The sequence below is a fragment of the Leuciscus leuciscus genome (genome assembly GCF_965113295.1).
Source record: "Leuciscus leuciscus genome assembly, chromosome: 3".
Classification (NCBI taxonomy): Eukaryota; Metazoa; Chordata; class Actinopteri; order Cypriniformes; family Leuciscidae; genus Leuciscus; species Leuciscus leuciscus.
Window position 1 is genome coordinate 8,591,737 of NC_138727.1, and position 60,948 is coordinate 8,652,684.

The 60,948-nt window shown below is 40.0% G+C and overlaps 4 protein-coding genes and 1 pseudogene across 6 annotated transcripts in view; all 5 read right to left on the minus strand.

Moving 5' to 3' along the window:
• Positions 1 to 3,848, minus strand: part of LOC309494777 (F-box/LRR-repeat protein 18-like) — a 4,817-nt pseudogene extending 969 nt beyond the window's left edge. The window contains exon 1 of the transcript XR_014211763.1: positions 2,298 to 3,848. The product of XR_014211763.1 is annotated as an F-box/LRR-repeat protein 18-like (transcript). The remainder of the gene's footprint in view (positions 1 to 2,297) is intronic.
• A 4,526-nt stretch (positions 3,849 to 8,374) lies between these two features.
• On the minus strand, positions 8,375 to 12,525 carry LOC309495070 (endonuclease domain-containing 1 protein-like). The gene is made up of 3 exons (XM_082164623.1): positions 12,493 to 12,525; positions 12,082 to 12,401; positions 8,375 to 10,138 (listed from the first exon to the last, which is right to left on the minus strand). The coding sequence occupies exons 2-3, from the start codon at positions 12,364 to 12,366 to the stop codon at positions 9,518 to 9,520; spliced, it is 906 nt and encodes a 301-aa protein (XP_082020749.1). The 5' UTR covers positions 12,367 to 12,401; positions 12,493 to 12,525; the 3' UTR covers positions 8,375 to 9,517.
• Positions 12,526 to 38,125: 25,600 nt separating this feature from the next.
• Positions 38,126 to 44,770, minus strand: LOC309495069 (endonuclease domain-containing 1 protein). Of its 2 annotated transcripts, none has more exons than XM_082164621.1 (3): positions 44,570 to 44,770; positions 41,333 to 41,652; positions 38,126 to 38,938 (listed from the first exon to the last, which is right to left on the minus strand). In XM_082164621.1, the coding sequence occupies exons 2-3, from the start codon at positions 41,615 to 41,617 to the stop codon at positions 38,303 to 38,305; spliced, it is 921 nt and encodes a 306-aa protein (XP_082020747.1). In that variant the 5' UTR covers positions 41,618 to 41,652; positions 44,570 to 44,770; the 3' UTR covers positions 38,126 to 38,302. The 2 variants fall into 2 exon arrangements, with proteins under 2 accessions (XP_082020747.1, XP_082020748.1); XM_082164622.1 differs by lacking the exon at positions 44,570 to 44,770 and adding an exon at positions 41,749 to 43,125.
• Positions 44,771 to 47,813: 3,043 nt separating this feature from the next.
• On the minus strand, positions 47,814 to 56,417 carry fbxl18 (F-box and leucine-rich repeat protein 18). The gene is made up of 5 exons (XM_082163489.1): positions 54,456 to 56,417; positions 53,753 to 53,950; positions 51,117 to 52,693; positions 48,678 to 48,896; positions 47,814 to 48,268 (listed from the first exon to the last, which is right to left on the minus strand). Exons 1-5 carry the CDS (start codon positions 54,474 to 54,476, stop codon positions 48,112 to 48,114), a joined length of 2,172 nt encoding a protein of 723 aa, XP_082019615.1. The 5' UTR covers positions 54,477 to 56,417; the 3' UTR covers positions 47,814 to 48,111.
• A 138-nt stretch (positions 56,418 to 56,555) lies between these two features.
• On the minus strand, positions 56,556 to 60,320 carry actb1 (actin, beta 1). Its single transcript, XM_082163493.1, has 6 exons — positions 60,185 to 60,320; positions 59,081 to 59,205; positions 58,354 to 58,593; positions 57,571 to 58,009; positions 57,298 to 57,479; positions 56,556 to 57,193 (listed from the first exon to the last, which is right to left on the minus strand). The coding sequence occupies exons 2-6, from the start codon at positions 59,201 to 59,203 to the stop codon at positions 57,050 to 57,052; spliced, it is 1,128 nt and encodes a 375-aa protein (XP_082019619.1). The 5' UTR covers positions 59,204 to 59,205; positions 60,185 to 60,320; the 3' UTR covers positions 56,556 to 57,049.
• Positions 60,321 to 60,948: the final 628 nt, after the last annotated feature.

Genomic DNA, 60,948 nt, shown 5'->3' on the forward strand with positions numbered 1-60,948 from the left:
AGGGTCCAATTTAAAACTCATCAACAGCAAATGCAGAATGAGTTACAAGCCAGTTAAAGGAATATTCCACTTTAAAATGAACATTCTGTCATCATATACTCCCCTAGCCTGGTTAAAACCAGACCCTTCTCAGTTGAAACTGAGTGTAGGGTCTGGGGAAGCTATGTAGACAATTCATTTCCAAAGGGGCGTCACCAACCGACGTAGCTCCCTTCGCAGGGAGCTTGATTGACAGGCGATCTAACCAATCATAATCCGCCATCCGCCATTTTGTCCGACAAAGCAGTCAGGAGAGATCAAAGAGTATAGAAGTAACTTCTATACTCTTTGGAGAGATAGCAGATTAACAAGGGAGGATTTGAACATGAATAACGGAGTGTACTGACGTCTTTCCGCGGTTAAAACAACAATCCTTCCCATGTTCATTCATGTTTATTTGATGCTATAAATGAACTAGAAGGAAGTGATGATTGGTTCACGAGCAGCTTTAACTGATGCTCTACAGCGATCTGTCAGACACATTAAAGAGCCACAAAACGGTATGTATCGTTTCAATTTCTTTAAAAAAATGACCAAATTTGAAAGGTGAGACTTTGTTTAATATGTTTAATATCAAAAGTAACAGAAAAGTAACCTGGTCTGTCCTGTCTGTCAGCGTGTTGTCAGTCTCCTCTCTGCTCCGCGATCATCGCGATGTATTTTTCACTGCGTGAGAACATGGTGTGGCGTGAGAGCAGCGTAGCTTGTCGGGCATAGCGACAGTAACTAAGGAGGGCGGGTCTTTGCGATCAGATCGATGAAGGAGATGACGTATGCTTCGAGTGTTGTTCTTTGCTCCGGTTTAAACGAAAACGGTAAGTTTAAATCGCTCAAAACAGACGCGATAACTGATTCGAACGAGTGATGTTCCACGGCGGCATCCATCTTTGTAACGAAATCTCCTTCAGCGTCGCTGCGCTGTCGTCATCATGTAAATCCCTCCCCAAACGTTTCTGATTGGTGCCGCGATTTCGGCGGCACAGAAATGAGTTTGAATGGGCTCTTCTCCAGACTATCCTGGAGAGAGAATTAAAATTCGCCGGAAGTAGTCTGGGTTTTCCCAGGCTAATACTCCCCCTCATGTTGTTTCAAACCTGTATGAATTTCTTTCTTCTGCTGAACAGAAAGGAAGATATTTAGAAGAATGTCAGTAACCAGACAGTTTCTGGGTCCCATTGACTTCCATAGTAGGAAAACAATATACTATGGAAGTCAATGGGACCCAGAAACTGTCTGGTTACTGACATTCTTCTAAATATCTTCCTTTCTGTTCAGCAGAAGAAAGAAATGCATAGAGGTTTGAAACAACATGAGGGGGAGTATATGATGACAGAATTTTCATTTTAAAGTGGAGTATTCCTTTAAGCGATACAATTTTTAGGAATAAAAAATAATGCATGATTAACATCTCTTATAAAATAATGTTACATTCAATTTTGTGAATGCAAGTGCATCAAGAAGATACATATGGTCTACTAAACAAAAGCTATGCGACTGTTGCTGTCACATTTTACTTTAACCTTACGGAGCCATTCTTTTATCATGCACACCGAAATAAAATTATGAGAAACAAAATCATGGACAATGTTATTGTGAGTGTCTAAAACATAATGGTGAAAGTGTCATAACTTCAGATTTTTTTTTAGGTTCTTCTCGTGATCTTTTCAAATTCGACCAAAACATAAATCATTTACCTATGGTAAACATTAGACCTATATATATATATATATACTGACATTCTGAATTGAGACAGCAATCAACCACAGACTAACTCTTGTAAATGTTTAAATCATCTTATGTCCCCAAGAGAAAAATTTAACATCTGAAAAGGGCTTAAGATTTCATAGTGTGTCATCATATGAAATTATTGAAACTCCTACTATCACTGTTTATTTAATCATTTTTAAATTGTATGCACCATTTATCTTAATACTTATCAAAACATAATTCAAAATGTTTTATAATTAAATGTACCAGATTCATCTAACTGCACAGTTTGCCCCAAATACACAATGGAAAAATAAATTACTCTCATAGGGACAGAATAAATTATTGTAAGGAAATAATACAAAATACAATTTACACATCCAGCAATCCTGTCAGTATGGCGCTGCCCCCTACTGGTGAGCTGCAGTTGTAATATGAAAGGATTTGTGGCATGGCTAGTGAATGTTATTTTCTTTTTGCTGTGACAAGTCTACATTTAGATTCTTTGCTTAATTTTGAGCATGGAGTGTTTAGTGATGTGTTTAGTTCACCTTAAATCCCTGAGTTGTGTGCAGTAGGAAAGAGCCTCCAGCAGGGCCTGCGTGTAATTCATGGTCTTTAATGATCCGAGATTTGCCAGCGATAACGAATGAAGATCCTTGCACCCCTTAAGCAGCTCGATCAATCCTGTTCCCTTCAGAACTCCTCACAGCAGCTAACTCACTGTCTCTGACATTGTAGGACCAGGGGCATGCAACGTGGTCCTTGCGGATGGCCGGCTCATTCCGTGGCATGGCAGAGGAAAAGCCTGCGCCAATCAGCTCCAGCTCCACTAGATGCGGGCAACCTTGAAGCAGCGGCTGAATGCAGAAGCCTCTGTCCTGCTGCTCCTCACCCTGACCCTCGATGACCTCTGTTGAGGGTCGATATATGGGCACACCGACACGGCTGCTCTTTTTAAGGCCGAGAAGTAGTGACCTTGGTGTGAGGTCTGAGTTGGAGTCCTGACTGTTCACAGGTGTTGGAGAGGATTGTGCCAAGGCACACACCGGAAGTGCCAGCGAGCACAAGGAGGCAAGACGTCCTAAAGCGCCACACAAGTGTCCATCTTGCCCAGTGAGAAAAGCATGGTGGTAGTGCGTGGCGGATAAATTAAGGTGAATAAGATGCGGGCAACATTCAGTAAGTGCTTTGATGCTCTCTGTGTCCATCTCCTCCTCGCTCTTTCCACAGCTCTCGGCGAGAGGTCCTCGACCACAGCCACGCAGGTTAAGACTCCGTAGGGGTGTGAGGTCACGACCCGCACTAAGCAGCACATGTAGAGGGTTAAACCCTGGAGATGAACAGTGCGAGACATTCAGGTAAACGGGGCAGCCATGCGTTAGGACTCGCCCTAGAATAGCACCATCCAACCATGTACGTGGAAGCTGGAGAGCGCTGACGCTATTTCCCACTGTTGACGCCATGCTCTCCATTAGCGCCGTCATTGCAACCGGTCTTGGCGGTGCGGGTCCTGGCACAGACAGCACCAGTCCTGTAAGACCCTCAGGCACTCTCATACTGAAAACAGCCAAGTAGAGCGCCAACAGAGTACAATTGACTTCACCAGGTGCGAGGCGTGCGGAGAACCAGCGCAGGTTCTGATAGTGCGGGACGCTGCTCTGGCCCACCATCAGCTGTGCACACCCGCCTGCTTCCCTCCAGCCCTCGCTGGCCTCCAGATAGAGGTGAAGGCGTCGTAGGGCACTGCAGCATGGCACCACCCCATAAGAGGGAGTCAACAATGTCTGCTTGAGCTCCTGCAGGCGAGCCAAAGCTGACTTACCCTCTGCACTCAGCTGCTGGAGTTCGAACCCCGGCCCCACATCTAATGCCAGCGAGCACAGAGAACGAAGAGAGGTCAGCAGATGCGAAAGCCGAATTGACGTCAAACGGCAGCCTGAGAGGTCCAAGCTGACTAGACCCTTACAGCGGGTGACCTGATCCACTGTAGAGCCGGCCAACCAGTAGCAGCCACTGAGGTTTAAAGTCTGGATGTCACTGGAAAGGTTCTTCAAGAGCTGCTTCACAGCATCGTCATTTGCCTGTGAATAAGAAACAATTCAAAGGTAAGATTTTCAGGCATTTCATACTTAAACATTTGGTTTTCTGTTATATTTAGTTGCAAATTCTGCTTGTCAACTTTTTAAAACCTGTTAGATAGGTGAAATTATCATAGATGACATAGACATAGATGACTAACATAGATTAGTTTTTGTTGAAATTGCAAAAGTGATTTGTTGAATAATAGTCTTGGTTGCCTATGAATCCTAATTTTCCAAGAAAAGGTGTTATGAACAAATGGAGTCTTGAACTTTCCTGTATAATTATTTCAAATTATAATTATTGCTGTTTATATTCAGCAAGTTATTTATTGAATTTATATTCAATTGCTAGAATTGGCAACAAAATGTATGTGAATATATAATAAAAAATGTTTTTAAACAGATTAAATCTACTCTGTGTAAGTTTTTAAGAATAGGTGGCTACAAAATTCAAGGAGCCTTCATAATTTTTTTTTGTTTTTGTCTTACCCTGATTCTCTATATTAAGCCTATGGTAATAATAATTGCATACTTTTTATGCTTCACACACACATAGTGTAACTTTAATCTAAAATATAATTCCTTCACACATAACATTTTATTTAAGTCCCAGTACTCTATAAAAGATTTATAAAATTCATGTGGAATTAGAATAGCTACGCTATGTAGCTCAAATTATTTGTTGTTGGAATTGTTAGAGGCTTTTTCTCATGAGAATAATTGACGAAACGGGAGAAAAATTCTCCATTTGCTTTCCATTTGATCTAATTTCTGTCATTTGGAGAAGCAACTGATATATTGAAATCTTATTGTGATTTTTCTCCACTAGTTTTGTTTTCTCAATGATTATTTTACAGGGAACACCATGACTGTATCATATATGGCTGGACTGATGCTCGGGTCTGCAGTGTCTTACTCAACATACAGTCTGACCTCACAGGCACATGATACTCACACACTGAAACTCAACAACACACTCACATTACACAGCTATATACCTGGCCACTGAGTGTCTCTCACACACGTACACTGGTTTATATAGTTGTTAATTATGTAAGAATAAAGAACATTTCTAAAGACTATTCCTGCTGAAACACCAGTTTAGACCAGAGTTTGCATACTGGTCCAGGCTGGTTTATGCAAGGAAAGTCTGCTGGTTAAGCTGGTTTGGGACACCAGCATATTAGTGTTTCATTCTGGGAACCAGCATCCAAAACACAACATATGCTGGTGATCATCTATGCTGATTTTTTGTTGAGATACCCATTTGCATATTATCCAAGACTGTCTGAATAACCTTCAAATTGTTAAATAAATAGATGTATATTATAGTTTCTGTCATGTTTAAATTATGTACGGCCACCATCTGTATTTACTGTAAGATGGATTTGCTTTATAGCTGTACTTTATGACTGGTTGATAAAGTTGTGTTGGTGTCTTACTTTTAGTTTATGTTTATGGCCTTCCACTTTAACCTGAAACCAAGGATAGGTAACGAATAGTTTCATTATTTGCAAAAAGACTTATTCTGGCCAAAAAGCACCCATTGATACTGTTTGCTTTTTTGACGTAATGTTAGGGACAGGTAAATCTGAAAGTGGACCCTGACAATGATTTATAGTTCACACAAAACACGATTTTACTTTGAAAAACACAGGACGCTGGTAATGGAATGGGGAAAAGTTGATCCTTTAACTTTAGTGAAGTGTTTTTAGTACTTTTAGTTTTTCCTATTTCCAGAAGTATCCAATACAAGGTTTGCAGTATTAAAGATTTTTTTATTGGAGGTACCAGAGGTTAATAGATTTACATTATAATGGTAATAGTTACAGTGAAATGATAATAATTTTCATTTTTATTTTACAGATAGTTGTCATTCTAATTTTTCATTTAAGACACAACATAATATCACTCATTATAGTTTCCCAAAAATGTTTTGCAAACTTTAATACAACCTTTTAATGAATAAATTTCAATGTTGTTCCATGAAGTTTTCCCAAGTCTGTCTCTAAATCAGCAATGATATCCAGCACAAGGTTTGCAGTATTTTATCAGCATTAGAAATGAATTGTTTTACAATTCTTACAGGAGAATTTAAAGTGATTAGTTATAATGAAATCATACCAATCTGTATAAAACATTGATCAAAATATTTCCCTCAAAAATGTTTTCAAAGTTGAATTGCTCCATAAGGATTTTGAGGCACCTCTGTTTGTCTTTGTTATTAGTATTGAAACAACCTAAATGTTCTTCCATAAAGGTTTTTTAACTCTTCCTCTAAAAGGGCCACAGTCATTGTCGTAATAATGGCGTTATTTTCATTGGTTCCAGTGACTCCCCCTGAGAATGAACATCTGTTATTCTGGTCTAAGCAGCAGTATGCAGACCAGAAATGACTAGGCACATTCACATCCTTAATATATTTGCCTATTTTTTCAGAACCTGGAACCACCCCTGTAACAATGTAAACAGTATACCTTTCTTTTGGACATTGCTCAAATAGATCTTTTGCCATTTTTGCCTCTTCCCTCCAGTGAAAGATGTTAAAAGAGGGGTTTTGTGGAGCAGCATTAGTGAGAGTGAAGGTGGCGTCAGCACAGTCCTGTGATCGTGCCTGGGTGACTGGTGCCAGATGACCTTTGTCGTACCGAGAGTTCTTGTAGTCTTGATTGAGAGCTTGATGTTTTCCACGGTTTTTCACAGTCCTCGAAAATGCCATGTTTTCTCCTGCATTATTATCATCAAGCTGCAATATTATTTGATATATTATATAACATTGAGAAAATGCAATCGAGAATGCTGTATATATAAGAAGAAACAACTGTACATCTCTGTTTATCCTGCTTTACAACACACTTGTGAGCACTCATATGTTAGACTCAATCTCTTTACTTTGGAATCATGTCAACTTGTCTAGGTTATTTCATACTTTTTATCAAATTTATCAAATGCACTGCTTATGTGTGTGGTTTTCAGTGTCTTTTTTTAGAAAGTTTCTTGAAATGTCTTAAATGTCACTTCTTTTGACTTACAATAGCACTTCACAGAAGCAATGAACAGACACTTCTTGTCATCATTATAAAGCTCAATTCCAGTATTGTCATGGTACTGTATTACCTTTTTCATTTTCTGTAATGATAGTAAAATATGTTCTCTTATCCTATAACTATGTGCTATTCCAAGTCTTTTGGCTGAAATTTTGTATTACTGTATAATGGTGTAGAGTTTAAAACAGAATTGTTTTATCTTAATGCTTAATCTATTAAGATACAGTAATATTTCACCTACTTGAGGTTCAATGTACCACTTATCTAGTCTGTCGGCAGCTCATTATCCCTTCAAACCTGTAGGCTGAGTACACTGGGATCTTGTTGTAAGTATTGTTGGAAAGTTTTCTTTTTCTTCGAAGCAAAACCAGGAGACGTTGGGATAAGCAGAAGTGATTTATTGGGATCTTCACTGTGTGTCGTCTGTAGTGTTCTTCCAAGTCTGACTAAGGGAACTTTACATGATATATTATAGGCAATTCAGTGGGCAGTCCTTAAAGGTGCTGAACTTACACATAGCCTTAGGGATGAAGACAATAGAGGCAATTACCCCCAACTGAGATAATGGTACCCCCCAAATTGTATAAACAACACATGGTCACGAGAACTAAGACTTTGTAACATTCACACATAGTTCATCTCTTAGTAGGAAGATTAAAGACTAACAAAACCCCTTCAAAGGAAACTGTTAAATCTAATCAGTAAATGGATGCCCTCATGTTCACCTTGAATACCCAATACAGTATAGTTCACCTTAGTTTTTGTATGTGATGTTATGTAAGGAAGTAGGATCAGCAGATCTTAAACATATTCTTAAATTTGTAATCCCACAGTATCATAATATATGCCCCCACTAAAAAGGAAAATCGAAGTGCAATAAAATTGTATAATCTGTTAGTATCGTATAATCTGTTTTAAGTTTCTTTTTTCTTACTTTTCCTTATTTATTATTATTTTTATTATTTCTTTATTTGTGTTGAGCCTTCCACACCTGTATTTTGTAATAACTGATTAATAAAAATACTTTTTAATGAGGTTTTATTAACAAAGTTCGGGAGGAGCATGTTCAGATAATTAACACAAGTGGAGAGCACTCAGCAATCAATGGTAAGAGGTATATATACACTCAGCAGTCTCACCTCAATCCATTGACAGTTTTGCAGCATCCCCCCACCACCCCTTCTCCACACTTCTAGTCCTTAAACATTTACATACAGGGGGGAGTACTCTGGGTTCGGGCCGAACTCCGAGCTCGGAGCCCTCCCTCCGGACAGCATGCCAAATACGCAATAAACTTTACCCCCTCAAATTGTATGTAAGTGTGAACTCGTGAATTGTAAGAAAAAATAAAATAAAATAAAAAGTCACACTGAGGCGTTCCCCAATAGCGTCACTGACGCAGTGCGAGTTCCCTTTCTCTTTCAGACAATAGATTTTGACTTTATTGTCACGGTTTCGCTGTAGAAGCACACGACGAAGGAGTAATGAACAAAAATAGTCTTTAATAAATCCAACAGGGAATACAAAAATAAACAAACACAACCATGTTAATCGTAAGACGATACCAGACAATGAAGCACAGGAGACTGAGGGCTTAAATACACAGAGGATGATTGACTGAAACAGAACAGGTGTTGAGATAATTAAAGCAACACTAAGTAGGATTTTTTTACCTTCAAATAATGTTTCCAAAATCGTTTCAGTGGTTCATCAAGTCGTGACAGGGTGAAAGGCACTTATGCCACCGCTTTGCGGTCCTTTATCTGGTATATCCACGCTATGTAAGATTGCCAGATCGGGTCGCGTTTCTGTAGTTCTAATGAGACATAAGAAAACTACAAATTTGACTTGCTTTACGGCAAGCGTTACAATTGCCGATAGGTGGAGCGTACTCGACAGACTACAACTAAATGTAAGATACCTAGCAGCCGGGTAGCTTTTGAATTGTCATCATGACGGAGTCTGGAAATAAAAGGAAGGGTATGATGTCGGAGGAGGCGAGGAAAAGAAAACGGGAGCATGATCTTGAACTAGAGTGAACATTGAACCGGCTGACACTCGTTGGCAAGAGCTGAAGGAGGCTACAAGATGCAAGACTGATGGTCACTTGACTTTTTTGTTATATAATATTAGTAATAGTAATAATATTTTTTCGTTTTTTTAGTTTTCAAACACTGTGCATGTGTGTACATGTTAGATTGTTTTATATTTCGATTGGCTCATGTTAGATAAGGCGTTAGCTATCGTGCGAACATATAATTAGTGATAAGCACGTAATTTTGTGTTTATAAACAGTAAATAAACTTTACAGTTTATAAACTGAAAAACTGTTTTCCTGCACTGCTGTTCTGAGTTGAATGCCGTGAAGATTACAATAACTTCCAAAATCACCTCAAATGTTTGATCGCTTCCAAAGTTGTTGATTCTTAGTTTATGTTTACGTTAGCGTTTTTGGTCTGTGGCCATTGTTGATTCCAAAGCCGGTGCTGGATAAACAGCGAACGTGCGCGCGTGCGCGTGCGACAGTAGGATGCGGTAGGCTAAATTATTTACGACAGCGGTAATGGGCAATTCCGCTTCCAACCTGTAGGGCGACCGCAGAGGAAAAGTTCCTTGGTGTTGCTTTAATAACCAGGGAAACTAACTAGGCAGGTACAACAGGAACAAAACACAGAGAAAACGAAACCAAAACTGACTAGACGTTACATTTATTTTGAATGCTTTACTTTGTTGTTTCTTTGCCAATGTAGAGCTATGAAACACCTTAAAAGAACTGACATAATGTTTTTCTAACTCTGTCTCTAAATCTGTCACAGTCATGTTCTCGGGAAGGATGTTCTTATTCTCTCCAATAAATCCTCTTGAGATTTGACATTTGTTGTTGTTGTCTAAGCAGCAGTATGCAGTCCAGAAATAATTAGGCACAGTCACATTACTTATATTACTTGTACCTGGTGTCACCCCTGTTACAATGTAAACAGTATAAGTTGGTAGACATTGGTCAGATAGATTACCCGCAATATTTGCTTCTAGTACCCTCCACTGACCTCGATTAAAAGAGGAGTTTTGTGGAGCAGCATTAGTGAGAGTGAAGGTGGCGTCAGCACATTTCTGTGATTCCGCCTGGGAGACTGGTGCTAGATGACCTTTGTCGTAATCAGTGTTCTCATAATTTGCATTGAGAGCTTGATATTCTCCACGTAGTGTTTTATTCACAGACCCCTCAGATGCCATGTTTGATCCTGCTGTCACATCATCAAGCTGCAATATTGAATCAATTGAATATTAAGAACAGTTCACGTTAGAAGAGAAACAAAAGCATAATACTTAAAGTCCACCCACTGTCAATTGGCTAAAGTTGTTTGGAGGCACGTTGTTTTACAACAAGGAGAGGCAAAGTTGTGCATTACAATGCAGACATGAGAATAATTGGCACCAATCTGGCCACAGATTGGTGTTACACAGCTTTACAAGCTACTGCTCATGTATTTTCAAAGATAAGGCAGGTGGAAGAAGACCAAGAATAGATAATACACCAATTACTTCTTTCCAAAAGGACTGCAAGCGCTCACAAGCGCTCACATGGTCTATATGATTCACATCTGTCTTGGGGCTTATCAGGTTTGGGGATGAGTGTCATAAACGCATCTCTAAGAGAAGGGGGAAGGCAGCCCTCGAGTAGAGACTCTTTATACATTTAACAGAATCACTAATTTATCTTTAAAGGTTTTGTATATTTCAATAGGTATCCCATCAAGGCCAGCTGTTTTACCACTCTTCATCTTCACTATTGCATTTAAAACTTCTTCACTAGTTAAGGGTTCATCTAATTGTCTTTTGGCTTCACTGTTCATAGATGGGAACTTGAGATTGTCTAAAAATATAGTTTGCTGCATACTCTGGCCTGTAGATTCTGCAATATATAACGATTGGAAATACTTTGTGAAAGTTTAATTAATCTCAACTGGATCTGATGTCAGATTTCCAGCTGTTGTGTAAATGCTATTTATTGCTTTACTCGATTGGTTGTTTAACCTGCCAAGCTAAAAGTCTGCCTGACTTCTCTCCATATAAAATGTTTGCTTGAGACGGATTAAGCTGGCTACAGCTTTTGCTGCAGATAGTTCATTATACTGCGCTCTTAAAATGAGCAAAGAGGACTGATCTGTGTAAATATCTTGTGCCAATTTTCTTATTCTTTCATTTGAATTTTGTTTCCAATTTAATTTTATTAATTTTATTATTTAAGGAACTTGTGTAGCAGAAGAATAAATCTAGAAGAATAAATCTATATGAATTCCAATGAACTGGATTTTGAATCATGGAGCCATCTTGGGTGTAACCTCCATCTACAAGGTCCCTAATCAAGTTTAACTGGGCCATGATCAGAAATCACAATAGACTCATAGGAACAGTCAAAAATCTGGTGAAATAAATTATTAGAAATCAAAAAGTAGTCTATTTGTGAATATGATTTTAGTGATGAACAATAGCATGAATATTCAGTTTTGTTGGGATATTTTCTCCTCCATGGATCGCATAAATCAAGTTCTGGATTAAAAAAAAAAAAGTATATATATAAACTATTATATTATTAAATATTGTTGTTGTATTATTATAATTTATTTGTAATATTTCACCTTAATTAAAGTGTAGAAGTAGATGCTATCCAAGAGGATAAACAGCAAAGGCATTTTTCTATGGCCTGATTTGCTCATATGTGGATCTGCAAACAAACACTGTTAGAGCTTTTTCAGAATGAACTTTTCTCAGCCATGTTTGCAATCACTTTAATATATAAAGTCAGTTCTCCTCAAGTTCATGCAGGTGTGCTACGACAGGTGCAGTTCATCATGTTACCTTGAACATGTTTTACATACAGAAATATCTTAATCCTTTTTGGCTTCAATGGTTTATCTGATTTATAATGTGAGACTCAACAAACTTCATTTTGTGAAATGGTCTGCTAGAATCTGCTTGTCTTGTTACTTGCTTTAGTATTTTATTATATGCTGGGTTGTTTTTTATTAATAGAAAGGTCATATTTTTGGTATTACTTTAATTACCGTACTGGTGTCAGTAAATTTGAAAAGACTCTATCTACTCCATGGAAAACCATTCTTACAACCAACTAATACAAACTACAAATACTGAACAATAACAGGATATAACCTTTAATAGAATTTGAGTAATATTTCACTTACTTGAGGTTCAATGTACCAATTGTTTTTTCTTGTGCAGCTCATTTTCCCTTTAAACCTGTAGGCTGAGTACACTGGGATCTTGTTGCAAGTATCATAATATGTGGCATAATAAACAACACCATTTAGAGTTTGGCAGATCTGCTGATACTGTGGTGGTCCAGAAAATCTTGTTGGTGATTTTCCACCTGCAAAACTTTGACCACATTCCTGCTCAAAATCTGTCACAACTCTGGCCGAACCACCGGAGAGAAGAAACAGCATCAGCAGATGAAGAACCAGCGCCATGATGAAGATGATGAGAAGACAAATGATCAAGATCTCTGCAAAAACAAATACCATGTTATGATTTTTTATAATTTATAATTTTCTGCTATAACAACTTATGTAATAAATAAATAAATAAACGCTTACCTCAAATTTAGAAGTACAAGTCAGAGATCAAGCTATTACAACCCATTCTCACTCCCAAGGCGTAAAAAACTGAAGCATGGTCAAGCGCACCCGGCTGACGTCACACTGCAGATGTCCCACTGCACCCGGCGTCACACTGCAGATGCCTAGTATGGGGTTCCATTTGTGCCAAAAATGAGCCGACTGCTTTGTGCTTTTTACTATACATTTGTCCTTGACAACAGTCATTGCCTAGTTGTTCAGATAAATTAGTATATGTTGATATGTATGTTCTCTGTTTATGTAATCTTGCTCTGTCGTCTGGTTCCATCATCTAACTGTCGTCTCTTTCTGTCATCTTAACTGTCGTCTCTTTCTGTCATCTTAACTGTCGTCTCTTTCTGTCATCTTAACTGTCGTCTCTTTCTGTCATCTTAACTGTCGTCTCTTTCTGTCATCTTAACTGTCGTCTCTTTCTGTCATCTTAACTGTCGTCTCTTTGTGTCATCTTAACTGTCATCTCTTTCTGTCATCTTAACTGTCGTCTCTTTTTGTCATTTGGTTCTGTCGTCTTAACTGTCGTCTCTTAACTTCGGTAGTTGAATACAATGTCGAAATAACATTATTAATAATAATAAATCTTTAAAAATATTTGATTGAATGCTGAATGTTGTGCTTGTTCAATTTAATAAAATTAATACTTTAATTTTGATAATTCAAATAATTGTATATTAAATATTAAGTGGCCAATGTTGCTCATTTATTAATAGTATTTACAGTGGGTACGGAAAGTATTCAGACCCCCTTACATTTTTCACTCTTTGTTATATTGCAGCCATTTGCTAAAATCATTTAAGTTCATTTGTTTCCTCATTATTGTACACACAGCACCCCATATTGACAGAAAAACAAAGAATTGTTTACATTTTTTGCACATTTATTAAAAAAGAAAAACTGAAATATCACATGGTCCTAAGTATTCAGACCCTTTGCTGTGACACTCATATATTTAACTCAGGTGCTGTCCATTTCTTCTGATCATCCTTGAGATGGTTCTACACCTTCATTTGTGTCCAGCTGTGTTTGATTATACTGATTGGACTTGATTAGGAAAGCTCACAGTGCATGTCAGAGCAAATGAGAATCATGAGGTCAAAGGAACTGCCTGAAGAGCTCAGAGACAGAATTGTGGCAAGGCACAGATCTGGCTATGGTTACAAAAAAAATTCTGCTGCACTTAAGATTCCTAAGAGCACAGTGGCCTCCATAATCCTTAAATGGAAGACGTTTGGGACGACCAGAACCCTTCCTAGAGCTGGCCGTCCGGCCAAACTGAGCTATCGGGGGAGAAGAGCCTTGGTGAGAGAGGAGAACCCAAAGATCACTGTGGCTGAGCTCCAGAGATGCAGTCGGGAGATGGGAGAAAGTTGTAGTAAGTCAACCATCACTGCAGCCATCCACCAGTCGGGGCTTTATGGCAGAGTTGCCCGACGGAAGCCTCTCCTCAGTGCAAGACACATGAAAGCACACCTGAAGGACTCCAAGATGGTGATAAATAAGATTCTCTGGTCTGATGAGACCAAGATAGAACTTTTTGGCCTTAATTCTAAGCGGTATGTGTGGAGAAAACCAGGCACTGCTCATCACCTGTCCAATACAGTCTCAACAGTGAAGCATGGTGGTGGCAGCATCATGCTGTGGGGGTGTTTTTCAGCTGCAGGGACAGGACGACTGGTTGCAATCGAGGGAAAGATGAATGCGGCCAAGTACAGGGATATCCTGGACGAAAACCTTCTCCAGAGTGCTCTGGACCTCAGACTGGGCCGAAGGTTCACCTTTCAACAAGACAATGACCCTAAGCACACAGCTAAAATAACAAAGGAGTGGCTTCACAACAACTCCGTGACTGTTCTTGAATGGCCCAGCCAGAGCCCTGACTTAAACACAATTGAGCATCTCTGGGGAGACCTGAAAATGGCTGTCCACCAACGTTTACCATCCAACCTGACAGAACTGGAGAGGATCTGCAAGGAGGAATGGCAGAGGATACCCAAATCCAGGTGTGAAAAACTTGTTGCATCTTTCCCAAAAAGACTCATGGCTGTATTAGATCAAAAGGGTGTGAATACTTAGGACCATGTGATATTTCAGTTTTTCTTTTTTAATAAATGTGAAAAAATGTCAACAATTCTGTGTTTTTCTGTCAATATGGGGTGCTGTATGTACAATAATGAGGAAAAAAATTAACTTAAATGATTTTAGCAAATGGCTGCAATATAACAAAGAGTGAAAAATTTAAGGGGATCTGAATACTTTCCGTACCCACTGTATATATAATATATCTAGCACCCCCTCAGCACCTGCGTTAAAAAAATTATCTGGCGCCGCCCCTGGTTATAATGGCCCACGTATTAAAAAATGGTCAGGTTTAAATTCAATTCAATTCAATTCAAATTTATTTGTATAGCGCTTTTCACAATACATATTGTCTCAAAGCAGCTTTACAGAAAGTGCATTTCAAAAAAATTTACATAGAAAAATACAGTTAGTTAATCATGCATTAATTTAGGGCATAACATATCGCCGGCGTCGAGTCGTCTCCTCACGGGCGTGGAGTCGTCTCCTCACGGGCTTCAAGTCGTCTCTGCATGGGTGTTGGGGCATCTGAAGTTTCCATGAGAGGCTGGATACAAACTGGAGCTGACGTACTCTATTTACCTCGGGACTAGCGTCCCGAGATAACAACAGAAAAGCAGATGGGAAATAATTAGCGTAGCTGCTGTTCCTAATATTAATGCATTCAATCTGATTCAACTGTAGTATAAAAGGTAAGTATTATGTGAATGCTTGGCTAAAGAGATGCGTCTTTAATCTAGTTTTAAACTGGGACAGCGAATCTGAGCCTCGAACAATATCCGGAAGGCAATTCCAGAGTTTAGGAGCTAAATGTGAAAATGCCCTCCCTCCTTTAGTGGTCTTAGATATCCTAGGAATGACCAGAAGCCTCGAATTTAGTGATCTTAAAGAGCGTGATGGATTGTAGGGCGATAGAAGTTCCGTTAAATACCCAGGAGCTAAACCATTTAGGGCTTTATAGGTCATTAGTAATACTTTGTAATTGATACGGAACTTAATAGGTAACCAGTGTAGAGATGATAGAATTGGTGTTATATGATCATATTTTCTTGACCTAGTAAGAACTCTAGCAGCTGCATTTTGGACTAACTGTAGCTTGTTTATTGAGGATGCAGGACAACCAGCTAATAAAGCATTACAGTAGTCTAGTCTCGAGGTCATGAATGCATGAACTAACTTTTCAGCATCAGAGACAGATAGCATATTACGTAGCTTAGTAATGTTTCTAAGGTGGAAAAAGGCTGTTCTTGTAACATACGAAATATGATTTTTGAAAGACAAGTTGCGATCTAGTATAACCCCCAGGTCTTTTACTGTAGTGGATAAAGTAACAGGACATCCTTCTAAATTGAAGTTGCATTGTAAGAGGTTTTGTGGGCAGTTTTTTGGACCCATAAGTAATACCTCCGTTTTATTTGAGTTTAATAGCAGAAAATTACACGTCATCCAGTATTTTATATCTTTAACACACTCTGTCAATTTAGATAATTTATTGTTTTCATCCGGTCGTGATGAAATATATAATTGAGTGTCATCAGCATAACAGTGGAAATTAATTCCATGTTTTCTTATAATATTACCAAGCGGCAGCATGTATATTGAGAATAGCAGAGGGCCTAACACAGATCCCTGCGGCACTCCATAGTTTACTGACGTTATCTTCGATTTTTCCCCATTTAAACAGACAAAATGGTAGCGGTCTGATAAGTACGATCTAAACCAGCTTAATGCCTGTCCATGAACACCAGTGTAGTTCTCTTACGAGAGGTACTCTCGTACTGCGTAAATCTTACGCTAGGGGAAATCTCTTTTCCGCGAGATACTGAAGCCAAAAAATTATCCTTAATTTTGAAATAATGTAAAACGCGTTGCGGCAGCATGCAGACATAGGCGAGACAGCTCGCGCGCCTATTGGCTGCCCTGCGGCAACTGCAGCAGCCTATCGATAAGGCCCTATCGTGACGTCATCACCAATGGGGGCGCTTCGCGCCCAATACGTCACGTCCCGCCGAAACGGGCGTGGCCTGGGGCTATAAATATAGCATCGAAAGGCTAGCTTACCGATTTTTCATCTCTTCAGCGGAGCTCACGCATCGCTGGATCCAGAGAGAAGAAGCCGCGCCGTGGAAAAAGCATTTCAGCGGGACGAGTTCGGTACCTGGAGTCGCTGGCCGCGCCGCCTTCAACCACCGTTCCTGCTACGCTATCCGGCGTCATATCCTTTCATTGCTAGTGTGTGTTCGCCGCCGCGACTCACACTCCTTCTCTAAAAGAGCAGAGCGTCTTTTTCAAGATGTCTCGTCCATCCTGTGGCTCGTGCCGAGCCCCACTCAGCGACGGGGACCGCCATGTCATCTGCGTTTCCTGCCTGGGTGAAGGACATGCAGCTCTAGCGCTCGCCGACGGCGGATGCCCTCACTGCGAGCTTATGCCTATGGCGACTCTGAGGACTCGCATGGCAACTTTCCACGAGCCTGCACTTCCCGCTGCGACGCCGCGCCGTAAAAAGCGCCGTGCTCAGCGGATCCCTGAGCCTCCTACCGAGAAAAGCTTGCCGGTGCGCCTGCCAGCTTCGCCGTCTGCTTCTCTCGAGTCTCTCACTCCCGGACAGTGGCCGCCGCTGGCCGCCGCTTCCGCCGGAGATGACAAGGAAGAAGCGGCAGTTTTCGAGGAGGACAACTGCTCTATCCTGGCTTCGGACAGCGAGGATTGGGCGAGCTCTGTGGACCTCGCCCCTTCTTCTGCCCGCGAGTCGTCAGGAAAACGGGCCAGTATTGAAGCTGAGCTGATGCGTCTGCTCACACAGGCCACAGAGAGCCTCGGCCTCGAGTGGTCCGCGCCCGCCGAGCCTACACGCAACCGTCTGGACGGTTGTTTCTTGCAAGGGGACCGCGTTTCCACGCCCTCAAGACCCGCCCCGTTTCTTCCTGAGCTTCATGAAGAACTGGCAAAGTCTTGGAGCGCCCCTTTCTCAGCCAGGCTGCGCTCCTCTGCTTCAGCGGCATTCTCCGTGGTGGACGGTGCCAAAGACAGAGGATACCTCGCTCTCCCTCTAGTGGAGGAGGCAGTAGCAGCCCATCTTTGCCCGCCCTCTGCTGGACGGCGGACTAAGACGGCGCTACCTTCAAAAGCCTGCCGCGCTACTTCTACCCTGCACAGTCGCGCTTACACCGCCGCTGGGCAGGCTGCATCAGCGCTACACACTATGGCCACTCTCCAGATCTTCCAAGCTAACCTTCTCCGAAAGCTGGACGAGGAAGGCACGGAAGCAGTCAACGTGGCGGATTTAAGGAGCGCTACGGACCTCGCACTCCGCGCTACAAAATCCGCTGCACAGGCCATAGGGCGGAACATGGCTTCTCTCACCGTTGCTGAGAGACACCTCTGGCTGACGCTTTCAGAAATGCCGGACTCGGAGCGCTCTGTGTTCCTCGACGCCCCCGTTTCTGCTACTGGCCTCTTTGGATCGTCCGTCAAAGATTTCGCGGACAGATTCGCTGAGGTACAAAAGACGTCGCAGGCCATGAAGCACTTCTTGCCAAAGCGCTCTAGCTCCGCATCAGGCCGCTCTAAACAGCCGTCTGCTCGCAGCTCGCAGCTCGCAGCCGCCGCCCCCCGCCGCCGCTTCACAGCGTCGACAGGCCCGGGACCAGAGACCACGCTCTCGCTCTGCCGGCCGCCGCCCCCCACAGCGTGGGACTCGGCCGAAGATTGAGATGAAGCCCGAGGCCTCAAAGTCTTCCTAGCCAGCTTAGGAAAACGACGGTGTTCAAGCCCCGCTGCGGCCGGGTTTCCACCAAAACTTCTCGCTCGTCCAGTTCCATTACATGCGACTGTTCCAGTGTACTCTACAGTAAACAAGTCGGTTACATTACCCGCTTGCCTGTACACAAACGCCGTTTTCACGGCGACCCAGGTAAATCCTGTTAAGAGCGTATTTTCTGGTATTCCGGCCACGGCCGACGGTGTTATGAGTGTAGTAAAAATGCCCACTGCCCAGTGCCCATTCCTACACACAGACACAGCCCGCCCCACAGGGCTCGCGCACATAAAATCGACTCATGTCGATTGCGCACAGAATGTAGTGAGCGTGCCCACGTCCCAGTGCCCACAAACACTACACGCTGCATGTCTCTCGGTTTCTGTAAAAACGAAACCAACACACATACAGCCGACTCAGGTCGATGGTGTTTTCAGTGCAAATGTGCCCGCTGTCCTGCGCCCACATTCACTCACAGACATGACGAATCCCTCGGTTTCCCCCACGCTCGCCGTCTCTCAGCTACCTGCCGTGAGAGAGCCGAGCGCGGGCGAACCGCCCGCTGTGATCAAAACACTCCCCGCCTCGAGCGCTGCAAATGCGGTGTCTATAATACAGCATACCGAAGCTCCCCGGTCGCCACTATGTCACGACCAGAGCTCCGATCTCATTCAACCCTTAGCTATGCATGCACATGCGTGGGCAAAGCTTCCCGGTGTATCAGAATGGGTGCTGAACATTATAGAAAGAGGCTATTCGCTACAGTTCGCTCGACGTCCCTGCCGTTGTGCGGTGCGAGTCGAAACCACGGTAGAAAAGGAAGTAGCAAGTATACTTCGTACCGAAATTGCGAAACTGTTGAGCAAAGGGGCAATAGAGCCTTTATCCCAAGCTCAGAGCGAAGGGGAGCTATACAGCAGATATTTTCTGGTTCCGAAAAAAGACGGGGGTCTCAGACCCATTCTAGATCTAAGACAACTGAACGAAGCGCTTTCAAAACGCCGGTTCAGAATGCTCACAACCAAGAAAATCCTCGCGCAAATTCGCCACGGGGACTGGTTTGTGTCAATAGATCTGAAAGACGCGTATTTCCAAATACAAATAGCGTCACGTCACAGGCGATTTTTGAGATTCGCCTTCGAGGGCCAGGCTTATCAATACACAGTCCTACCGTTTGGCCTGTCCCTAGCACCCCGTACATTCACGAAGTGCATGGACGCAGCCCTCGCTCCCCTGAAACTTCGGGGAATGCGAGTTTTGAACTACTTGGACGATTGGCTGGTTCTAGCTCAGTCACATACGGAGCTCATAGAACACAGAACCATTTTACTCGAACATCTCGAGAATCTGGGTCTCAAAGTCAACTGGGCGAAAAGTTCACTGTCTCCCAGTCAGAGAATATCCTTTCTGGGCACAGAACTGGACTCGCTGTCAATGACAGCTCAAATATCGCTACAGCGCAGATTGACTATTCAGCGCATGACAGAAACCTTCCGCCGCGGCACTATAGTCCCGCTAAAGAAGTTTCAAAGGATGCTCGGTCTCATGGCAGCAGCATCCGCAGTTCTCCAGCTGGGTCTGCTTCGCATGCGCCCACTGCAGTTCTGGCTACAAGCGCGAGTACCGCGTCGAGCGTGGACTTCAGGTCTCTTTCGCCTCAAGGTCGATCAAAAATGCGTCTCAGCACTGATACCCTGGAGAGCGACCGACTGGTACCAGTCAGGTGTAAGCCTGGGGACTTCCTCGAGTGTGAAGGTGGTGTCCACGGACGCCTCCACCTCGGGATGGGGAGCACTGCTCGAGGGCAGACCGTTTTTCGGCCAGTGGTCAGAACGGGAAAAGCTTCTGCACATAAACTGCCTGGAAATGATGGCAGTCGACAACGCGCTGAGGCGCTTTCGTCCCCAAATAGCAGGACACCACGTCTTGGTCCGCTCGGACAACATGTCAGTGGTAGCCTACATAAATCGCCAGGGAGGCATCACATCCCGAAACCTGTACAGGTTAGCGAAACGCCTCCTGGTATGGGCTCAGCACAATTTGCGCTCGCTCAGGGCAGCGCATGTGCCCGGCCACCTGAATGTGGGACCAGACAGACTGTCCAGGAACAATGTTCCAGCAGGAGAATGGTCACTGCATCCGCAGACAGTCCAACTGCTGTGGCAGACATTTGGCAGAGCAAAGATAGACCTGTTTGCGTCTCAAGAAAACGCTCACTGCCCGGAATTTTTCTCCAAGAGCAGGGATGCGCTGGCCCACGTCTGGCCCCGCTGCCCGCTCTATGCTTTTCCCCCCATCACGCTCCTACCTCAGGTATTAGAGCGGATCAGGGAAAGCAGATGCTCAGTGTTACTGGTTGCTCCGTTCTGGAAGAACCAGGCTTGGTTCCCAGTTCTTATGCAGCTGACGAGCACTGCCCCATGGCCAATACCAGTGAGGAGGGACCTCCTCTCTCAAGCCAGGGGCTCGATCTGGCATCCCCGCCCGGAGCTTTGGTCCCTACATGCGTGGGCCATCAACGGGTACCCTCTGATATCCCAGAGGGAGTGTTAAACACGATCATGCAGGCTAGAGCTCCCTCTACGAGACGGCTCTACTCCTCAAAATGGTCAGTGTTCTCCAGCTGGTGCACAGCACGCGGCTTTTCACCCCTGGACTGTGGAGTGACGGAGGTTCTCTCCTTCCTACAAGAGCTACTGGATGAAGGCAGAGCCCCATCCACGCTCAAAGTCTATGTGGCGGCTATAGCAGCGTTTTCCAAACCAACGCTTGGTCAGTCACTGGGAAGGAACGATCTGGTCATTCGGTTCCTTAGAGGAGCTAAGAGGTTAAATCCTCCCAGACCTCCCTCAGTCCCCATATGGGACCTTTCTACGGTCTTGGAGGCCATGAAGGGTGCCCCATTTGAGCCAATCCAGTCGATAGATATCAAACACTTGTCTTTCAAAACGGTGTTTCTTCTGGCTCTCGCTTCAGTGAAGCGCATAGGGGACTTACAAGCGCTCTCAGTGAGCGCGACGTGTATGGAGTTTGGGCCAAATGACTCGAAAGTCATACTCAAACCAAGGCACGGGTACGTCCCTAAATCCCTCAACACACCGTTCAGGGCCCAGGTAATTTCCCTGTCTGCCCTGCCGGTCTCTAATGAGGAGAAGGACGCCAGCTTCCTTTGCCCAGTCAGGGCGTTAAGGGCTTATGTGTCCCGCACGTCTGTTTTCAGACAGACGGAGCAGCTCTTTGTTTCACTCTACGGACGTTCTAAGGGACTCGCCGTGTCGAAACAGAGTCTATCTAGATGGATAGTCGATGCTATAGCGCTGGCTTACACCTCTAAGGGCTTGCAGTGCCCATTAGGTGTCAGAGCGCACTCCACGAGAGGCGTGGCCTCGTCGTGGGCTTGGTCTAGTGGGATTGCCTTGCAAGATATCTGTATGGCGGCAGGCTGGGCCTCCCCTTCTACATTTATAAGGTTTTATAACCTAGAGGTTCCCGCTCTGCAAGCTAAGCTGCTTTGAGTCTAAAAATCGGTACTGTCTGCCCCAAGTGCGTCTGGCCCAGAATACCGAAATGACTCGAGCAACGCTCGTTTAGATCGCGCAGCTCTATGGGCAGTGTGTAAGACCCACTATGTTCATCAGTCCAGGCCGGGGTCGCCCTGACTGAATAAAATACCATCACTATAACTGTTTCTTATAGGATGCTGCATTATAGGAATGATGCTATTCTAGCCACTCTTCCTGGGCTCTCTGTGAGTCACTTATGATCATGTACTACATGAGCCCGGGCACTTGCCCTTGGGACTTTGGTGCTGGATCATAGCATGCACGGCGTTTTACACTGTTTCCCCTAGCGTAAGATTTACGCAGTACGAGAGTACATCTCGTAAGAGAACGTACTCGGTTACTAACGTAACCTCGGTTCTCTCTAGAGAGGAAACGAGTACTGCGTATCTTGCCGTGCCTGCGCACGCTCCGGTTCGCTCCGGCGATGAAAAACCGGTAAGCTAGCCTTTCGATGCTATATTTATAGCCCCAGGCCACGCCCGTTTCGGCGGGACGTGACGTATTGGGCGCGAAGCGCCCCCATTGGTGATGACGTCACGATAGGGCCTTATCGATAGGCTGCTGCAGTTGCCGCAGGGCAGCCAATAGGCGCGCGAGCTGTCTCGCCTATGTCTGCATGCTGCCGCAACGCGTTTTACATTATTTCAAAATTAAGGATAATTTTTTGGCTTCAGTATCTCGCGGAAAAGAGATTTCCCCTAGCGTAAGATTTACGCAGTACTCGTTTCCTCTCTAGAGAGAACCGAGGTTACGTTAGTAACCGAGTACGTTTTGTAGTCGATCTAAGAGTATTGTGTGATCTATAGTATCGAACGCAGCACTAAGATCAAGTAAAACTAGTATTGAGATACAGCCTTGGTCAGAAGCTAAAAGGGGTGGTAGTGGCGCAATGGATAAGACACATGCCTTTGGTGTGAGAGACCCGGGTTCGAATCCACTGTGAGACACCAATGTGTCCCTGAGCAAGACACTTAACCCCTAGTTGCTCCAGAGGCGTGCGACCTCTGACATATATAGCAATTGTAAGTCGCTTTGGATAGAAGCGTCAGCTAAATGAATAAATGTAAATGTAAATGTAAAAGTAAATCATTTGTAATTTTAACGAGCGCAGTTTCAGTGCTATGATGCGGTCTGAATCCAGACTGAAATTTTTCATAGATATCATTTTCTTGCAATTGGGCTCAGGCTTATAAAGTTTTGTGTCGGGCCGGGCCGGGCTCGGACACAATGTGCACAGGCTCGGGTAGGGTCAGGGCTTGATTTTTTTGGGCCCGGTCTAAGCTCTACAGTGAATTACAGTTAAGTTATTGAATATTTGTCATAAATAAAAATTATTAAAAAATGCAAAAATAAATTTTTCCCAAAATATGTGTTGTAGTATAACCAACAGGACAGCAGTGATGTGTGAACTGAATTGGACATAAATACAGTGAATTACAGTGAAGTTATTGAATATTTTCCATTAAAAAAAAAATCGTCAAAATTATAGCCTACATTTAAAATTGTATATACAAATAAATATATATTTTTTTCTCCAAATTAAGTGTTGTAGTATAACCATCAGGATAGAAGTGATATGTGAACTGAATCTGGCAACAATGCACTGTATTACAGTGAAGTCACTGAATATTTTCCATAAATAAAAATTATACAAAAATATTTTATTCCCAAAATAAGTGTTGTAGTATAACCAGCAGGACAGCAGTGGTGTGTGAACTGAATTTGGTGACACTATAGTGTGTGACTGAAGTGATTGACTGTTTTTGTAATAACGCTTTTCGGGTTTTGCACTTTGCAGACGGTCCCTTCGGATCTGTTTCTCAGACTGCGCAAAGAGATCAATGTATTTTATCCACTGCGAAGGAAAGCTCGTTTTGAGGAAAATTAGGTTGTAGCTGCTTGTCTACGTTACTACGATTAAAAAGAGGTGTTATTTGTGTAGGGTCTGTGTTCTTTTTGAGCATTTCATTTCCTGTTTGGAATGTAATAACGAGAAATGAGAAATGAAAACCAGCTCATTTATGATATTTTGGCTCGATTTTTCATTTTTCGTTAGTGGTTTACAAATCGGTTTATGGGTTCGATATTTCATTTGCACACGTGGGCGGCGGTGAAACGCCCCTTTCATCGGATTGGTCAAAACGCTCCGCCTTCAGAAAGCTACGAGCTTTTCTTTCTGTCAGACAGAATAAGAGTCAGTACGAGTGTGGCACTTACAAATGCACTTTAATAAAATAATGTCTGAACCACCACTCACTGTTAACTACACACAATATTTGAAGCAGAAATATGTTGCTGGTCACGTAATTCGTGCAAGCAACCCCATTAAAGGGATAGTTCACTTTGAAATTAATTTTTGGTATGTTTTAGCTTACCTCAAGGGCATCCAAGATGTAGGTGTCTTTTTTTCCGCAGTAGTTTCAATTTTGATATTTTTAGGTCAAACCGTTCTTGTCTGTCAGTCATATAATGCAGGTCTATGGTCATTATCTCAAAACACAAGCACAGAGTCCAAATTAAAACAATTCCCCGTCGTCCAAATTAAACAATTCCCCATCGTAAGTACACACTGATGGCCTAAGACACGAAACGAGCGGTTTGTGTGAGAAAACGAACAGTATTTATATCGTTTTTACCACTTATACACAGCCATGTCCAAGTGATCTGATCTGACGTGTACGCAGACTGGTGCATAGATATATACACTAGATGTCGCCTTAAAGACATTCGTTCCAATGAACTGCCGTAGACAAGGCGACATCTAGTGTGTATATATCTATGCACCAGTCTGCGTACACGTCAGATCAGATCACTCGGACATGGCTGTGTATAAGTGGTAAAAACGATATAAATACTGTTCGTTTTCTCACACAAACCGCTCGTTTCGTGTCTTAGGCCATCAGTGTGTACTTACGATGGGGAATTGTTTAATTTGGACGACGGGGAATTGTTTTAATTTGGACTCTGTGCTTGTGTTTTGAGACCGTGACCATAGACCTGCATTATATGACTGACAGACAAGAACGGTTTGACCTAAAAATATCAAAATTGAAACTACTGCGGAAAAAAAGACACCTACATCTTGGATGCCCTTGAGGTAAGCTAAAACATACCAAAAATTAATTTCAAAGTGAACTATCCCTTTAATGTGAGCCACAGTATATGACAGATTATTTTAGCATGATGTATTTCCCATTGATAAATACAGTGCAAATAGTTCCGTCTCTTTGAATAAAAGGGAAGTGGAAATAAAAATCAATAATAGGCTGAACTGTACCATGATAATATGTAGGCTACGTAACATTTAGGCTACCACTCTCGTCTTTTATTTACATCAAAAGGCAGGTAGGCGTGTGACATGTAGGCTATGAATAATTTAGAAAATTTGTATAGGCAAAATGTAAAGGCTATTTATGAATGTAAGCATGTGTAGCCTTCTCAGTTCACATTAAAAGAAAGAGACAGAAAAGAGAGAAGCTAGAATCAGTGAACGTACATTAATACTGACAAAATTACCAGGTTTGGGATTAATTAAAATCATGTCGGTTGAAGAGCACGGCATACTTTTAAAATGTTATTAGTTTTATTATAAAACTAATAACATTTTATTATACTGAATTGGCCGATGTTTCTCTGAGTTTTCACTATTATGTTGGCTTAAGAAAGCCAGCATATATTTAAACATTATTATTATTATTATTTATTATTATTATAAGAAATTGACTCCTCCTAGAACTTTAATGCTTCACCAAATTCAGCTCAGACCTTCAGACTGGTCTGACTCGCTTATATCTTTGCTAACTGGTCAGACTTACTTTCCCAAAAAATCCATTGACTTGCGTTATCTGAGCAATGAAGGCCGTAATGCTGTCCACTAGAGGGGGCGACAAGATAATACGTGTTTTCTACTCTCTTTCCCTGTTTGCATCAGTTTAAATGACAAATAAATGCATGAATTTCATTCATAAATAGGCCATATCTGTGTATCCACTCTCTAGTTTATTTTAAGATATTGTTATTCACACTGGTTTTTGCATTTAATGTTTGTCCATCTGGAACTTTTATTTGTCATGAGCTATATAATTTAAGATGTAGCCTACTAGAAAAAAAAATATGATTCAACAACACAAACTTGTTTTCCTTTCAAGTAGGCTATAGCCTACAAGTTATCCTGCTTTTTGCCATGGCTTGCCATACTGCCCAGAATAAACAATATTTTCTCCACACAAGATGTTTAAAAACCTTGCATGTAGTTTTTGTGAAGAGGAGCGCATATCTTACAAAGGTTCCAGTTCTGTTTAGGCTAGGCTATTTATCTATCTATCTATCTGACTGACTGACTGACTGAGCTTCCTTTGTGAAAAATAGCAGATCACCCTTTTTAAACTGTTATTTAAAACGGTGGTCTGCTATATTTCACAAAGGAAGCCCATTTGTGCAGTCGTTGGCGTTATACGAGAAGGACATTTTGAATATGAGCCTACTGTAAAATTAGCTGGCTTAAAAATGCGGATTGATCAGTGCAGAGTTATTCCAGACGCCTCCCGGTGCTATTCGTATTGGAATTGTGTAATCACAGATTATGAACAGATGTTTTCAGAGGCTGGACAAAGTACACATCTTCCTTAGGCCTACTTGAGTGAAAGTACAGATACTGATCAAATATTACTCCGTTACAAGTAAGTTGTAAAGACCGATTTTTATTTAAGTAAAAGTACAGAAGTACTTGTTTTTAAAAGTACTTAAGTATCAAAAGTAAATGTCAATGCATTGTTTTATTATTGTTGCATTGTTGTGTGTAATACTTACAGAACCTTATGCCTCTGAATCTATGCCTGCCTACCCTCATATCAATATCAAATTTATTTCTAGAACACAGTTCCAGTGGGATTGAATGTGAGATTGAATAAATGCACTTGGGTTTCAGACACCCTAATGGCATTTCCCTCAAATAGTGCCCTATTTAAAGTGTTTTGGCTTTTAGTATGAATATGTTAGCCTTACTGTTATCTAAGCTAGTGTGCACCAAAACAATGACAAAATTCACATTTAGAAGACCAAACCCAACGTTTAAAATGAAAATCAGGTTGATGTCAGAATCCATCGCCAGACTGACATTAATCTCCAACATTGGACAGACGTTGTATTGTGGTTGAAAACAAGGATATATTCCCATTGGGTTGTCGGGTTTTCATGTTTAATGGGAACTTTATGCTGGGTACACACCAAAAGATTTTTTACATCTTATAAGATTTTCAAAATGTGACAGACCACAAACATGAGGACAAAAAATCCTAGATTTAAGCGTTTTGCTCCTATAGTGTGTGGTCTGCCATGATGTGACAAAGACAGCACACCACACACAAACAGATTTTCAACCAGAGTCTCGACTATGAACACAGGAAATCTCGCAAAATATCGTGAGACTTCAGAATAAGCATGACGGACGATATGCAGGAAGAAATTGCGATAGTGTTTGGAATGATTTTCACAGAAAATTCACGTGAAAAAAACATTGTACCTACCATTATATATAACCTTTTATACAGAAATATATTCATTCTTTATTGTCTTTATTTATTCTTTATTGGATTTATTGTCTCTTTAGAAAAAGTTATTTAATCCCTCTAGTCTTTTTTTTTTATTTTTTTTATTGATTTTAAGAATTATACAATTACAGTCAGGGGGGTACAAAGAGTAAAGCCGATAAACAAACATAAAAAGACATATACATAAACAGTGACAAACTTAAAAGTTAAAAAAAAATTGAAAATGTTTACAGATTGAAACGCACTTTGCAGCTTTCTTATTTTTCAAACCCAATATTGTGTTTAGGTATTGTAAAATTTCTGCTCTTAAAATGAAAAACACATGTTTCCTCGAAATGTACACTTATGAATACTAAATCTTAACATTAAGCTTCCTGCATGTGTGTGTGTGTGTGTGTGTGTGTGTGTGTGTGAGAGAGAATGACCGTGTCTTCCATCATCTCGCTTTCTGATTGGATATTGTTTCGTTTCACGTGATAATCTCCAGAGCGTGCGCGTGTTTGTCCTCGGAGTTCCCCCCACACATCAGGATTTCTGATCGTAAATATTAAACATGTTTAATATTTACGATTCGCGATCGGAGCGGCTCCGACGTTCTTCCGAGCAGGTTCGGACACTCTTAACACACCTCACACCAAGGGAAAATCTGATCAAATAATCTGTTAAACCATCAAGATAATCGGGACATAGCTAGGATTGTCGGAAGGGGAGAAATCGGCCCAAAATCAGCCCGATTATCTTTTGGTGTGTACCCAGCATTAGACATAATGATTTTTATACTGTACAAACTGTGTGATCCCCTAACTCTAATATAACAGCTATGGGTAGGTCATCTACGGACATCTGATGTTACAGACATATTATCATGGTACAGTTCAGTCTATTATTGATTTTTATTTCCACTTCCCTTTTATCCAAAGAGACAGAACTATTTGCACTGTATTTATCAATGGGAAATACATCATGCTAAAATAATCTGTCATATACTGTGGCTCACATTAATGGGGTTGCTTGCACGAATTACGTGACCAGCGACATATTTCTGCTTCAAATATTGTGCGTAGTTAACAGTGAGTGGTGGTTTCAGACATTATTTTATTAAAGTGCATTTGTAAGTGCCGCACTCGTACTTACTCTTATTCTGCCTGACAGAAAGAAAAGCTCATAGCTTACTGAAGGCGGAGCGTTTTGACCAATCAGATGAAAGGGGCGTTTCAGCGCTGCCCACATGTGCAAATGAAATATTGAACCAGAGCCCGTCTACGGAGAGCCTGCCCACTCCCTATTAAGTCCTATTGTACCGAATTTTGGTTGTAGTTCCACCAGAGTTCCACTGGGGGCGAGCTAGACGGCTAAATTTGTCTCTTTCACCCGATTGCCGTTGAGAAATCTCAGATTTGATTGTAGGTTTTGCAAGTTCAACATGGGTTATAGGTCGAAAGTTGAATGAATGAGTAGGCTTCTTATGTCCTTTCGATTTCTTACAGGTTGAGTTGTTGTTGCCCAAAACACGCTAGCATTCTGCTAATGAACGCTGATTGGTCAGTGAAGGACCGATTACGACCAGAGATACCGCTTGATGGCATCGTGGCATCCGAAGCGGGACCAGAAACAAAAAAAACTAAAAACTCTTCTAGCACGTGTATTTACCTGTGTCAGCTGTGTTGTCGATGCCTCGAGAGAAAAGAAAGTGCAGAGCGCGAAAGCACAGTGACTGAAGGATTGCCGTGAAGCAGTATCTCTGGTCGTACGATGTGTATGACGTCATTTACATTTTAAAAGACTTTTTAAAGCAAATAAGTGACTCTAAAAAATCTAACACCCAGCAATGTGTAATTTCTTTGCATCTCCTTTTGAATACAACATTCAAATTACTAGACAAAAAATGATATCCTGAGAAAAGTGGATTTTGAGAGGTATAGCGCCAAAGACCTCCATTCATTCTGCACTCGTCCTGTGAGCGCTCTCATGTGGAACCAGAGTGGAACTGCAACCAGTTCAGAAGCCGGAAGTTTACTGAGAGTGGAACTTCTCCCCTTATTAGACATTCTCTGATCGAACCCATAAACCGATTTGTCAACCACTAACGAAAAATGAAAAATGAAAAATTACATGTAGTAACAACGTTTAGCTCACGAGTTATTAATCCGGGAATTTCGAATCTGTGAATTTATGGCCAAATTTACTCAACTACCGAAGTTAAGAGACGACAGTTAAGACGACAGAACCAAATGACAAAGAGACGACAGTTAAGATGACAGAAAGAGAAGACAGTTAAGATGACAGAACCAAATGACAAAGAGACAACAGAACCAAATGACAGAAAGAGACGACAGTTAAGATGACAGAAAGAGACAACAGTTAGATAGATGATGGAACCAGACGACAGAGCAAGATTTGGGAAGTGAGGGAGGAATACAGGGTGGAGTTTGAGCTCACCAGGTGTGATGCCTGTGAATTAATCTACAAAAACACCACTGGATATTGCGGCAATGGAAAGAAGGGGGTCTTCACTGCGTTTTCTTTGTGTTCTGACTTTGAACACAAGCCTTTGATGACAGAAATTGAATTGACGCTTCAAAAAAAATGAATTGTTGAAAAATGACAACTGAATATGTTTTGTGGATAAAACGGTGTCTGTTTTGCTAAATTAGTTAATGTCACTTAACAGAAGGTTATTAAACAGTTTTTACTCAAATTTTTTTTTATTATGTGGTGAGTGTTTTATCAAACATAATTGTTTTTATCCAGCAAAATATTGTTTTTAGTTTGTATGCACTTTAAATGAAAGGACAAAAAACTAAATTGAAAATCAGTTCAAAACAGTAAAAATGACTAATTGTATAATGTATTTTTGATATGTGTTACCAATAAAATGGTAATAGACGCTAAAACAGGTTATTTCCAAATGATGAACAACGAGTGTGACTCTAATAGTGTCAGGAGACATTTTTATCTTTAAAATAAATCATTGTAATTAGTTTTTTTATGATTTATTTGAATGACTGATCCACTATAAGCCCCAAACAAAGTCGCTGTGGTGATGACGTCATGTAACCAGCGTCATGCAGAAGTTCCGAAAGTAACATACATTTGAATGTAATATTCTCAATATCATTATTGCTATTTTAACAGTGAAAGAAAGGTATTTGGTCTTATATAATTATTTGTTGGCCAACGGTGATTGGCTCGCTTTTATGCGGAAGAGGAAGCTTTCTCATCCAATTGTAAAGACCTAATGGCACGCCCCATCCCTTTCCTACCTTTTGGCACGCCCATTGCTCCAGCTTGCAGTTATCCCTACTAGTTCGAAAAGGTAACTCGCACTGCATCGATGACGCTATTGGGGAACGATATACAAATGCCACCATGCTGAGGGGATGCATGCCAATCATGGCTGTGCTGCAAGCACGAACACATTTAAGGCAAGGCAAGGCAAGTTTATTTATATAGCACATTTCATACACAATGGCAATTCAAAGTGCTTTACATAGAAGAAATTAAAATAATAAAAAGAAATAAGAATAATTAAAACAGTTTAGAAAAATAAAATGAAATACAGTACAGTACAGTCGGACGAACAGTGGCACAGTGCTCATTCAGTAAATGCATAGCTAAACAAAAGTGTTTTGAGTCTGGATTTGAATGTGACCACTGTAGGAGCACATCTGATCTCTTCTGGAAGCTGGTTCCAGCTGCGGCTGGCATAATAGCTAAAAGCAGACTCGCCATGTTTAGAGTGAACCCTTGGTATTTCTAGCTGATATGATCCTAATGATCTGAGTGATCTGTTGGGTTTATATTCAGTGAGCATATCTGCAATGTATTGAGGTCCTAGGCCATTGAATGATTTATATACCAGTAATAATACTTTAAAATCAATCCTAAATCTAACTGGGATCCAGTGTAAAGACCTGAGGACTGATGTGATATGTTCATATTTTCTGGTTCTGCTCAGAAACCTAGCGGCAGCGTTCTGTATGAGCTGCAACTGTCTTATGGTCTTTTTGGGAAGGCCAGTGAGGAGTCCATTACAATAATCCACCCTGCTGGTGATGAAAGCATGAACAAGTTTCTCTAAGTCTTGTCTGGAAACAAAGCATCTAATTCTTGCAATATTTTTTAGATGATAGTATGCTGATTTAGTTATTGCTTTGACATGACTACTGAAACTAAGGTCTGACTCTAGTGTCACACCAAGATTCCTGACTTGATTTTTAGTTGTTTGACCCCTGGAGTGAAGGTATGCGTTCACCTTGAGAACTTCATCTTTGTTTCCAAATGCAATGACTTCAGTTTTATCTTTGTTTAACTGAAGAAAGTTTTGGCACATCCAACTGTTGACTTCATCAATGCATTGGCACATGGAGTCAATGGGGCTGTAATCATTAGGCGATAGGGCTAAGTACAGCTGTGTGTCGTCTGCATAGCTGTGGTAAGCAATTTGGTTCTTTCTCATTATTTGGCTCATTGGGAGCATATACAGGTTGAACAGGAGTGGCGCAAGAATTGAGCCTTGAGGGACTCCGCATGTCATGGATGTCCACTCAGACTTATGGTCTCCTATACTCACATAATAACCTCTCCCATCTAAGTATGACCTGAACCATTTTAGGACTATCCCAGAAAGCCCCACCCAGTTTTCCAGCCTGTCAAGAAGTATGTTATGATCGACAGTGTCAAATGCAGCACTGAGGTCGAGTAGTACCAGCACTGATCATTTGCCTGAATCAGTATTTAAGCGAATATCGTTTATTATCTTTATGAGCGCTGTCTCTGTGCTGTGGTGCGGTCGGAAACCAGATTGAAAATTGTCAAAGTATCCATTCGAGCTTAAGAATTTGTTCAGCTGATTGAAGACAACTTTTTCTAAAAGGGGGTTTGTCAGTCTCTCTACAGTAGCAAAAAGAGTGCGTGTGTTGTTTAAATTGCAGTTTATAATATTTGAGAAGAAAGTCTGTCTAGCTTTGCCTAGTTCCATATTGAAAGCATGAAGGCTGTCTTTGTAGATGTTATAATGGACTACAAGCTTTGTCTTCCGCCACATGCGCTCTGCTTTTCTGCATTGTCTTTTCATATTTTGCACTGCTGTTGAGTTTCTCCAAGGTGCTTTTTGTCTGCCACTCTTCTTCCTGACTTTCACAGGAGCAATATCATCAATTGCACTTTTAACTTTTGAGTTAAAAGAATCAAGGAGAAAATCAACAGAGTCAGCAGATATGCTTGGTGTTAAGGATATAGCCTTCATAAATAGTACACTAGTGTTCTCATTTAAGCATCTCTTCTTGACAGACACAGATCTAGCTTCAGTGGCAGGAGAGATCAATATATCAAATAAAATACAGAAATGATCAGACAGTGCTACATCCTTAATAACAATCGATGAAATGTTTAGACCCTTACTGATAAGTAAATCTAGAGTGTGTCCATGATTGTGTGTGGGTCCATGTACATGCTGAGTCAGATCAAAAGTTTTTAAAACAGTTTTGATTTCTTTTGCCATATTGTTTTCTGCATTATCTATGTGAATGTTAAAATCTCCAGCAATGGCAAAACAGTCAAACTCTGAGGTAATTGTTGATAACAGTTCTGTAAATTCCTCAGCAAAGGCTGGAGAATATTTTGGAGGCCTGTAAATAATGGTGAGTAAAATGCGTGGAGCACCTTTTAACACAGTACCCAGATATTCGAAAGACGAGTAGTTCCCAAATGATATTTGCTTACATTGATAAATATCTTTAAAAAGAGCAGCTAGACCCCCACCTCTCTTAACAGCTCTGCAGACACTCATAAAAGTAAAGTTAGGAGGGGCTGTTTCATTGAGGATTGTTGCACTGCAGCTGTCTTCAAGCCAGGTTTCATTTAGAAGCATAAAATCCAGGTTGTTTGTGGTTATTAAGTCATTGACTAGAAGTGATTTATTTTTAAGTGAGCGGATGTTTAAAATTGCTAACTTAACAGTCTTACTTTTTTTCCCTACACCAATCTTAGTTAGACGTGCAATAGGCACCAGATTAGTTGAGTTTGCTGTACGGCTATTGAAGGCCTTAGACTTTCTATCTTGTAATAGAACAGCAATAGAGAAAGATACAGGCACACTGGGTTCCCGCTTGTTCTGTAAACATTTGAGAAAGTTACTGTTATCAAAGCGGGGACCCGACATACATCACTGAGAGCTGGTATCAGTTGTTTTTGGTTGACCTCGAGCAGATGGAGGAGGGTGTGGGCCCTGGCGTTGTGGCAGAGGCCGAAGAGCTCTCACAGATGCAGGGGGAGGGTGAGCTGGGCCTGCAGGCTTTGGTGGGAGCGGTGCCCGACGTTTTTTGGTTGATATCTGGGGGCTTGCAGCAAAAGAGTGTGATAGTCTGGTTCCAGCATGCACCAGTTCTTCCATTTTCTGTGAGAAGCACAGAAGTGGAGTTGGTGGCGAGAGAGAGAAGGTGTCTGGTGAAAGGGGCTGTTGCTCTGGTGTTATAGGAGGCTGTGATATGCTGTCCTGGCTTCCCTGGCTGTTTTCCAGGAAGTCGTCCTTGGGTGCTGAATCTTGGAGCAGTTCTGATGTGTCTGTCTGTGATGAGCTCTGTGGGCAGGGCTCAGCTGAGATGGTGTCCGTGAGCAGAGGTTGTTGTGGCTCAGTGGTGTTATCATTGTCCTTGTGTGATATGTCAACATCATGTCCATTCTGAAGTGAAGTCCTGTGGTCATTCATACTGTGTCCAGGTGTGTGTGTGCCGTTCTGATTGAGTGGATTGGCACACACTGCAGAAGGATGATTGAGGGAGAAGTAGATATTGTCCTTTAACACTCTTGAACCAAGTTTGTTTGGGTGATGGCCATCCCGATGAAATAGTTGTCTCTGACTCCAGAAGAGATTGAAGTTGTCAATGAAGTTTACTCCTTTTATATTGCAGGTTTTTTGCAGCCATGTATTAATCCCAAGCAACCGTGAAAACCTGTTTGTCCCTCTTGCTGGGAGTGGTCCACTGATGAATGTCTGAACTTTCAGTTTTTTAAGTGTTTCAAAAAGTTCATTGAAATCCTTCTTAAGGAGTTCTGACTGCTCTTTATGAATGTCATTCTTCCCCACATGAATGATGAGTCGATTTGCAGTCTTATGTTTCATTAGAATGTTCTGAAGTTCCCTGTTTATATCAGAAGTTGTTGCTTGTGGAAGGCAGCATGTAGTTGTATCCCTGCTGCTAATGTTTCTGATTATGGAGTCCCCCACTATCAGAGTCCTGGGCTCGGCTGTGCTCTGAGCTGAGTGCCGCTGTCTGCTCGACCTTGAGCGCCAGTTAGCATCAGTGTTAGCTACTGGCTGATACAGTCTGTGTTCGATCACATTCATCACGTTTGGGGGTTCCTCATTTACATTCATTAGTACTTCAAATCTGTTCTCAAGATGTATAGGTGTTGGTAGGAGACCAATCTTTGCAATTTTTGTCAGAGCTGTATCTGGGGTAGAGGATGCTACTGCGGTAATATGTGAGGCTCGTGACAATCTGATGTCTCGAGTGCCTTTGGGTCTCGCTCCCTGTTTGTGCCATCGATTTGTAAGTCGATCGGCTTGTTTCTCTACCTGTCGAGGAGCACTAGTTTCATGGGACTCACCGGCTATATGCTGAGGGTGTCCCTGACGAACCTCTGTTGTGTGTTCCGTCTGGTTTGGTGGTCCCGTAAATAACTTTGTTTCAAGAACTGCAATCCTTTGTAAAAGTCTGTGGCAGTTAGTACAGCAAGTAGATTCCAGAAGAGGCATTTTCTCTCTTAACCTTGTAGGCAGTTGTGTTTTCCTTTCCCCGGAATGTAAGCTGGTCGGGTAGAAGAATTCTGCGTTTTTGTGGTAATCCAAACTTTGTCGTTTGAGCACTGTGCTGATTTGAAGTTAAAGTTAGGTGATAAAAGGAGCTAAAATTATAAAAGTATAGAAGATAAAATATAAAAGCGATAGAGCAAAGCGCGGAGCAGTAAGCAAGAGCGTCCGAACAGTAGCTGAGCAGGAAGCTGATTTAACTCAGAGTTAAATCCCCCTACTGGAGCACATAAAGCCAGGTTTATACTCGCTGCGTCCGCACAAGCGCGAAGGTGTGTGCGGCAATAATGGCGTCATTGCGGTGTGGGCGGTTGTGTGCGTTGGGTGCGCAAGACACCATTTCGCTTGGCGGTGTGCACAGCTTTTTTTTGTAACAGCGCGCATCCGTGCAGCGCGCGTTCGTGCTCCGCATCCGAAGATGCACGACTTGGAGACGAATCTGGCCGAGCATTTACATCTCACCGCACCGGCATCCAGTTTATGCGTCTTAAATTAGTTGCTTCCATTTACAAAATGAGCCTATAGCAGACATAAGCCATTTTAATACAAAATAAAGGTCCATGTTTTATAAAATGTCCACGAAACTTAATGAAATGTTTATTGAAATTAGAAAATATTTAAGAGATTGTTAATTTAGTTGTATAGCCTACATACATGTTTTTATATCCACATATGTTCTAATGTCACAAGTAATAATATCAGGGTTTACTAGATTTTACACGATTCTTTTTGTAGTGTGGTATTGGTGGTGATGTACTAAAATAAACATTGTCACGTGTGGACCTTTCTTCTTCTCACCGTTGATTCCTGACGGTTAAGAGGACAATTACGTGAGTCGCCCCCTGTCGTTTCACAGAATAGTACAACAGCGAGCGTGTCGAGTAGAAACGCCTCGTCCGTTTGGGGAGGTACACACACAGTCTGCGGAGACTCGCGATGCGGAGCCAGGCGAAGTATAAACAAGGCTTAAGGCTGTCAGTAAGCACTGGGGGTTCCTTTAAGGGAGTACGGCCCAGACACATTGGGCCCTAGCCTTCTACTTACAGGGGGACCAGTATCAACCCCTATACCAGGGAGGCTATCATGCTTTATCAGTTGAAGCCAACAGCAAGTACAAGTAGCTCAAGTTTTTTTTACAAGTAGCTCCTTCATAGAGCTACGGGAAGTGGAGGATTCAGCAGGACGACTCTAGAAGAAGAGGAGGCCTGCCACACTCACACCAGTGGTTCTCTCACAATGTGGAAAAACAGTTCAGCTCAGATATGCACATTGTACAGCTCAGGGAGCGAGGGGCCTAAAGAACAGCTCTCTGTAACCGAGAGGGCCCTTCTCTAGCTCTACCTGCAAAACTCAGCAGGATGACTCTTTTAAGGAAGAAGAGGCCTGCCATACTCACACCAGAGAGTTTCTAGTGTTACCTCTTACCATGTAAAAAGGAATGGCTTAACTATGTTCTAATTAACTGGAGGAGGCTAAGAGTGCCAACTACTCTGTTAATAAAACAGTGAGGCTACAGGGTGGAGTTCAGGAGCTGGTGGGTTATGGCCAGAGAAGAAGCGCTCGTCGAGTCTTCCGTGAGCGGCTTCCCCTATGACGAGCTCCCATGGCGAAAAAAGAATGACATGTTCTCTAGCCGCACTCTTATACTTCCTGGTCGCACTAGCAGATGACGTCATGGCTGTCGCCGGCCAATGCGATTGCCGTGATTATACAGTACTTCAGTCATCAGTCACGCTGAGGCGTCCTTATGGATGAGAATGGTAACATCTTGGATTACACTTTAAAACACGGATTTGCCTGTCATCCAAAACAGTTTTTTTTTTTTTACAGTTATTAATGCAATACCCTCTGGTATAAAAATGTTAATGAAGTGTTCCTTATACTCAAAAATTATGGCAGTCCTTCCATAGCTATATGTTGGTGATATTGAATTTGAAAATAAACTAGTTTGCAGTAACAAATACATAAGACAAGTTATCATCCAATCTTGCAATCCCTGTCAAATTTTAAGAAATAAATTAGATCATACAGATTTGATACTGTAAAAAGATACTGTAAAATATTTTAGAACATATTATGTAAGATTTCCTCTTCCCCCCAAAGCAAAAGAGACACACTTTAAGATTTTAAATGCCATATATCCTTCTAATACTGAATTTACAATGTAATTTTGAAAATGTGCCTTGTCATCTTTGTAATTGTCTCTCTGAAGATACAGAACATATATATATATATATATATTTTTTTTTTTTTTAACGTAACTTCTCTAATTCCTTTTGAAGAACATTACAGGACTGGCTGATAGAAAAAGATGTGGTGGCTGACGGTTTCACTTTCACATTACAAAATATAATGTATGGGATAACCAATGATTGTTGTATGTTATTTGATTTGATTAATAACATCATATTGTTGGCAAAATACTTTATACATATATGTAGATTTTTTTAAATCCCCTCCTTTGTTTATTATATTCAGAAATTAATTAATATACTTCTCAAATGCCCCCACTAAAAAGGAAAATAAAATTGTATAATCTGTTAGTATCGTATAATCTGTTTTAAGTTTCTTTTTTCTTTCTTTTCCTTATTTATTATTATTTATTTATTTTATTATTTATTTATTTGTGTTGAGCCTTCCACACCTGTATTTTCTTTGTAATAACTGATTAATAAAAATACTTTTTATTGTAAGAAAAAAAGAAAAAAGTCACACAAAAAGTCACACTCCCCAATAGCGTCATTGACGCAGTGCGAGTTCCCTTTCTCTTTCAGACAATAGATCAAAGCTTTATTGTCACGGTTTCGCTGTAGAGAAGCACACGACGAAGGAGTAATGAACAAAAATAGTCTTTAATAAATCCAACAGGGAATACAAAAATAAACAAACACAACCACGTTAATCATAAGTCGATACCAGACAATGAAGCACAGGAGACTGAGGGCTTAAATACACAGAGGATGATTGACTGAAACAGAACAGGTGTAGAGATAATTAATAACCAGGGAAACTAACTAGGCAGGTACAACAGGAACAAAACACAGAGAAAACGAAACCAAAACTGACTACACGTTACATTTATTTTGAATGCTTTACTTTGTTGTTTCTTTGCCAAATGGGGAACTGTAGAGCTATGAAACACCTCAAAAGAACTGACATTATAATGTTTTGCTAACTCTGTCTCTAAAACTTTCACAGTCATGTCCTGGGGAAGGATGTTCGTGTTCTCTCCAATAAATCCTCTTGAGATTTGACATTTGTTATTGTTGTCTAAGCAGCAGTATGCAGTCCAGAAATGACTAGGCACATTCACTCTATTTTTTATTTTACTTGTGCCTGGTGTCACCCCTGTTACAATGTAAACAGTATAAGTTGGTAGACAATGGTTTGATAGATCACCCGCAATATTTGCTTCTAGTACCCTCCACTGACCTCGATTAAAAGAGGAGTCTTGTGGAGCAGCATTAGTGAGAGTGAAGGTGGCGTCAGCACAGCTCTGTGATCCTGCTTGGGAGACTGGTGCTAGATGACCTTTGTCGTACCCAGAGTTCTCATAATCTACATTGAGAGCTTGATGGAGTCCACGTAGTTTTATATCCACAGACCCCTCAGATGCCATGTTTGGTCCTGCTGTCACATCATCAAGCTGCAATATTGAATCAATTGAATATTAAGAACAGTTCACGTTAGAAGAGAAACAAAAGCATAATACTTAAAGTCCCCCCACTGTCAATAATTTTATCTTTTAAAACTCATCTTTGATAATCAAAATTACATATTAAACTCTAGTCTACCTTGCTTCATTTAGTACATGAAGAACCATTTTAGGGCAAACAGGGATTTCTTTAACAATAATTTTAGATAATACACCAATTACTTCTTTCCAAAAGGACTGTAAGCGCTCACATTGCCAAATACAATGAAATTCCTTATGAGTTGTACATTTTCCACAGATATCCGGAATATTTGGATTGAATTTATTCAAGTTTTCAGGTGTTATGTATGTTCTCATTATCCAGTTATATTGGATCAGTTTAAAACGAGCATTGATCGATAATGTTTGTGCTTGGACACAAGTTTTTGCTTTTTACCTGGCCACGGTCTAATCGCAGTTGCCAGGGGTTCCAGGGCCATTACAAATAATAACGGTGAGAGTGGACAACCCTGGTGAGTCCCGCGGTATAAGTTAAATTATTTGTAATGAACTCTGCTGTCGGGCTATGGTATAAAATCTTTACCTTCTCATAAACAATATTAAGTAACCTACTCGCCCGATATTATGGAAGGCCTGTCTATTTCGGACAAAACCATTTTGGTCAATTCCTATTAGGGAAGGTAAATTATCCGGCAATCGAAGGGCTAAAACGTTGGCTATAACTTTGGCATCGGAATTCATTAAAGAAATCGGTCTATATGATTCACATCTGTCTTGGGGCTTATCAGGTTTGGGGATGAGTGTTATAAACGCATCTCTAAGAGAAGGGGGAAGGCAGCCCTCGAGTAGAGACTCTTTATACATTTAGCAGAATCACTAATTTATCTTTAAAGGTTTTGAATATATCAATAGGTATACCATCAGGGCCAGCTGTTTTACCACTCTTCATCTTCACTATTGCATTTAAAACTTCTTCACTAACGGTTCATCCAATTGTCTTTTGGCTTCACTGTTCATAGATGGGAACTTGAGATTGTCTAAAAATATAGTTTGCTGCATACTCTGGCCTGTAGATTCTGCAGTATATAACGATTGGAAATACTTGGTGAAAGTTTCATTAATCTCAACTGGATCTGATGTCAGATTTCCAGCTGTTGTGTAAATGCTATTTATTGCTTTACTCGATTGGTTGTTTAATCTGCCAAGCTAAAAGTCTGCCTGACTTCTCTCCATATTCATAAAATGTTTGCTTGAGACGGATTAAGTTGGCTACAGCTTTTGCTGCAGATAGTTCATTATACTGCGCTCTTAAAATGAGCAAAGAGGACTGATCTGTGTATATATCTTGTGCCAATTTTCTTATTCTTTCATCTGAATTTTGTTTCCAATTTAATTTAATTATTTAAGGAACTTGTGTAAGCAGAAGAATAAATCTAGAAGAATAAATCTAGAAAAATAAATCTATATGAATTCCAATGAACTGGATTTTGAATCATGGAGCCATCTTGGGTGTAACCTCCATCTACAAGGTCCCTTAATAGTTTTTGACACATTATATCAAGTTTAACTGGGCCATGATCAGAAATCACAATAGACTCATTGGAACAGTCAAAAATATGGTGAAATAAATTATTAGAAATCAAAAAGTAGTCCATTTGTGAATATGATTTTAGTGATGAACTATAGCATGAATATTCAGTTTTGTTGGGATATTTTCTCCTCCATGGATCGCATAAATCAAGTTCTGGATTTAAAAAAATATATAAAAATATAAAATATTATATATTAAATATTGTTATTGTATTATTATTATTTATTTGAAATATTTCACCTTAATTAAAGTGTAGAAGTGCATATTTTGAATGAATGACCAAGAGGATAAACAGCAGAGGCATTTTTCTATGGCCTGATTTGCTCATATGTGGATCTGCAAACAAAACAAACACTGTTAGAGCTTTTTCAGAATGAACTTTTCTCAGCCATGTTTGCAATCACTTTAATATATAAAGTCAGTTCCCCTCAAGTTCATGCAGGTGTGCTACGACAGGTGCAGTTCATCATGTTACCTTGAACATGTTTTACATACAGAAATATCTTAATACTTTTTGTCTTCAATGGTTTATCTGATTTATAATGTGAGACTCAACAAACAAAAAAAATTGTCTTGTTACTTGCTTTAATATTTTATTATATGCTGGGTTGTTTTTTATTAATAGAAAGGTCATATTTCTGGTATCACTTTAATTACCGTACTGGTGTCAGTAAATTTGAAATGACTCTATCCACAAATGGAAAACCCTTCTTACAACCAACTAATACAAACTACAAATACTGAACAATAACAGGATATAACCTTTAATAGAATTAGAGTAATATTTCACTTACTTGAGGTTCAATGTACCAATTGTTTTTTCTTCTGCAGTCCATTTTCCCTTCAAACCTGTAGGCTGAGTACACTGGGATCTTGTTGTTGGTATCATAATATGTGGCATAATAGTAAGGATTATTTAGAGCTTGGCAGATCTGCTTGTACTGTGGTTGTCCAGAAAATCTTGTTGGTGGTTTTCCACCTGCAAAAAACTGCTCACATTCCTGCTCAAAATCCGGCACAACTCTGGCCAAACCACCGGAGAGAAGAAACAGCATCATCACATCAAGAACCAGCGCCATGATGAAGAGGATGAGATGATGAATTATCAAGATCTCTGCAAGAACAACCAAATGTGATTCTTTTTTTATTTAATTTTTTTATGATAACTTTTATTGTGTAATATTAAAATAACAAATAAACACTTCGCCACCTTGGAATTATAAGCTTCTATCTGCATTTTGAGCAGTTTTGAGGTATTGAGCTTAAACGTTTTTTGGTTTTTTTTGCATTCCATTCGACTTTGTAGATCGACCCTTTTTGTTTTCTAATTAAAAAGTCCCAAAAATGTAAAAGAAAACACATTAAAAAAAAACATCTCAGAAGTTGCCACAGAATAAGAATATGTGAATAACTCAATTTTGACAAAACATTTCTGATAGAACCTTATAAATACCTCAAATTTATAGCAGTACAAGTCAATCATCAAACTATTATCAACGAAGAGACAATAATCAGGAATGTAAGAAACCATCCGTGTAATTAAACATCTACTATTAAATACTCAATAAATAATAAAACGTAAAAGGCCATAGGCAGCTCTACGAATACTACAGTACTCAGGCTCATAAACTTATTCTTTGCATATTTCCCTATGGCTACAATACATATTTAAACAAATTTCCTTAGTCCACTTAACATGCGCATATGAAACAAAAATCTGATATTTGTTACAGGATATAGAATATCACAAAATATTGTGGCTCTATTTACCTAAATCCAACTGACATCCTGAGTCATTTGTCTCCGCTTTACACTGTCCCTGATATACCTTCAATGGATTTTATGAAGTGAAGGTTAAACAACCACACTGACTGCATATAGCACACAAACACCCACTTTCACAGACAAGGCTTAAGCTAGTTCCAGACTAAAACGCATGTTTGAGCTGTTTTAACTGAAAGCAACTTGTACTGACATCTTAAAATATGTCAGTGTTATTGTTTTGTCTCAAGATGCACACCAGTAATGTTTTTCTAAGTCATGTTAATAAAAGCTATGTAAATGCCCTAATTGAACTAAGGCCTAATCGCGTAGCATAAGCCCTGTCTGTGAAACGTCGTAGCATAAACTCTTCTTGTTAGTGTATTTTCCCTCTGGTGGTTTCAGTTGAAATTGTGCCAGATTTAGTTTTATATTCTAATACGATTTCATAACTACTGGTAATTTTCTGAAAAGATTAAATGCAAAACAAATGCATAGATGTGATACATTTTTTTCCATGTATTTTTCTGGATTTGGTGGTATAAATTAGTATACGATGTACAGTGGTGATGCTTTGGATTTAGATCTGTCTATATTGTATTGTTGTCTAATAGATAAAGTGTTGAGGATTTTGTATGTCTTCAGGCTTTGCACTATGTATTTCCCATGGCATCAAAATTATTCTTGGCACGTCTATGTCCATGGAGAACTTTGTTGGTAAGTTGTAAGCATCACTTGTGTGTCCAACTGCCTTTAATTTAAGCTAATTGTTTGTTTTACTCGTGTTTTTCTTCACTACCAGCCAAGTTGCAGGAAGTTATATCAGAAGAGTACATAAAAAATCCTATGTTACATACCATGCAAATTAAGCATAATAGTCTTTTATTTTATTTTTTTGCAGAGTAAAATAAAAAAGAGTGTCCAGGTCTCAGGGATAAGTATGGGTGGATTATATTGGTGATTTTATATTTGTGTCCATTGATCGTTTATGTGTGAATGCCATGTATATTGAAACACTGAAACAAATTTTCCCAACAGCGGACAATAAAAATGTCAATGCATGCTAAGGTCAAAAATTGACTGAAATTATAATCATTGTGAAGACTAGACTGTCAATTTTAAATGCAAATCATAAAACTTCCTTTTGGACAATTTTTTGGTGTCAAAAAGAAGAGCAATCCTTGTAAACAATATGGAGAAAAGTCAATGTAACAAACAAATAAAATAAACAAATTAAGATGTTTTAGAAAACTATATCACTTATTTGAGGTTCAATGTCTGTCCTTTTGTGTTTTGCAGTTCTTAAACCCTTAAGTAAAAATTTGCATTGAACTTTTTGTTACAACTTGATTGCAGGCAAATACTTTGGTTAAAATCTATCATCATTATGTAGTTGACACTTGCTTGAATGTATACTCGTCTGTTTTTATTGTGATGATTTGTTTACCCAGCTGCTATTAAAAAAAATAGATTGATGGACAAAAGTATTACAACTATATAATTTTAACTCAAAACCTTATATTTACTGAGATAATCCATAACTCTCATCTCACGTAAGCCAATATTCCATAAACATATTAAAAAAAAATTGTGTGCAAATATCAGTTGTTGGACTGTTTACATAAAATGGTAGCAAAAATGAAGATCACATAATAACACAGGTCTAACAAACAGGTAACACTTTATAATAAGGTTCATTAGTTAACATTAGTTAAGTACCTTAGTTAAAGGTATAGCGGAGGATCTTTCCAAATTTTAGATAAGACCCGCCCTCTCCACTTTTTGAAAAGTTTGATTGATTCACCAGAATGATTGACAATTAGGAGGACCAATAGTTTAGACTACCCACCAGGAAGTAAAACATCCTCCGCTATACCTTTAACATGAACTAAGAATGAACAATACTTTTTCAGCATTTATTAATCTTAGTTAATCTTAATTTCATCATTTACTAATACGTTATTAAAATCAAAGGTTGTATTTGTTAACATTAGTTAATGCACTGTGAACTAACATGAACTAACTATGAACAGTTGTATTTTTATTAACTAACATTAACAAAGATTAATAAATACTGTAACAAATGTATTGCTCATTGTTAGTTCATGTTACTTAATTCATGAACTAATGTTAACTAATGAACCTTATTGTAAAGTGTTACCAACAAACAAAATCAAACTCAATAAAATCATAAAACAGAACCTAAAATAGCATAACAAATAATTCAAATGTGAAATTAAAGATGTATCCAATCAAAAACTGTTACTCACAGAATGTGTTGTTTTTCACATGAACCTTGTTTTCACCTGTCCTTCTCATCTATAATTTCCTCTCTTTACTAACATTTATATTCCCTCTCCATTGAGTTAATGTGCTTTCTCAACCATTTAATTTAATAACTCAGCAAAAATAAAAAGGAAACTAAAACCACTCAGCTCCCTGCTTCTCTTTTCATAGAAGTTCAGTGCAGTCCAGCATGCGTTAGCTTTATTAAAAATGCTGAACCCATAGTTCTACTCATAACTATACATGTGCAGAATATGCAAGTTATGATTTAACAAAATAAGAGGGATCATACATTTTTATTTCTTTTATACTGTCCTAAGCTGCATCAGTTAACAGTTTAAATACAGTCCACAACAAAATAATTACTGAATTTACACAAATGAACCATTTTAAAAGTTTAAATACCCTTGAATTGTCACGGTCACTACATTTCCCATCATCCTCCCTGGCCCTTACCTGCATGCTCTTCCTCTGTTCATTGTTCAGTTTCTAGCCACTCCTTCCTTAGTTAATTTGGTTCAGCTGTATGTTGTTAGTTTCTGGTTACTGTCATTGAGTTAATTTGCCCCATCTGTGTCTCATTTCCCTGATCTGTTCCCTGTGTATTTAAACCTCAGGTCTGATGGTAAATCCATTGAAATGGTTTCCTCATGTAAAAAATTATCGTGCTTTTAACGGTATAAGACTGTAAAAATTCTACAGTGAAAAACTGTTAATTGGTTAACAGAAAGTTTCCGTACTATATACGTTGAATAACTGTGATAGATCTGACCATACATTTAAATTAATTTTACAGTAAAATACCGTTAAATTACAGTTACATTAAGTTACAGTTTTTGGAAGTGCAAAAAAATTATCATTGTAAATTTACATTCCCACAATTCCCTGCGTGTCACTTCACATTTGATGTATTTTTGTTGAAATTACTGTTTCTTCGTTTTTTTCTAATCCGTTTTGCACATTAGGGTTATATGTTGTTAAATTAATGTTTATTGCATTTTTAAAATGTAATGTGTGTTACCATGATGGTGTTTATTGTTTGTGTGAATGACACTGTGCAGCTTCTATATATTAGTATTAACTTTCTTGTGAGAAAGCTGCTTGTGCTGTGTTTTGATTAATCATGTGACTCTTTTCACCACTGTGATTGATGGATATCAGTGTATTACAATGGTACAAAACAGATATTAGTACTTCAATATGTCGGTAAATTAACATTATTTCAGGTAATGACATACGTTTTTTTTACTGTAAATTTAAGTTAAGTCTGTAAAACCTAAAATGTTGCTTCCGTATTTTTTACGGTAGATTTCTGGCAACCACAGCTGCCAGTTTTTACAGTAAATTTAACCGATTTTTTTTTACAGTGCTTGGCTGTATGGATAGATGATAAGCTTTCATTTAAAGTGCATATTGCTACATTATTAGGAAGCTCAAAATAAAGATTGGCTTTTATTTTTGAAATAAATCTGGTTTCATTTTAAATGCCAGGAAAAAAACTTGAAAGCTACTTTTTTTGTTATTGCCTGTGATTGATAACAGTAATATATTTTATATGCTTCCTCTATTTTACAGAGCCGTGATTCAGTGTACCATGTACCTCTGCTCTGTAAAGTCTCTTACTCATTATTGCACTCTTGTAACCTGGGTTTTGACAGATCTGGGGAAAACAGCTTTTTCCTATTATGTACCTTGAAAATGGAATAATTAGCATATACATTTGAATACACTATATCTACTGATGAATTTAAGGTAATCATAAAGAATGTGGTGAAGAAGATGTGATTATTTAATGTAAAATTTTTTCAAAGATTTATTTTTGCCGTGTTTGCCTTTTATTGAATAGGACAGTAGCTAGACAGGAAGTGAGGTGGGAGAGAGAGAGGGGACGGTATTGGGAAAGGTCCACGAGCCGGGACTCGAACTCGGATCGCCCGAAGCGCAACGACGCTACACTTGCCCACGAGGCTATCGGCGGCGAAATAAAATGTTTCTGTGTTAAAATAAATGTTGCATATGTTGTATTTTAATTGCTAGCTTTCATGGCTGCTACCTTGACCAGATCTCTCTTGTAAAAGAAAAGATTAAATCCCCGGTTTCACAGACAAGGCTTAAGCTAGTTCCAGATAAAATGCATGTTTGAGCTGTTTTAACTGAGAGCAAATTGCACTGACATCTTATGTCTGTCATTGTTTTGTCTCAAGAAGCACACCAGTAATGTTTATTTTTTTTCTAAGGAACGTTTATAAAAGCCACTTAAATGTCCTAATTGAACTAAGGCATAATCTTGGCTTAATCTAAACCCGGTGTGTAAAACCAGGCAAAAAAAAAAAAAAAAAAGTGTTTGGCCACTTAAAAGGGGTTGGAGCTCTTAATTTTGTTTTCAAAGTGCACCAGATTTGTGAATTGGAAGAATAAGTTTGCCAATTTTCAAACAGATTCGTATTGTTAGAATGTCGGTATGTGTAAATAAACAATGTATACTTTCTCTCTGTGTTACCTGCATAATGTTGTTTATTTGTCAGCAAAAGTTTGCAAGCATTTTGCATAATATGGCACACTTTTGACTGCGACCAGGGATCGAACTTACGCATTTCCTGTGGGAAACACTGCATTAATATAGTTGTTGAAAGGTTGGTAACATCTTCACAAAAACTCCTGAGCTCTAAATGCTGCTCTAGCATATCGTGTGTAGAATGCCAGTGTGTTGTGGTGCGGACTGGTGGCATTGGGTAAAAATGACTTAATACTTGCCAGCTGAGCACGAGCATATCACTCATGTTGGATGTCAACATTCACATTTGAATTCATGATTGGTGAATGCCAAATTAAAATATTACATTATTTTTTAACTTTAACATTACAATTTAACTTGGTTTCACTTTGTTTATATTCTGGTAAAAAAAATTGTTTGATTCCATTTTTTGTTTTCATTTCTTGAACTGGTTCAGAGACCTGCTTCTCATAAATTAAAAAAAGGAAGGAAAAAAACAGAACTGTGAGGATACTCCCAGATTTTAGAGAATATGCTTATTAATGACTTTTTCTAAGAACACCTTACTTTTTTTACACAATCAGACATTTGCAGTGAACTCTTGACGCGGACCACACACTAAAACTTTGATGATAAAACATGAAGCCAAAATGTATAATTTAATTTACCAATAACGAAATGTTTAGATTCCAAAAATGTATAACGTGATGCAAGTTCCAGAACACATCAGAAAATGTATTTATCAATACTTTATTTTTAAGGTTTTAAGATGACATTTCAACCTGTTAAGGAGTTTGTTCATAGCAGCTCTTTATTGGAAAATGATGACCTTATTTAAAGTTGTGATTGTCCTCTTAGCTCCATGATCTCTCAAGTCAAAACAAATGGTTTTTCAGGAATCCTCCAGATTGCTAATATTTAATTATCAAAGGAAAGTCCTTACAATGCATGAGTTCTCTCTCATAAAATAGCACGGCTCAAGCATTGCCCCGGTTAATCCTCCATGATTTCTGTTTTCAGATTTCGCTTCAGTCACAGTTGTTGTTTCACAGGCTCTTCAGCGACACGGCTTTTGAAAAGCGTGATCTCGTCCAGGAGACAAAGTGGCATTCCTCTGATCACATGGGCCAGGTCCTCGTGCAGTAAAGGGTAAATCACCACACTAAGGGCTGGACGAGATGTTGAAAAACTGCAGGGGGAAAAGAACGAACAGGTGAATATTTGATGTACACCAGGTTACTTCATGTACAACAACCCAGACAGCAACATAGTGTCAGCCCAGATCCGGCCCACATCTGGTACACGTGGATTCAACACACACCAGGGGCCTTATAACCGGTGCATACACGCAAAACAGGCCCTGAAAGAGGCGTACACCACTTCTGACGAATAAGTTGTGATTTATAAAAACAAACTTGATGGGCGCACATGCACACAAACTCTGACGGTTTGACCCATGCGTACGAACATTTTGGAACACTATAATTCCAAACCCACTTCTGACACTAGGTCTTTATTAATCATATCTGGTCCTTGGCTCTTTTACAGTGAATTCCCTAACAAAGTATTTACTATTAAGAATTATTTAAAACACTAACCTGTCCAGCAGGGTTTTCTGCAGTGTTTTACATGCCACCAGGGTACCTCCCGTGAACATGTGGCACATGATGACATCAGTGCAGCTCTGCATGAAGGCCGTCACAGCGGCGGGCTGGAAGGTCCCATGACGAGAAACCAGACAAACACGCCGCAGCTGCTGACACTGACTGAGCTCTTCAAAAAATGTGCCGTTCGCATTAAAGTAGGGCTGCTCCAGCCTGCAGTTTTACACATATAGACGGTGAATAAATGCAGAAGTTATAGGGATAAAATATTCTGCTAAAAATTATATTAATAATTGATTAAGTAATCCTAGTTCTCATTCTAGCCAGGGTCCAATTTAAAACTCACCTACGGCAAATGCAGAATGAGTTACAAGCCAGTTAAGCGATAAAATTTTTAGGAATAAAAAATAATGCATGATTAACATCTCTTATAAAATAATATCACATTCCATTTTATGAATGCAAGTGCATCAAGACAATACATATGGTCTACTAAACAAAAGCTATGTGACTGTTGCGTGTCACATTTTACTTTAACCGTCAAGCACACCGAAATAAAATTATGAGAAACAAAATCATGGACATTGACAATGTTATTGTGAGTGATACCGTTTAGCTAAGAGACTGTTTAAAACATAATGGTGCAAGTGTCATAACTTCAGATTTTTTTTTTGGTTGTTCTCGTGATCTTTTCAAATTCGACCAAAACATAAATAATTTACCTTTGGTAAACATTAGACCTGGCTACTTGGTTAAAACACACACACACACACACACACACACACACACACACACTCACACTCACACTCACACACACACACATATATATAAATAAACTGACATTCTGAATTGAGACAGCAATCAACCACAGACTAACTCTTGTAAATGTTTAAATCATCTTATGTCCCCAAGAGAAAATTTTTACATCTGAAAAGGGCTTAAGATTTCATAGTGTGTCATCATATGAAATTATTGAAACTTCTACTATCACTGTTTATTGAATCATTTTTAAATTGTATGCACCATTTATCTTAATACTTAGTACAGATCAAAACATAATTCAAAATGTTTTATAATTAAATATACCAGATTCATCTAACTGCACAGTTTGCCCCAAATAAACAATGGAAAAATAAATTACTGTCATAGGGACAAAATTAATTATTGTAAGGAAATAATACAAAATACAATTTACACATCCAGCAATTCTGTCAGTATGGCGCTGCCCCCTACTGGTGAGCTGCAGTTGTAATATGAAAGGATTTGTGGCATGGCTAGTGAATGCTATTTTTGCTATGACTATGGAAGTAAAATAATGCCAAATGTTCTTGAAACAAAAAAGCCTGTTGAATTGCACTACTTGTAAAAATAGGCATTGCATTAACCATTGAAATAGGAAAGGTGAATATGGATTATTGAATTTTTAATAATGAAAACGTGTTTGAAATGTTTTTAATTGAAATATTCACAGCTTAAATATTCAACCATGTTGAATTTCAGCCCATAAAAATGCAAGCCCTAAAAATACAATGCATTAAAATGCAAGCATGGTTAATGCAATGCCTATTTTTTTCAAGCAGTGCAATTCAACAGGCTTTTTTGTTTCAAAAACATTTGGCATTATTTTACTTCCATATGTGACAAGTCTACATTTAGATTCTTTGCTTAAAGGAACACTCCACCGTTTTTTGAAATAGGGCTTATTCACCTTCTTTCCCACATTTAGGTAGGTGGGAAAATGCATTTTTGTCTCAGTGCATGCATTGTTTTAGTTTGACAGGGTCGGCGTGAGCTTAGCTTAGCATAATGAATGGAATCCTTTGTTGCCAGCTAGCATGTCCTGAATAAAAGTGATAAAAAAAAATAAAAAACCCTACCTAATTACTTCTTGTGGCCTGCGTATTCACAACAAGTAAAAATAGCGATGCAGATTAACACTAGGCGATTTCCTAGGCAGATATTGACTTTATATCTGCATATAAAGTATGCAGGACTATATTAGGGGGAAGCACAGGCGAAGCACTGCTACTTGGGCGTGATATCTCTGCGCCCAAGTAGCAGTGCTTCGCCTGTGCTTCCCCCTAATATAGTCCCAAGTCAAAATCTGCATAGGAAATCGCCTAGTGTTAATCTGCATCGCTATTTGTACTTGTTGTGAATACGCAGGCCACAAGAAGTAATTAGGTGGGGTTTTTTTTTTTTTTATATCACTTTTACTCAGGACATGCTAGCTGGCAACAAAGGATTCCATTCATTATGCTAAGCTAAGCTAGCGCCAACCCTGTCAAACTAAAACAATGCATGCACTGAGACAAAAATGCATTTGCCCACCTATCTAAATGTAGGAAAGAAGGTGAATAAGCCCTATTTCAAAAAACGGTGGAGTGTTCCTTTAATTTTGAGCATGGAGTGTTTAGTGACGTGTGCGTTCACCTTAAATCCCTGAGTTGTGTGCAGTAGGAAAGAGCCTCCAGCAGGGCCTGCGTGTAATTCATGGTCTTTAATGATCCGAGATTTGCCAGCGATAACGAATGAAGGTCCTGGCACCCCTTAAGCAGCTCGATCAATCCTGTCCCCTTCAGGACTCCCGGTAAGTGAGCGAGGGTGAGCTTGCGCAAATTTTTCATCCCTCCTAAAGCAGCTAACTCACTGTCTCTGACATTGTAGGACCAGGGGCATGCGACGGGGTCCTTGCGGATGGCCGGCTCATTCCGTGGCATGGCAGAAGAAAAGCCTGCGCCAATCAGCTCCAGCTCCACTAGATGCGGGCAACCTTGAAGCAGCGGCTGAATGCAGAAGCCTCTGTCCTGCTGCTCCTCACCCTGACCCTCGATGACCTCTGTTGAGGGTCGATATATGGGCACACCGACACGGCTGCTCTTTTTAAGGCCGAGAAGTAGTGACCTTGGTGTGAGGTCTGAGTTGGAGTCCTGACTGTTCACAGGTGTTGGAGAGGATTGTGCCAAGGCACACACTGGAAGTGCCAGCGAGCACAAGGAGGCAAGACGTCCTAAAGCGCCACACAAGTGTCCATCTTGCCCAGTGAGAAAAGCATGGTGGTAGTGCGTGGCGGATAAATTAAGGTGAATAAGATGCGGGCAACATTCAGTAAGTGCTTTGATGCTCTCCGTGTCCATCTCCTCCTCGCTCTTTCCACAGCTCTCGGCGAGAGGTCCTCGACCACAGCCACGCAGGTTAAGACTCCGTAGGGGTGTGAGGTCACGACCCGCACTAAGCAGCACATGTAGAGGGTTAAACCCTGGAGATGAACAGTGCGAGACATTCAGGTAAACGGGGCAGCCATGCGTTAGGACTCGCCCTAGAATAGCACCATCCAACCATGTACGTGGAAGCTGGAGAGCGCTGACGCTATTTCCCACTGTTGACGCCATGCTCTCCATTAGCGCCGTCATTGCAACCGGCCTTGGCGGTGCGGGTCCTGGCACAGACAGCACCAGTCCTGTAAGACCCTCAGGCACTCTCATACTGAAAACAGCCAAGTAGAGCGCCAACAGAGTACGATTGACTTCACCAGGTGCGAGGCGTGCGGAGAACCAGCGCAGGTTCTGATAGTGCGGGACGCTGCTCTGGCCCACCATCAGCTGCGCACACCCGCCTGCTTCCCTCCAGCCCTCGCTGGCCTCCAGATAGAGGTGAAGGCATCGTAGGGCACTGCAGCATGGCACCACCCCATAAGAGGGAGTCAACAATGTCTGCTTGAGCTCCTGCAGGCGAGCCAAAGCTGACTTACCCTCTGCACTCAGCTGCTGGAGGTCGAACCCCGGCCCCACATCTAATGCCAGCGAGCACAGAGAACGAAGAGAGGTCAGCAGATGCGAAAGCCGAATTGACGTCAAACGGCAGCCTGAGAGGTCCAAGCTGACTAGACCCTTACAGCGGGTGACCTGATCCACTGTAGAGCCGGCCAACCAGTAGCAGCCACTGAGGTTTAAAGTCTGGATGTCACTGGAAAGGTTCTTCAAGAGCTGCTTCACAGCATCGTCATTTGCCTGTGAATAAGAAGCAATTCAAAGGTAAGATTTTCAGGCATTTCATAAACATTTGGTTTTCTGTTATATTTAGTTGCAAATTCTGCTTGTCAACTTTTTAAAACCTGTTAGATAGGTGAAATTATCATAGATGACATAGACATAGATGACTAACATAGATTCGTTTTTGTTGAAATTGCAAATGTGATTTGTTGAATAATAGTCTTGGTTGCCTATGAATCATAATTTTTCGAGACAAGGTGTTTATGAACTAATGGAGTCTTGAACTTTCCTGTATAATAATTGCAAATTATAATTATTGCAATTTTTTTTTGTAAACTGTTTTTCCCCTATGTACATTTGATGGGAAAAAAAATACAATTATAGGTGAAAAATGTATATTAAGAATTATTATTTTTAACAGTTTTAAAATAAATAAACATTAAATAATAAATAAATAAAATACACATTTACAGTCACCATGAAACAGAAATTGTGATCATCTTTTCATCCCTACTGTGATTTTATCAGTAAAAGTGACTTCTCAAATGAGAAAACCGGAAGGCTGGACTTGATTTTGTCCATCAGGAATTGAGTGGATTGTTGTCATTTGCTAATTGCTGCAGTCTCATGTGAGTGACAGGTTGCTGGAGGGAAGAGATTATTGTCCCGACCTCACGCCTGCTCGCACATCATCAGAGAAAAAAAGTTATGTTTTTGCGAGGGGATGGGAAGTTAATGTCTTGGATTAAAAATTTGTCTTAAAAATAATTGTGCATTCCATAAAAATAATACAATTACAGTAAAAAAAAACAAAAAAAACATTTTATTAATTTTATTTTGTGTGTATTGGCTCAGTGAGTATGGCAGGAGAAAAATCTGAACCCTCATCAGGCATCACAACACTATAATACACAATTGACAAGATGGCTAATTGTTGAACAGTTCTGTAACGTTAAATAGAATAGAGTATAATGGTTCTAGAAAAATACGCCCCTTATATCTGCCCTAATTAAACCAGTGCGTTTTTGTCAGAAATACCCTAAAGTTCATGAGAGAAAGTGTGTTTTGTAGGCTTACCGTATATTCGTTATGCAGGTGTACATGGGCTCTCAAGCTCTTGTCCAGACAGAGAGTTTGAAGTTTCCGGCACACTTGACTCACATTGAGCATCAGGTCATGACTAGGAATGAATCGCAGGATATTCAGTAGAATCTCATCTGAGAAGTCTGAGATGGTGACAGAAGTTTGGGAAATGCTATCTAGGCAGCACAGAGCCTGGAGAGCAGCAAGAAGAAAGAGTCATTCAACATAAACAACATTTTTTTTGAGTTCATTGTTTTACTAAATGTGACATTAAAGTCCATCATGTTCAGTTTCGGAATATCTCCAATGTTATTACAATACAACTGTGGTGACCACTACTGTCAAAACAAATGTCAAAAATGACAGAAAGCTATCAGACCGTTAGTTACACATTCTTTTTACGCTGGTATTGTGGTAATAATTTACGGTGTTTAAATCTATATTGCAGTAGTACAAACGTCAGTAATATAGTATTATGACAGAAACTATGGTAATCATGGTGACATTTAGCAAGTAGTTATTTTAGACATCTGCAAGCTTATCTGTCCCGTAAGAAGCCTGCATCTTCGTGTCCCAAATAATTTTAATCGTTTCAAAACATTACTGTTGTCTAAATAAATTCATCTTTGCATGCAACAAAATGTAAAAAGCTAACTATCACTATTAGCATGAATGATCAGTCCTCTATTTAACTTACCGTTTCAATTTGATTATCCATGCCGCTTTAGGGAAATTATTTTTGACATGTACTTAAATGATAAACAAAAACAAATTAATGCCATCTCAATAAATGTATAATTCATCCATTGAACAAAAATCTGTTTGGCACTGTAGGAATTGGCACACACATAGCGGAAGTAAAATGTAACACATTCGGAACGTTTTGGGAGACGTACATACTTCCGTTACGAAGCAACTAGTAAAAAGGTCCCCGGCTGTGGTCTAAATGTGAAACATTGAATTGACATATTTTCTATTATAATTTTTCCGTATTCAATTTACAATCAAATCTAACAATAATTATTATAATGTAAATCAGAGGTCTTCGACTCTGCTTCTAGGAAGCCACTGTTTTTTCTTTCTTCCCATTCTGCTTCAGCACACCGGCTATTGTATTTTCAAGCTATCCCATATAGAGCTCGATGAGCTGGTTCAGGTGTGTTTTATACGGGATGGAGCTAACCTCCGCAGGACAGTGGCTCCCCAAGAGCAGGACTGAAGACCGCAGAATGTAAATTCACTTAAGGTGTTGACAAGAAATGCCTGTTCTTCAAATGTATACATTTACACACAATCTGAGTTGGGTACAGTCAGAGAACTGAATAATAGAAGTTAAGATTATGAACGTGTGTTGAGGTAAATTATCCACCATGAGAGAAAATGAAAAATAAGTGCTCTCAATTCAGGTTTCATTGTTCATAACTGTTTGTCCAATTCCTTATTGAAAAGATAATAACATTCCCTGTATGTTTGACTTCTGTGACAGTGATGAAAAAATAAAAAGTCTGAAGTCGCCAAGTTTTGCTAAAATAAATAAATAAAAACCTGTAAACATTTAGGCCTCACCTGGTTTCACTGGCAGAGTTTAGATTGAGATAAGATTAGGCCTTAGTTCAATTAGAGCATTCAAGTACCTTTTATACATGTGCCTTAAACATTACTGGTCTGCATAGAGGACGTGGACTATAGAAGACAGGTTTGAGTTATTTGTTAGATGGTGTGATGAAAATTTCCTAAATTTGAATGTGGAGAAGACTGAGTTGATTATTGATTTTAGAAGAAAAAAAGAAGTTATAGTACCAGTGATAATTAACGGTCAGAAAGTAGAGGTTGTTCAGTCTTATAAATATCTTGGTGTCCATTTGGACAGTAAACTGAACTGGAAGAATAGTGAGGCTGTTTTTAAGAAAGCGCAATCAAGACTATTCTTTTTGAGGAAGTTGAGTTCTATTGGTGCAAGTAGGAAGCTTCTTTGTTTTTATCAGGGAATCATAGCTAGTGTTTTGTTTTATGCAGTGCTCTGTTGGGGATGTAGTATCACTGTAGATGATAAAAATAGGATTAATAAATTGATTAGAAAGGCTGGTTCGGTCATTGGCCTTAATCCTGATTCATTTGAGGTTACTGTGGAGAAGAGAACAAGGGCAAAATTAAAAATAGTGTTACAAAGGTCATCCACTACATTGTATTTTTAGTGGACTTAAGTTCATTTAGTGGAAGATTAGTAATGCCTCTGTTCTACAGTGATTTAGAAGGTCTTTTACGCCGAATGCAGTTAAGTTTTTCAATGAAATTGTGTAATTTGTATGTATTGATTGTTGTTTTAATGTTTATTTGTCTGTGGTGTCTGTAATGTGCAATGGTGGTGAATGAGTTTCCCCTTATAGGGATTAAAGTTTTCCTAGACAAAACAATGGCAGTGATACGTTTTAAGATGTCATTGACAGTTGCTTTCAGGTCAAACTTATCAGACATTTAGTCCAGGACTGGCCCAAACTTTAAGGTTAAGACTACAAAGTCTAAAACTGTTAAGCCACTTGAATTTAAAGAATAAGCAGATATGCTTACAAACTAAGTCATGCCTCAAAATCACTGTGCAATTTAACTACAAACCCATTGGCTATTGTTTAAAAAAAACCTTATGACAGGTTGAAGTCAGACCCCCCCCCCCAAAAAAAGCCCTGATGGAAAAGTGAGACCAAGATTAGATTTTAGTATGCTGGTCAAATCAAAAACAGTTAAGTCATTTCAGTCAGTTTAAAACCAGAGGAATATACTGAAGACAGTAGACACTGTGTGGTTTTACATGTGCACGTTTTATTTGGGTTTACTTGTCAGTGTACAGAGACACCCTGGCTTACATATGCAAGGGACCGTCCCTAAATCACATACCCTAGGGGAGTCCTGCAAGATATTCACTTTTTAAAGGTAAAGCTTTCCCCATTGCAACAATAACAAACTGGGCCAAGTTTAAGGCTGAAGTACAAAAGAAAAACAAATGTATCGAGTACATAATTTACATAAACACTATAACAAAAGGTCATGTATGCCCACTGTGATGAGGGCAAAGTGGTAGACACGTCTGGAATGACTAAAAGAAGAAATGTACATTGAAGTCCTCTCGGGGAAAGCTTCTCCCCTGCAAGACAACTACCTCCCTTTCCAGTTTACGCATCCTGAGTCAATGCGCCATACAGAGCAGAAGCCATGCTGATGTCATCTTGAGAGGTTTAGGTTGGTCGTTCGATTGAATCCTACTGCATGGCCATTAAATGGTGGCAACAGTTCTGTTTAGAAGCACTTCCTGTGGACGATGGATGGGCCGGACTCATCGTACTCCTGCTTGCTGATCCACATCTGCTGGAAGGTGGACAGGGAGGCCAAGATGGAGCCACCGATCCAGACGGAGTATTTGCGCTCAGGGGGAGCAATGATCTACAAGAGAAGAGAAATGTTAACTCATCATTACCATTGCAAGCAAGCAAACTTAACTTTTAAGTCTCATTGTTCCATCTTTGCAAGCATTTAAGGTGCCTCACCTTGATCTTCATGGTGGAAGGAGCAAGGGAGGTGATCTCCTTCTGCATACGGTCAGCAATGCCAGGGTACATGGTGGTACCTCCAGACAGCACTGTGTTGGCATACAGGTCCTTACGGATGTCCACGTCACACTTCATGATGGAGTTGAAGGTAGTCTCGTGGATACCGCAAGATTCCATACCTACATAAAGAACAAGTTAGTTATAAGTAAACCAGTTCATACAGGGATTGGTTAAAGCACAACCAGTTTAAATGCACAGCATGAAACTCACCCAGGAAGGATGGCTGGAAGAGAGCCTCAGGGCAACGGAAACGCTCATTGCCAATGGTGATGACCTGCCCGTCAGGCAGCTCGTAGCTCTTCTCCAGGGAGGAAGATGAGGCAGCGGTTCCCATCTCCTGCTCGAAGTCCAGGGCCACGTAGCACAGCTTCTCCTTGATGTCACGGACAATTTCTCTCTCGGCCGTGGTGGTGAAGCTGTAGCCACGCTCGGTCAGGATCTTCATCAGGTAGTCTGTCAGGTCACGACCAGCCAGATCCAGACGCAGGATGGCATGGGGAAGAGCATAACCCTCATAGATGGGCACGGTGTGGGTAACACCATCACCAGAGTCCATCACGATACCAGTAGTACGACCAGAAGCATACAGGGAGAGCACAGCCTGGATGGCCACATACATGGCAGGGGTGTTGAAGGTCTCAAACATGATCTGTAGGAAAGAGCAAAGTTAGTTTAATAAAAAGTAACCCCCTTTAGACACTTCCAAATCCAAACCAATACAAGGTTAAGGAAGCAATACTGGGTGGGAAACCTCCCTGGCACACCATGCTTATATGGTTCACACTCAGGACAATGCTAGTAAGAAGTGTTAGAAAAGCTACCATGCAAGAAAGAAAAGGGAGAAGCAAAGATGGATGAACCTTTTGAACCTCATAACAGAGTTCATGGGAGAGGACAGAGAGCCTGAGAGGAAATGGATGGAAAAGAAAATGAACAGAGGGAACAAAGGCCAAATAGTAGTATGGGTCATATGAATGAGTCACAAAAACACACCTGTGTCATCTTCTCCCTGTTGGCTTTGGGATTCAGGGGAGCCTCTGTAAGCAGGACAGGGTGCTCCTCAGGGGCAACACGCAGCTCATTGTAGAAAGTGTGATGCCAGATCTTCTCCATGTCATCCCAGTTGGTCACAATACCGTGCTCAATAGGATACTTAAGGGTCAGGATACCTCTCTTGCTCTGAGCCTCATCTCCCACATAGGAGTCCTTCTGTCCCATGCCAACCATCACTCCCTAGAGAAAGGAAAATTAAAGATTAGTCAACAAGGAAGTGCAAAGAAAATCAAGTGGTTTACATTTTTTAAAAGACATAAGGGAGGGAACCCATAGCCTACACATTTAGAAAAATATAATTTCACTGCTCTGACAGTTCAATTCAAAGTTCTCATCTGATAGCTAGATAATGACACTGTAGAGCTGCTTTTTAAGGTGTCAACTTCAGGACTTTGCAACATTAACACCACTGAATTAATTTGAGCTTTATGACAACATCTGTAGAGCTGCTTTACAGCTGAAATTAAGTAAAATTTATCGAATTATGCAAAACTCCTGTCATTACAGTGGAGCTGCGTTGAAAAAAATACATACATTTCACTTGAAATGTTTACCATTATAATGCCGTTTTTGTTTTAATTCTACATTTATGCATAACAGTTCATAAACAATTTCTAACGTTTTAGTAAGAGACCAATGCCCAGATGAAAATAAAGTGACTATATACCTGATGCCTGGGTCGGCCAACAATGGAAGGGAAGACAGCACGAGGGGCATCATCTCCAGCAAAACCGGCTTTGCACATACCGGAGCCGTTATCAACGACCAGGGCAGCGATTTCCTCATCCATGGCTGTACAAAAAAGAAAAGTGAAATCGTTAAAATACTGCAATCCTTTAGTTTCTCTTATAGGAGGCAATGATGCTTGAGGAACGTGTCACGACTGTCCAGTAGGCGGCGCAAAGGCGCAGGGTTGAAACTAAGCGATTTGAGACAAAGGAAGTGGTCAGGCAGTCTCACTATTGCCTTATATGGCAATAAGTTCGAGCAGCTCAATGCCGCCGATTCAGCGCGTGGAATCAGACCAACGGACACGACCACTCCCAGTTTCAAAGGCCGAGATAAGCGCTTTACCAAACGACCACCATTATAATCCTGATGCCTGAAAAGCTAACCTCTTTATCAAAATGATCTGTATTGCAGACATTTCAATAGATACTACAAGTCCTGCCATCTTATTTAGTGATAAGGAATGACAAGGATGTAAAGTGTAACGTCATTGCAGCCAAACGGTTAACAACAAGAAACTTAAATATATTAAACGTTTAGACCACAGTTAAACGAACCAAACGGCTGTGATGTTAAATATGCCGGTTAATGCTTTATAGTAGCCACACCCACCATTCAAACTGCGAACACAGACACGGAGGAAACTACGCCACTAAATCCACATTTAACTGCATTAACGTTATATGGATCAATTAAAAGGCATTTCACGCCCAAAGCGTGGATTTAAACCCCTCTCGTTACAAATAGAAGACTTATAGCTTTCTTTGCTGGAAGGACTTAACCATAATTGCGACCGGTTGATACTACTTAAAGATTTAGAGAAGCACAAAATATTTGTAACCTTAAGATTAAAGCGAAAAATTACACGGTTTACTCAAACTGCATTCACAATTAAAACTCAAATCACATAACGTCACCAATATGAACTGAATATGCGTATCTTAAGCAATAAAAAAAAAAAAAAAAACCTTCCAACCAGCGACATTACTAACATTATCATGATACCAAATACCACAAAGGAATATTATTAAGGCAGTCTCACCTGTGTATTAGTAGGTTATTGTGAACAAGGGGTATGAAGCTCTTCTCAGCGTGCACTGAAAACTCACAATACTCTGTATGAGGTGGGTCACAGTTTTATACCCGGCGCTGGGGCCGGCTCCTTCCATATAAGGTAAACTTTCGGCATCGAGCGATCTGATTGGCCAGCTGTCGTCCACTTGGCGAGTTTCAAGCTAGTTGCTTGAAATTCAAGTTCTTCTGACTGAGTTGAAATAATGTTATGGCAGGGCTAATCGAACAGGCAGAATTATTTGAAAAGTAAGAAATGAAAAGTCAATTTAATACCACATAAGTATATATATCACTGAATTAAGAATGTTTAAATAATTTGAAATAGGGCCCAGTGAAAATGCCTTACGATTGAGTGTTGAATGCTAAGGATGTGGCTTAATTTTTAATTCGTTTTACATGGCGACTGAACAGTTTGCTTACTAGCTCACTGAAACTCTAGCGATGGATCAAATACATTTAAATAAGCCTTTAATCAGGTTGCAGGAATGACAGGACATTGAACACTGGTATTACGACATATAGCCCTTATGTTAGTGCAATTTAATTGTATGTATTGCATTTTAATGTATGTTATTGCACTGTAAATGGCCATAATGTAGGAACCTATAATGCGAGTCATTGTTATTATTGGTAGAATAGGAGCCTTATTTAACATAATAGACTTAGCTGCTTCCTTTTCAGTCATTATTTGACATCAACTAATTTAAAGCAATTCATTCAGGATCAGTTCAT

Excerpts from the sequence above, each read along its gene's own strand:
- LOC309495070 (XM_082164623.1), bottom strand. The coding sequence starts at position 12,366 with ATGGCGCTGGTTCTTCATCTGCTGATGCTGTTTCTTCTCTCCGGTGGT. Across the intron at positions 10,139-12,081 it reads ATTGGTACATTGAACCTCAA|CTTGATGATGTGACAGCAGG; the intron begins GTAAGTGAAATA and ends TCAATATTGCAG.
- LOC309495069 (XM_082164621.1), bottom strand. The coding sequence starts at position 41,617 with ATGGCGCTGGTTCTTGATGTGATGATGCTGTTTCTTCTCTCCGGTGGT. Across the intron at positions 38,939-41,332 it reads ATTGGTACATTGAACCTCAA|CTTGATGATGTGACAGCAGG; the intron begins GTAAGTGAAATA and ends TCAATATTGCAG.
- fbxl18 (XM_082163489.1), bottom strand. The coding sequence starts at position 54,476 with ATGGATAATCAAATTGAAACG. Across the intron at positions 52,694-53,752 it reads ACCTGCATAACGAATATACG|GCAAATGACGATGCTGTGAA; the intron begins GTAAGCCTACAA and ends TCTTATTCACAG. Across the intron at positions 48,269-48,677 it reads CAGAAAACCCTGCTGGACAG|TTTTTCAACATCTCGTCCAG; the intron begins GTTAGTGTTTTA and ends TTCCCCCTGCAG.
- actb1 (XM_082163493.1), bottom strand. The coding sequence starts at position 59,203 with ATGGATGAGGAAATCGCTGCCCTGGTCGTTGATAACGGCTCCGGTATG. Across the intron at positions 58,594-59,080 it reads TTGGCCGACCCAGGCATCAG|GGAGTGATGGTTGGCATGGG; the intron begins GTATATAGTCAC and ends TCCTTTCTCTAG. Across the intron at positions 57,194-57,297 it reads CTTCCACCATGAAGATCAAG|ATCATTGCTCCCCCTGAGCG; the intron begins GTGAGGCACCTT and ends CTTCTCTTGTAG.